The 69,181-nt window shown below is 30.5% G+C and overlaps 6 protein-coding genes across 9 annotated transcripts; 2 read left to right on the plus strand and 4 right to left on the minus strand.

Annotated features, from left to right (window-relative positions):
* Nucleotides 1-2,967: 2,967 nt before the first annotated feature.
* Nucleotides 2,968-8,625, minus strand: LOC119613480. The gene is given in 6 exon segments (XM_037969501.1): nt 2,968-3,115; nt 3,177-4,084; nt 4,087-4,493; nt 6,676-6,739; nt 6,821-6,910; nt 8,610-8,625. Coding segments are annotated over 4 exon segments (1,431 nt in total). The 5' UTR covers nt 6,702-6,739; nt 6,821-6,910; nt 8,610-8,625; the 3' UTR covers nt 2,968-3,025.
* Nucleotides 8,626-8,820: 195 nt separating this feature from the next.
* On the minus strand, nt 8,821-12,504 carry LOC119613475 (nucleolar protein 10). The gene is made up of 5 exons (XM_037969492.1): nt 12,243-12,504; nt 11,772-12,173; nt 11,288-11,713; nt 10,936-11,231; nt 8,821-9,825 (listed from the first exon to the last, which is right to left on the minus strand). Exons 1-5 carry the CDS (start codon nt 12,306-12,308, stop codon nt 8,907-8,909), a joined length of 2,109 nt encoding a protein of 702 aa, XP_037825420.1. The 5' UTR covers nt 12,309-12,504; the 3' UTR covers nt 8,821-8,906.
* A 33-nt stretch (nt 12,505-12,537) lies between these two features.
* LOC119613476 (ras-related protein Rab-14) lies at nt 12,538-25,065 on the plus strand. 4 transcript variants are annotated; one of them, XM_037969497.1, is made up of 5 exons: nt 12,566-12,790; nt 13,072-13,104; nt 21,337-21,450; nt 24,157-24,520; nt 24,581-25,065. In XM_037969497.1, the coding sequence occupies exons 3-5, from the start codon at nt 21,345-21,347 to the stop codon at nt 24,756-24,758; spliced, it is 648 nt and encodes a 215-aa protein (XP_037825425.1). In that variant the 5' UTR covers nt 12,566-12,790; nt 13,072-13,104; nt 21,337-21,344; the 3' UTR covers nt 24,759-25,065. The 4 variants fall into 4 exon arrangements, with proteins under 4 accessions (XP_037825421.1, XP_037825425.1, XP_037825423.1 ...); XM_037969496.1 differs by having other exon boundaries at nt 12,619-12,831; XM_037969493.1 differs by lacking the exon at nt 13,072-13,104 and having other exon boundaries at nt 12,538-12,790.
* A 2,369-nt stretch (nt 25,066-27,434) lies between these two features.
* Nucleotides 27,435-30,093, minus strand: LOC119613479 (polypeptide N-acetylgalactosaminyltransferase 35A). The gene is made up of 2 exons (XM_037969500.1): nt 28,977-30,093; nt 27,435-28,459 (listed from the first exon to the last, which is right to left on the minus strand). Exons 1-2 carry the CDS (start codon nt 29,905-29,907, stop codon nt 27,564-27,566), a joined length of 1,827 nt encoding a protein of 608 aa, XP_037825428.1. The 5' UTR covers nt 29,908-30,093; the 3' UTR covers nt 27,435-27,563.
* Nucleotides 30,094-30,910: 817 nt separating this feature from the next.
* LOC119613478 (DNA mismatch repair protein spellchecker 1) lies at nt 30,911-35,034 on the plus strand. The gene is made up of 8 exons (XM_037969499.1): nt 30,911-31,072; nt 31,140-31,189; nt 31,252-31,776; nt 31,973-32,241; nt 32,301-33,388; nt 33,449-33,681; nt 33,749-33,840; nt 34,441-35,034. Exons 1-8 carry the CDS (start codon nt 31,027-31,029, stop codon nt 34,901-34,903), a joined length of 2,766 nt encoding a protein of 921 aa, XP_037825427.1. The 5' UTR covers nt 30,911-31,026; the 3' UTR covers nt 34,904-35,034.
* A 3,315-nt stretch (nt 35,035-38,349) lies between these two features.
* Nucleotides 38,350-59,486, minus strand: LOC119613477 (voltage-dependent calcium channel subunit alpha-2/delta-3). Its single transcript, XM_037969498.1, has 13 exons — nt 59,209-59,486; nt 49,614-49,695; nt 49,188-49,554; nt 48,606-49,120; nt 46,233-46,592; nt 45,999-46,169; nt 45,864-45,941; nt 45,276-45,801; nt 43,018-43,523; nt 42,716-42,958; nt 42,564-42,657; nt 42,077-42,504; nt 38,350-38,594 (listed from the first exon to the last, which is right to left on the minus strand). The coding sequence occupies exons 1-13, from the start codon at nt 59,334-59,336 to the stop codon at nt 38,484-38,486; spliced, it is 3,609 nt and encodes a 1,202-aa protein (XP_037825426.1). The 5' UTR covers nt 59,337-59,486; the 3' UTR covers nt 38,350-38,483.
* Between the last annotated feature and the right edge of the window lie 9,695 nt (nt 59,487-69,181).

Raw genomic sequence — 69,181 nt, forward strand, 5'->3', positions numbered from 1 at the left:
TAGAATAGAACTAGAACAGAACTAGAACAGAACAGAACAAGAACAGAACTAGAAAAGAACTAGAACATACTAGACAAACTAAACAGAAGTAGAACAGAACTAGAACAGAACTAGAACAGAACTAGAACAGAACTAGAACAGAACTAGAACAGAACTAGAACAGAACTAGAACAGAACTAGAACAGAACTAGAACAGAACAGAACTAGAACAGAACTAGAACAGAACAGAATTAGAACAGAACAGAACAGAATAGAATAGAATAGAATAGAATATATATAGAATAGAATAGAATAGAATAAAAGAATAGATAGAATAGAATAGAATAGAATATAATAGAATAGAATAGAATGAATAGAATAGAATAGAATAGAATAGAATAGAATAGAATAGAATAGAATAGAATAGAATAGAATAGAATAGAAATAGATAGAATAGAATAGAATAGAATAGAATAGAATAGAAATAGAATAGAATAGAATAGAATAGAATAGAATAGAATAGAATAGAATAGAATAGAATAGAATAGAATAGAATAGAATAGAATAGAATAGAATAGAATAGAATAGAATAGAATAGAATAGAATAGAATAGAATAGAATAGAATAGAATAGAATAGAATAGAATAGAATAGAATAGAATAGAATAGAATAGAATAGAATAGAATAGAATAGAATAGAATAGAATAGAATAGAATAGAATAGAATAGAATAGAATAGAATAGAATAGAATAGAATAGAATAGAATAGAATAGAATAGAATAGAATAGAATAGAATAGAATAGAATAGAATAGAATAGAATAGAATAGAATAGAATAGAATAGAATAGAATAGAATAGAATAGAATAGAATAGAATAGAATAGAATAGAATAGAATAGAATAGAATAGAATAGAATAGAATAGAATAGAATAGAATAGAATAGAATAGAATAGAATAGAATAGAATAGAATAGAATAGAATAGAATAGAATAGAATAGAATAGAATAGAATAGAATAGAATAGATAGAATAGAATAGAATAGAATAGAATAGAATAGAATAGAATAGAATAGAATAGAATAGAATAGAATAGAATAGAATAGAATAGAATAGAATAGAATAGAATAGAATAGAATAGAATAGAATAGAATAGAATAGAATAGAATAGAATAGAATAGAATAGAATAGAATAGAATAGAATAGAATAGAATAGAATAGAATAGAATAGAATAGAATAGAATAGAATAGAATAGAATAGAATAGAATAGAATAGAATAGAATAGAATAGAATAGAATAGAATAGAATAGAATAGAATAGAATAGAATAGAATAGAATAGAATAGAATAGGATAGAATAGAATAGATAGATAGAATAGAATAGGATAGAATAGAATAGAATAGGATAGAATAGAATAGATAGAATAGAATAGAATAGAATAGAACAGAACAGAAATAGAACAGAACAGAAATAGAACAGAACAGAAATAGAACAGAACTAGAACAGAACTAGAACAGAACTAGAACAGAACTAGAACAGAACAGAACTAGAACAGAACTAGAACAGAACTAGAACAGAACAGAACTAGAACAGAACTAGAACAGAACTAGAACAGAACTAGAACAGACTAGAACAGAACTAGAACAGAACTAAAGAACAGAACTAGAACAGAACTAGAACAGAACTAGAAACAGAACTAGAAACAGAACTAGAACAGAACTAGAACAGAACTAGAACAGAACTAGAACTAGAACAGAACTAGAAAGAACTAGAACAGAACTAGAACAGAACTAGAACAGAACTAGAACAGAACTAGAACAGAACTAGAACAGAACTAGAACAGAACTAGAACAGAACTAGAACAGAACTAGAACAGAACTAGAACAGAACTAGAACAGAACTAGAACAGAACTAGAACAGAACTAGAACAGAACTAGAACAGAACTAGAACAGAAACTAGAACAGAACTAGAACAGAACTAGAACAGAACTAGAACAGAACTAGAACAGAACTAGAACAGAACTAGAACAGAACTAGACTAGAACAGAACTAGAACAGAACTAGAACAGAACTAGAACAGAACTAGAACAGAACTAGAACAGAACTAGAACAGAACTAGAACAAGAACAGAACTAGAACAGAACTAGAACAGAACTAGAACAGAACTAGAACAGAACTAGAACAGAACTAGAACAGAACTAGAACAGAACTAGAACAGAACTAGAACAGAACTAGAACAGAAACTAGAACAGAACTAGACAACTAGAACGGAACTAGAACAGAACTAGAACAGAACTAGAACAGAACTAGAACAGAACTAGAACAGAACTAGAACAGAACTAGAACAGAACTAGAACAGAACTAGAACAGAACTAGAACAGAACTAGAACAGAACTAGAACAGAACTAGAACAGAACTAGAACAGAACTAGAACAGAACTAGAACAGAACTAGAACAGAACTAGAACAGAACTAGAACAGAACTAGAACAGAACTAGAACAGAACTAGAACAGAACTAGAACAGAACTAGAACAGAACTAGAACAGAACAGAACTAGAACAGAACTAGAACAGAACTAGAACAGAACTAGAACAGAACTAGAACAGAACTAGAACAGAACTAGACAGAACTAGAATAGAACTAGAACAGAATTAGAATAGAACTAGTACTGAACTAGATCGGAACCAGAACCGAACTAGATCTGAAATAGAACTTAACTAAAACTGAACTAGATCTGAAATAGGACTAAACTAAACTGAACTACATCTGAAATATAACTAATAATTTATAAAACTTTATTTTTATATAATTATAATTTTAATAAAATATACATATTTCTCTAGTTTATAATAATAATAATAATATAATTTTTATTCGATGGAAATTTTTATAATTTTGGCCAAATAAAAAAACTTAACGAAAAGTTCTCAGCTGTTACAGATTTCTTACGATTGCATTGTCAAATTTGTCAATGCAAAGATTGCTATAACAGGGAACAGTAAATTTCGTTTATAGTTTTTTTTAACAAATTTTAACTTTATTTAAACTTTTAACTAAACTGACACTCAATACTGCGCATTACTGGCTCACGGCGATAAAATGAAGAAAATTGACGGGAATTAGCCTCCTCGTAAAGATTCTGCAAATAAATAAAGAATAATAAACAACACTGCAAACGTTTATTCCAAAGTAAAACCTACCAAAACTTCCTTCAAAGGCAACAAACTTTCAAATTTAAATTGGCACTTAGCTGATAACTCTTCCTGCTGCCAGAGTTTTCGAAATTGTTCATCATCTTTTTTGGGACAACCCAAGATTTTAATAGTTCTTAGATTCTGATTAATCAAACTTAAATGTTTCATTTGTTCATAGTCCATCAGACGACAATAGTGAAAGGCTAATAATTGCAAATTTTTAAATTTTTCAAAATTTACCGAAATTTTATCAAATATTTCCGAGGACCACTGCCAGGTTTGGCCATTTATGCAGACATTTTCTCTCATTATGGCATAATTCTCGGGAGTCCATTCTTGCAAGGATTCATCTTCTATATAATAACGATCATTCTCAAATTTTATCTGCTGTAATTGTAAAGATTTCGTTGCATGTTGACTTAGTTCAAAGAAAAAGTTTTCCTCGAAATTCAAAGGCATAAAATTAATCCAAAAAAATTGCACAGTTTTTAAATGTGGTAAATTTATAATGGCCTTAAGAAATTTGGCCTCCTGTGTAAAGGCAGACAGTCTTAATATTTCCAAATTTTGCCAGTAATCGCATAATTTCAACATTTGTGGTATATCCTTAAGATACTCACATTCTACTATATTTAAGGTTTTCAAAGGTCTCTTCTGACTAACGGCCAGCAAATGATTAGGATCTAAATTGCGGCAAGATTTCAATTCTAAATTTTCTATATGCTCCAAATCATCTAAATGTTCACCCCACAGCCAACGATTATCACCATCCAATAGTTTTAAGGTCTTTAACTTTTTACAATACATGCCCAATTCCAGCAATGTTTGATCTTGTAGAAATTTTCCTTGTATTTCCAATTCTTCGAGATTCTTGAAATATTTAACATTTTGCATGAAATTATCATTAATAAAAATTTCAAGTTTTCCATAGGATTTGTGCGTACTCCACTCCATTCTATGTGCTTTAGTAAATCCATATTAAAATAGGTACTAAAACGTACCCTTTCCACAGCTTTACCACACAAATAGCAAAATTCGGAGATTTCATAATCTTTCAGTTGAAGTTTGTATTTAAAGGTGAGATAATTGTAATTGAAAAATTTATATTTTCTTTGACAAATCTTGCGTATTATCTGGCGAAAATGTTTACAAACTTTGGCAAGCACTAATTGTTCCTGTAGAGGGCAAGATTCAAAGATACTATACAATATTTCCAAAGGCAATGTGGTAAAGTTAATGGGAGAGAAATCAACTTTATTGTCGGGATTTACTTCCAATTTTTCAAGTTTTGAGCATAAATCTGGACATTCTTGGCAGGAAGAACTGAAATGAGAGAATAATGTTAATGGAACTGAACTAGAATTGAACAACAGAACAGGAACAAAACTAGAACAGAACTAGAATAGAACTTGAACAGAATTAGAACAGAACTAGAACAAAACTAGAACAGAACTAGAACAAAACTAGAACAGAACTAGAATAGAACTTGAACAGAATTAGAACTGAACTAGAACAGAACTAGAACAGCACAGAACTAGAACAGAACTAGAACAGAACAGAACTAGAACAGAACTAGAACAGAACTAGAACAGAACTAGAACAGAACTAGAACAGAACTAGAACAGAACTAGAACAGAACTAGAACAGAACTAGAACAGAACTAGAACAGAACTAGAACAGAACTAGAACAGAACTAGAACAGAACTAGAACAAAGATATAACAGAACTAGAACAGAACTAGCACAGAACTAGAACAGTACTAGAACAGAACTAGAAGAGAACTAGAACAGAACTAGAAATGAACTAGAACAGAACTAGAACAGAACTAGAATGAAACTAGAACAAAACTAGAACAGACCTAGAACAGAACTAGAACAGAACTAGAACAGAACTAGAACAGAACTAGAACAGAACTAGAACAGAACTAGAACAGAACTAGAACAGAACTAGAACAGAACTAGAACAGAACTAGAACAGAACTAGAACAGAACTAGAACAGAACTAGAACAGAACTAGAACAGAACTAGAACAGAACTAGAACAGAACTAGAACAGAACTAGAACAGAACTAGAACAGAACTAGAACAGAACCAGAACAGAACTAAAACAGAACTAGAACAGAACCAAAACAGAACTAGAACAGAACTAGAACAGAACTAGAACAGAACTAGAACAGAACTAGAACATAACTAGAACAGAACTAGAACAGAACTAGAACAGAACTAGAACAGAACTAGAACAGAACTAGAACAGAACTAGAACAGAACTAGAACAGAACTAGAACAGAACTAGAACAGAACTAGAACAGAACTAGAACAGAACTAGAACAGAACTAGAACAGAACTAGAACAGAACTAGAACAGAACTGGAACAGAACTAGAACAGAACTAGAACAGAACTAGAACTAAACTAAACTAGAACAGAACTAGAAACAGAACTAGAACAGAACTAGAACAGAACTAGAACAGAACTAGAACAGAACTAGAACAGAACTAGAACAGAAGTAGAACTGAACTAGAACTGAATTAGAACTGAACTAGAACTGAACTAGAACTGAACAAGAACTGAACTAGAACAAAACCAGAACAGAACTAGAATAGAACTTGAACAGAACTAGAACAGAACTAGAACAGAACTAGAACAGAACTAGAACAGGACTAGAACAGAACTAGAACAGAACTAGAACAGAACTAGAACAGAACTAGAACAGAACTAGAACAGAACTAGAACAGAACTAGAACAGAACTAGAACAGAACTAGAACAGAACTAGAACAGAACTAGAACAGAACTAGAACAGAACTAGAACAGAACTAGAACAGAACTAGAACAGAACTAGAACAAACTAGAACAGAACTAGAACAGAACTAGAAACAGAACCTAGAACAGAACTACACAGAACTAGAACAGAACTAGAACAGAACTAGAACAGAACTAGAACAGAACTAGAACAGAACTAGAACAGAAACTAGAACAGAACTAGAACAGAACTAGAACAGAACTAGAACAGAACTAGAACAGAACTAGAACAGAACTAGAACAGAACTAGAACAGAACTAGAAACAGAACTAGAACAGAACTAGAACAGAACTAGAACAGAACTAGAACAGAACTAGAGCAGAACTAGACCATAATTAGAACAGAACTGGAACAGAACTAGAACAGAACTAGAACTAGAACAGAACTAGAACTGAAATAGAACAGAACTAAAATAACTGTTTTTTTAATTATTTGTATTTCTCTTTTTTAACAAGCAATTTTAAGAGAAACTGGCATTAAATGTAAACAATCACAATTTTAGTTTTACTATTGTGAATGCTTTATTAATGGAAAATTCTAAAAAAGGATAGAAAATTTTATGTGTGTTTGTTTGTGTGTGTATGTATAAAAAATTGTATACAAATAAAAAATCTATACAACAATTTTATTTACATTTTAATTAATAAACATATTTTTTAGCAATAATGTTTTAAAAGATTGAAAATTAATAATGTAGTTTATTACTTACTTATGCTCAGAGTCCAGTTTTAACATTTTCAAGTAATAAGCAGGTAAACTCTTCGATATTTTTTCTGTTGAATAAAGCACAAAGTATTTTTTTACTTTAATAAAAACTTTTTGTTATAAAAATTAAGAATTTTAATAAAACTTACCAATATTTTAAAATTTGTATAATGGTAGTAGAGTATTAACGGAATCTTTTTAAATAACGTTTTATTTATTTAAAAACAAATTTACTTTATCTGTTAAAATAGAAAAAATTGTTGTTAATATTTGTATACCTATACTCAAACAACAAAGATTTCATAATTACAACAGAAAAACAGCTGTAAGTTTTTTTCTAGCTATTTGACAGATGTCAAGTTGACAAGCACCAAGTATTTTGTTTTTAGTGGAACAATGAAAGGAAGCTAGAATCAAGGAATTTTAAGGTGGATTTTATAACATGATTAATAATTGTTTTGCTGAATTACAATTAAAGTAGCTGAATAAGAGAAATTTCTTAACATTTGGTCTGCTGAATTCGATTTTTACTAGCTGAATAGCAAAAAATTCTAATTTAATTCGAAAATATTAAGTTTTTCTTTAGATTTTATTTGATGAATAGAAAATTGTATAGCTGAATAATAATATTTTTATTAAAATTGTATAACTTATTAAAAATTTCAAGATTTCATCAGCTGAATTACACATTTGACAGCTGAATAGGAATTATTTTTAGTTAAACTGAATTGTTGAATTGCTGAATTGTTATTTCTTTAGCTGAATTGTAAAATATGTATTTAAAATTTATTAAAAAGAATATTTGTATATTCTTTTTTTAATTCTTGAGATTTTGTTGGCTGAATACATATTTTAGCAGCTGAATAGCTCATATTTTTAATTTAATGTGAAAAGTACAAATTTAAAACAATTTGTATAGCTGAATTATTATTTTCTCAGCTGAATTGTAAAAAAAAATTATAAAAATTCATTAGTTTCTTAAATATTTTCAAGATTTTGTTAGCTAAATTAAATTGTTGTAATTTTTCAAAATATTGTATAACTGAATAGTAATTTTGATAGCTGAATTCCTTTAAAACTTAATTTTGTACTTCGATTTGTGCAAAATTCTTAAGATTTTGATAGCTGAATTAAATTTTAAGCTACTGAATAGCAGATATTTTTAGCCTAATATAAAAATAACAAATTTATATAATAATTTGTATTGCTGAATTCTTATTTCTTTAGCTGAATAGCAAAAAAATTATGAAATTATATTAAAACTCAACTTCTTCATTAATTTCTTAACAATTCTTATGGTTTTGTTAGCTGTATTCTGTTTCTAAAAAGCTTAATTTTTTTGTTTGTTTTGATAAAATTTCTTAAGATTTTATTAGCTGAATTAACATTTTATCAGCTGAATAGGTAACATTTTTAGTTTTATGTGAAAACTACAAATTTGTGAAACAATTTGTAAAGCTGAATTGTAATTTTGTTAGCTGAATTGTTAAAATATTAAGGAAAATTACTTTTAAACCTTATTTAAGAAGGATTTGTTAAAAATTGTATAGTTGAATTTGGCTGAATTAGATTTTTAACAGCTGAATAGCTAATATTTTCGGTTTGATTTGAAAATAACAAATGTTGCTGGGAATTCGTGTTGCTGAATTGTTATTTCTCCAGCGGAATTGCAAAAAATGTTTTGAAAATTCTTTTAAAACATAATATATTCATTAATTGCTTTAAAATTCTAATGATTTTGGTAGCTGAATAGTATGTTTAGCAGCTGAATAAATGAATTGTGAAAATTTTTTGGAAAATTATTAGTTGAATTTTAATTTTCTTAGCTGAATTCCTTAAAAACATAATTATTTCATTGATTTTTTAAAATTTTGTTAGCTGAATTCGGTTTTTAGCAGTTTTTTTGAAAATATTGTATATTTTATAATTAAAATGTACCTCTTGTGTAGAGAAAACTTGAAACCAAACTAAAAGATTTTGAAGAATATATTTATTGTCTTAATGGTTTAATATAAAATGATTGAGGTTTTTTTATAAATACTCAACATCTTGATAAAGTTTATTTTTGAAAAAATAACCACAAATTCAAACTGCAGCATTGCAGTTTAATACATAAATAAGTAAAACAACACTTTCTAATTTTTTATTAAACTACTTTATTTACACGCTAAATTCTCAGAAAAAGATAAACATTCAAAAAAGGAAACTTACAAAAAAACAATCTATTTCAATAATCTACTTAAAATTAACCTTTTTCAGTTTCAACGACTTAATAGGTCTTATCAATTTCTTGCGTTCCTCACGATGTTGTTTCATTTGATATTCACGTTTACGCATTTCTTTCGAGGGTGGTTTCTTCATATCAAATGTCATTTGTCGATTACCCAGTGAGCGTCCTATAGTTTGTACTTTAGCATTAGTTTCCTCTACCTTGGCGACACGATCTTGTAGGGAAACCTTCATCATGCCTCTTTTAACTTGACTCATTTCGGTGGTTGAATCTAATGAAATTAATTTGAAATCTTTTTTAGGTTTTTCTTTTATTTCTGTACGTTCCTCCTCTTCTAGTTCTTGTAATTCTTCCTTTCTTTGTTTTTTAACATCCTTGTAGGCTCTCTTCATTTCTTTATTAAATTCACGTACACCCTCATCGTCGGAGGATTCAGGGCCAGAGGAATTGTGCTCATCATCATCGCTCTTCTCTAAACCAAACAAATCCTCATCATTATCACTGTCCTCATGTGGTTTACTCTCTTCTTCGTGTAGTTCATTGACTCGTGCCACCTCTATGCGTTTCTTAATTTCTTTAAGTTTGGATTTTTCCAAACGATTTAGCACAGGAGCCAATAGCTTATATTCCTCGGCATTTTTATCAATATTGAAATCTTTATTTTCAAACATGGCCTTGAAACGATTGTCCTCCAAGAGATTGGGTACTTGTTTGTTACTTGATTTGGCGGCGGGATTGGTTTGTTCATCAATAATTTTAAGAGCCAATTCTTGATTAACTTTAGGCAATTTGGTGTTAAGTTGCAAGCGGGGCTTGCGTTCACTTTCGATTTCTGCGCGAATTTTCTCTTTGCGGAAACGTTCAAAGGCAAAGGGATCCACCAAAGCTTTGGCTTTGTTATACAAACGGGCATCAATAAAGAATCTGGAGAAAAATCGAATATGTTAAAAGATTTTTCATAAATTGATTGCTTAACAAGAACTAGAACAGTTCTAGTCTAGTTATAAATAAATTCTAGTTGTTCCAGTTCAGTTTTAGTTTAGTTCTAGTTCAGTTCTAGTTCTAGTTCAGTTCTAGTTCAGTTCTAGATCAGTTCTAGTTCAGTTCTAGTTCAGTTCTAGTTCAGTTCTAGTTCAGTTCTAATTCAGTTCTAATTCAGTTCTAGTTCAGTTCTAGTTCAGTTCTAGTTCAGTTCTAGTTCAGTTCTAGTTCAGTTCTAGTTCAGTTCTAGTTCAGTTCTAGTTCAGTTCTAATTCAGTTCTAGTTCAGTTCTAGTTCAGTTCTAGTTCAGTTCTAGTTCAGTTCTAGTTCAGTTCTAGTTCAGTTCTAGTTCAGTTCTAGTTCAGTTCTAGTTCAGTTCTAGTTCAGTTCTAGTTCAGTTCTAGTTCAGTTCTAGTTCAGTTCTAGTTCAGTTCTAGTTCAGTTCTAGTTCAGTTCTAGTTCAGTTCTAGTTCAGTTCTAGTTCAGTTCTAGTTCAGTTCTAGTTCAGTTCTAGTTCAGTTCTAGTTCAGTTCTAGTTCAGTTCTAGTTCAGTTCTAGTTCAGTTCTAGTTCAGTTCTAGTTCAGTTCTAGTTCAGTTGTAGTTCAGTTCTAGTTCAGTTGTAGTTCAGTTGTAGTTCAGTTCTAGTTCAGTTCTAATTCAGTTCTAGTTCTGTTCTAGTTCAGTTCTTGTTCAGTTCTAGTTCAGTTCTAGTTCAGTTCTAGTTCAGTTCTAGTTCAGTTCTAGTTCAGTTCTAGTTCAGTTCTAGTTCAGTTCTAGTTCAGTTCTAGTTCAGTTCTAGTTCAGTTCTAGTTCAGTTCTAGTTCAGTTCTAGTTCAGTTCTAGTTCAGTTCTAGTTCAGTTCTAGTTCAGTTCTAGTTCAGTTCTAGTTCAGTTCTAGTTCAGTTCTAGTTCAGTTCTAGTTCAGTTCTAGTTCAGTTCTAGTTCAGTTCTAGTTCAGTTTTAGTTCAGTTCTAGTTCAGTTCTAGTTCAATTCTAATTTAGTTCTAGTTCAGTTTTACCTCAGTTCGGTTAAAGTTATTGCTTTAACTTACCCATGCATGTATGCCTTTAATAAATTGCTGCCTATCAAATGCTCCAGACCCAATTCTTCCAATTCCTTTTGTGTAACAAATTGATAATCATCATACATATGTTCCACCACCTCCGATTCAATCTCCTCGGTAAGATTGTCCAAGAATGAACACCATCTAGGGGCAGGACCCATAGCTGGAACATAGTAGGTCAACATTTTAACATCCTCCTGGGCCATAAAGAACATTCCCGTATTGGGTATAGTGCAGAAGTCATTAAACGAAGAGGTGGACTCAATATAAGCAATTTGTTTGCCCTAGAAGGAAAAAATAATTAAAACTTTTATAAATCTAAAAATAGCTTTAAATATACCGTTTGCTCATCCCACAGCTTCAACATGGCCTCATCCATGGAGTAAACAGCATTTTGTTGGTTATTAAAAGCTATACGCTTAACGGGTAATTTATTTAAATGATCCTTTACTAGCAAAGGCTCCTTTGAACGTATATCGTAGAGTAAAACATGACCCGAATTGGTGCCTACAGCCATATGTAAACCATCTTTACATTTCAAAGCCGATATAGAAGGAAACTCTTTAACACCGGGTAATTTTATGGCCACATCCAAAGTAGCACATTTTGTTTTTGATCTAGGATCCCAGGCTTCTACAGTGCCCTCTTTGGAGCCCACCATTAACAAACCATGTTCTGGATTTACCTCACAAGCATTAAGACAAGAGGCCTCCGATTCGTAAGGTTGCAAAAATTGTCCTCTTTCCAAATTTAAACGATAAATTTCCTGGAATTTTTGATTTTTATGAATAAAAACAATTTTTTTAATATTTTTCTTTAAATACTTTAGTAGTGCCCACTATAAACATATCACAGGAAGGTTTATGATATTTCATATCTCTACCAAAACGCGGTATTCTCAAACGATAATGTCTGCCATGGGCGGCATGTATTTCCACATAACGATCACATTGCAGGAAAACCATTTTACTATAATCATCACTTATTACCTCAAAAGTGGTAACCTCCGAATCAAAACATCTTTCAAATTTAATAGATAAATTGGAAACCTCAAAACATTTGACCCGCGGTTTATAGGTACCCGTAGCCAAGATGTACTGCATATCGGGAGACATGCGTATGGAGGTACATACACCCGGCATATCAAAATCTTGTATTAATTCTATTTGTCTTCGAGAATCAACCTTTTTCATTAACTGAGACTTTTTGCGGCGATCGGTAAGCCACTGAAAAAGGAGAAAAATTAAAAAATAAAGCAACTCCCTTAAAATTTTTTTCATTTACAATAAACTTACATCTGGCAAAGATTTGCCCGCACTCAGGTTATATATTTTAACTTCATTTACTTCGTTAACAAACATTTTAACATAATTTTTAATAAAATTATTAAAAAATTAAAGATTTATTAATTAAATTAATTAATAAAAATTTCAGTTAATTCCCCTAGAAAAAACGTAAACACTACTTTGCACGTGTGAGTAGAGAGTGAGAGAAAACTGTCATAACAAAACACTATTGTGAATGATGTTTTATTTGTTAAAAGAAAAACAACACTATGGTGAATACTTAAAAATAATCATGTTATCGTTTATCGTTAATGACATTAATTGACAGCTCTCTGAGTTGCAAAAAAATAACAACCATATACAAGAAAAAAACACACACAGAAAAATTCAGAAGTTAAAGGAAAAAAATTGTGAAAAATTGCTTAAAACTCAACAAAAAATTAATAAAAATTTAAAAAATCTAAAGAAAACACATAAAGGTGTAAAAAAATACACAAATTTGTGTAAAAAACTAAAAAGTTTTATAAATTTTCCAGCATTTTGGCAGAAATTAACACGTAATTTAACTTTACTTTTGTATATATTGTATGCACTATAAGTGAGTGTATATTTTTTTTTCTACAACAATAAAAAAGTGAAAACGCAAATTATCGGGAATAAAACAACTCAAAAAAATCCCACAATTCAATTAAAACAAGAATAATTATTTGCAATTATATTTTTTAGTAGTTTTTCAAGTATTAGTAACAAAAACAAAACTAATCCATCACTACTTGTGAACAAAAATCATTATTTTGTTATCAGCTTTATAATTTCAATAATTAATAATATTTTGTAGAATTTTCTTTTAAGAAATTGTTTAAAATCTAAGGTACGTATAATATTTTAGGATTTTTTTGTTCAATGAATCATAGCAGAAATTGCTTTTGTTTGTTTTTGTTGTCTTTATTATAAGATCTTGGCTTGAGCTATTATTAAAACTAAAATAAAAAACAACAACAACAACAAGTTATAAAAGTGATAAAAAGTAGCCATGAGAGGAAATAGTTCAGTTAAATTTCTCCTTATATTTATTGTTTTGTTCACCCGACAACACCCCCTTTTTGTTGTTGTTTTCAGTCAATAATACAAAAAAAATGTCACATACAGTACTTGTCAATAGTTAAACATCACTTATGATACATATAAAATTAGAGATGACACTTTTGTTGATAAAATCGATATGTAAACAAAGCCTGGAAATTTGTTTAAGGGCATATTTTTCGCAAAATAAGAAACATTTTATTTTATTTATTTATTTTTATTTATTTATTTCATCAATCAATACATAGGAAGCCTATAAGGCCAATTATACATGTATTGTTAGTTTAATATCCATGTTAATACAAAATTATTATAATTATATAAACTTAAAAATACTTTAAATTAAAAATATAAAATGTATAAGAACTAAATTTATACATAAAATGGTCCCCCAACCACGCAAATATTAATAAAAAAAACAAATTTATATGTCCTAAATTTTACCAAAGATCAATCAACACCTTAGAATTCATTATTTTCAGAAAGCCAGTCTAAAAGTATTTTTCTATATTTGAGGAAGGAATATGAAAATAATCTAAGAGAACTAGGCAAACAATTCCAAATACGACAAATCCGAATTTTATATGAGCGTTCAAAAATCGAAAGATAAATTCGTGGTATCTCAATTTGTATACTACGGGTGGATTGATTAAAAATAAACTCATCAACGAGAAAATGAGGCTGTCTTGATTTCATAATTCTATAAAAATGTAGTAACAGACGCAAACGTAAGTAATTATGAAAACTACAGCCTAAAAGGTCAGGTATCAGTTCGGACACTCGATCATGATCATGTATGCGAACATTGAAAATGTAACGAATAATCTTCCTGACGACTCTCTCAAGATAGTCCAAATTAGTGGATAAAGACCCGGAATAAACTTCCAAACAATAATTAACTTTTGACAATAGTAAAGCATGAGTCAAGCGAAGTCTAATATATCTAGGAATATAAGATCTTAATGCATATAATCTTCTCAAAATGTAAGAAATTTGATTGGATAGAGAATTAATGTGATTTTCAAAATTTAAATTAGAATCAATAGTAATGCCAAGACAATTTAATGACTCAACAAAGTTAATTGATTGGTTTTCAATGAAAATTCTCGGGTAAGTAAAATTTTGGGTTGGTAAATGAAAATACATTGCCCTAGTTTTGGATGGATTTATTTTCAAATAATTTAGGTGCATCCAATTAAGAATAGCCGCAATATGATTATTTAACTGAATATCACACATAGTATTATTGCTATAATCATAATTATAAATTAGAAAAATATCATCGGCAAAAACATACGGTTTACAAAAATTGTTCTCCATGATAGGGATACAATCATTTAAATAAGCAAGAAAGAGTATGGGACCCAATACGGACCCTTGTGGGACACCTGAGGTAACGGCTCCAATACTAGAACTTAATCCACCGTAAGATACATATTGAGAACGATCACTTAAATATGAATATATTAATTTACATGCAGATTTGGAAAAATTAAATTTTTGATGCAGTTTTTTAATAAGAATATTATAATTTACACGATCAAACGCTTTAGAAAGGTCGAGTGAGAGTAAAACGCTATTTTTACGTTTGTTTAGTCGTTTTCTAATGAAATCCGTAAGGGAAATTAGTAAAGAAGATGTGTTATGATAACGTCGAAAGGCATATTGATTGGGTCGAAAAAGCGAGAAACGTTCACAATGAGATAAAATTTGAGCTTTCATGAGGTTTTCAACAATTTTTGACATTGCAGGTAAGATGCATATTGGTCGTAAATTGCTAATATTGAAGTTACCTTTCTTAGCAATGGGAACTATTCGACCTAGTTTCCATGCAACTGGAAACCATGAAGATATTATTTATAATATGATGGAGTAGCCTCGAAATCAACGGGAATATAATTTTTAAAAATTTAATTGGAATGCCATCATAGCCAGTAGCATTAGACTTGATCGTGCTAATCGCAAGAAAAACATCATATTCTGAAACTGAACTAAAATGAAAACAATTAGTGCCATCAATAAAGTTTTGAAAGTCATAATTTCCCATATTATTTGGGCAAAGGTTGTCCAAAAATCCAGTTGCAATGGATTCTAAATCTACCTCATTAAGTTCAGGACTTTCACAACCAATACAACCTAGTTTACGTAGATTACTCCATATTTGCCTATTATCTACATTAGTAAACAAATTCCTGCCATAATTTCTACGTATTCTTCGAATAATAGATTTAGTTTTATTGCGAAGTTTACAAAAATTTTTCCAATTTTGCTCATTTGGATGCATTAGGAAAGTTCTATATGCCGTATCACGTAATGATCTAGCATTAACAATTTCGGTGGACCTCATCCATCCAATATCAACAGATTTATGTCTACTGCTAAAATTTGGAACTAAACTGTGTAAACCATTTACCAAACTATTTAACGTAGAGAGTTGTAAATCAACATCGTTTGTATTAAATATTGGTGTTATGTCGAATTGTTCCACATATTGACTTAGAACCTCATAATTTATACGTTTATACTGTTTGAATTCAATTCTATTCCTTTCTGTGCTAGTTGAGCATGTTAGAGAAATGAATATAAGACTGTGGTGTGAGGAAAAAAAGGGGAAAATCATCTGTCCTTTATGAGATACTAATTGTGGCTGGCTGAGCATAAAAAAATCAATTAAAGAAGTACTATTATTACGTATACATAAATGTGTAGGTAAACAATTATGTACACATTCAAGACCGGATCTGTAACATACAGAACGAATTCTCGACGACATCGAAATATCGAAAAGATTACAGTTGAAATCACCCATGGTAATCGTATTTGGAAACCGATCAAATAAATCCCCATGCAACTCCTCGAATACACCAATATTTCCAGTAGGCAAATACACCACCCCAACTACAGCTGAGACACCATTAGTAAAAACTTCAATAAATAATGACTCGCAGACTCTGAAACTTTCACTACGAAATAAAATTCTATAATGTAATTTTGTTGAAACATACAAGCAGACACCTCCAGCACGGAATTCATTAGGACGATCATTACGGACGAGATTATAACCTGGAACAGTCAAGGTTGAAGATAGGATGTCAGATTTAAACCAAGATTCAGATATTCCTATTATATCAAGACAGGAGTGTTGGAAAATACTTTTGAATTCTTCCATTTTAGTACTGGAGACTGATGGATTTAAACTTTGCGCATTTACGTGACCAATATTTAAATTTCCAGGAAAAACAGAAAGACTAGATTTCAAATGTGATAAATCTCTGGCAATAGGACCAAGGTTATGGGACATCAAGGTGTATATAATATTTGGGGTTAAAGGGGAACAAATTATGTATAAATCAGTCAAACATTTTAAAAAATTATTGGGAAAATGAAGAAATGAGAAATATAAAAAAAATATTCAATTTTCAAAAAACTATCCAATTATTGAAAAATAAAAAATTGACAAAAATATATGTATATAACCTCCATTAACAATGACGGCCCAACCCAAAAATAGCTCCAACTATAGTTATAAATTTAAAAATTAATGAGTTAAAAAAAAAAATACAAGTTAGTGGTCCTACAGGATTTAATTAATAAATTTTGAAATATAAGGGCTATAGTTAGAACTAACTCAAAGCAGGGTTTCCATTGTTAATGGAGAAAAGAGGTAATTTATAGCAAAAAAACAAAAATAAAGTAATTAAATGGCACAAACAAAATTTGATTTCTTAATATAAAAAAGAGGAAAAGAGAGAAAAAAAAAAAATATAATAAAAAAGTTTAATATTGTATTAAAATAAAATATAATATTTAAATTTCTACTTTAAAAAATTCTATGCATTCATTAAATGTCACAGTCCTGATATCACCATTTGGCATTGTTAATTTAGCTTTCAGTAATTCACGATTAATTATACTGTAGTGAGTTATTCTGTTGTCTTTTGCAAGCTTCCAGCAAATCCTTAGAAATTTTTGCGCCAAAGAAGAGTAATTGTCGTTTAAATAGACTCTGGTACAGATATTTCCTCCTTCGACATGAGAACGATTTAATGATTTTTCTTGGAAGTATTGGGACATTATTTTATCGCGTGTAGAAATTCTGCCAAACTTTACAAGAACAGCATTCCTTTTTCTTATATAAACAACATTTAAGATATCATCAGGCATTATATCCACTTTCAAATACGAGCATAGAGATTTAACAGTTTCAGTAAGATTTTGAAGATCATTTGAAAGGCCAGTTATTATAATGTCCGACCTGTTTAATCGTGACTGAAATACATGGTTTTGTAACTCCAACTCATTGAACTTTTTTCTCATCATTTTATCGTTCAAATTTACAAGTTGTTTGCAATCTTTAACTTCATCTTTGATTTCATCCATCCTAGTTGAAATTTCCTTCCGTATTTCACTAACCACTGTCTCAAACTTCATATTGATTTCTGCTTGATCTTTTTTCATATCAATTTCATGTAATCTAAGTGATTTTTTAAAAGCAGCAAATTCTTTGCGAATTTCTTCTTTGAAAAGATTATCATTATCAGGATCAGGTGGATTTTCTGTGCATTCTTTGCATGTGTATAGTAGGTTTCGATTTTTGTCTAATGTAGAAAAAACATCCTTAGAGACTCCTTCACAGTCAACATGGAACCATGTATTGCATGTCCTACATAAGAGACTTCGTTTACGACCGGTACCAACATCAATATTACAAACACCGCAAATAGATGACATATTTAATATAAATTTCGGGATAATAAAAATTATTTTTGACTCCAATTACAAGTATTATTTAGCGGTACTATATTATGTAACTTGATATATTTATTTAATGTGCAATTTACAAATATTTGCACATGTAATTTTAATGTGCAAGACAAAGATCGCAATAACAAAGGATGTAGATTTAATGCAACAAAAAGAGATGAAATATTGGATGATGAAATCACGTTGTAATGATGACAATATATACGTTTTTATTCATACAATTTAATGTATAACATGATATTTCAATAAAATTTTATTGTTGATTAATTTTTTTCAGCTTAGAACATTTATTTTATATTTTGCACACTTTTAAGATAATTAATTTTATTTTTCAAACAAGAGGATCAATTTTTACATCTACCACAACATGGCGTTACCAGACTTAATTCAAAAATTTTATTTTCAAAAACTTTCAAAAATTTTATTCATTTTAATTGTTTCGGAATTGATTGAAAGTTTTTACTAAGAAAAACATGACATTTTCTAGATAGCTTTTCCTATTAAAAGTTGAAACCAAATTATATTTTTAAAGAACTTTGTTAAAATTTCATTAAATTATTAAAAGTTTGCTTAATTTATTGCTTAATTTCATTGAAATTCTTTCACAAAGGAATCTTAATATCAACATAATTTGCAGCTGTAATAACAAAAGACATAAACGTTTGTACGTGCTTCATATTAAAAGTCGGTCATTGTTCGCGCATCTATAATTTTATAAATTTTCAATAAAATCTATATAAAAAAATTATATTCTTATCAGTTAATGTACAAATGCCTAAAAAAGAGTCATTAGCTTCACACAAAAAGACACAAAATAATAAAGCAAAGAAATTACAAAATAATAAATACCTATAATAATATTTAAAATCAGATTCTGAAGTCATTTGTTATATTCAGTTCTAGTTCAGTTCTAGTTCTGTTGTAGTTCAGTTCTAGTTCAGTTTTAGTTCAGTTCAGTTCAGTTCTAGTTCAGTTCTAGTTCAGTTAGTTCAGTTATAGTTCAGTTCTAGTTCAGTTCTAGTTCAGTTCTAGTTCAGTCTAGTTCAGTTCTAGTTCAGTTCTAGTTCAGTTCTAGTTCAGTTCTAGTTCAGTTCTAGTTCATTTCTAGTTCAGTTCTAGTTCAGTTCTAGTTCAGTTTCTTTCTTAGTTCAGTTCTAGTTCAGTTTTCTAGTTCAGTTCTAGTTTCAGTTCTAGTTAGAGTTCAGTTCTAGTTCAGTTCTAGTTCAGTTCTAGTTCAGTTCTAGTTCAGTTCTAGTTCAGTTCTAGTTCAGTTCTAGTTCAGTTCTAGTTCAGTTCTAGTTCAGTTCTAGTTCAGTTCTAGTTCAGTTCAGTTCTAGTTCAGTTCTAGTTCAGTTCTAGTTCAGTTCTAGTTCAGTTCTAGTTCAGTTCTAGTTCAGTTCTAGTTCAGTTCTAGTTCAGTTCTAGTTCAGTTCTAGTTCAGTTCTAGTTCAGTTCTAGTTCAGTTCTAGTTCAGTTCTAGTTCAGTTCTAGTTCAGTTCTAGTTCAGTTCTAGTTCAGTTCTAGTTCAGTTCTAGTTCAGTTCTAGTTCAGTTCTAGTAGTTCAGTTCTAGTTCAGTTCTAGTTCAGTTCTAATTCAGTTCTAGTTCAGTTCAAGTTCAGTTCTAGTTCAGTTCTAGTTCAGTTCTAGTTCAGTTCTAGTTCAGTTCTAGTTCAGTTCTAGTTCAGTTCTAGTTCAGTTCTAGTTCAGTTCTAGTTCAGTTCGAGTTCAGTTCGAGTTCAGTTCGAGTTCAGTTCGAGTTCAGTTCTAGTTCAGTTCTAGTTCGAGTTCAGTTCGAGTTCAGTTCGAGTTCAGTTCTAGTTCAGTTCTAGTTCAGTTCTAGTTCAGTTCTAGTTCAGTTCTAGTTCAGTTCTAGTTCAGTTCTAGATCAGTTCTAGTTCAGTTCTAGTTCAGTTCTAGTTCAGTTCTAGTTCAGTTCTAGTTGAGTTCTAGTTCAGTTCAGTTCAGTTCTAGTTCAGTTCTAGTTCAGTTCTAGTTCAGTTCAAGTTCAGTTCTAGTTCAGTTCAAGTTCAGTTCTAGTTCAGTTCTAGTTCAGTTCTAGGTCAGTTCTAGTTCAGTTCTAGTTCAGTTCTAGTTCAGTTCTAGTTCAGTTCTAGTTCAGTTCTAGTTCAGTTCTAGTTCAGTTCTAGTTCAGTTCTAGTTCAGTTCTAGTTCAGTTCTAGTTCAGTTCTAGTTCAGTTCTAGTTCAGTTCTAGTTCATTTCTAGTTCAGTTCTAGTTCAGTTCTAGTTCAGTTCTAGTTCAGTTCTAGTTCAGTTCTAGTTCAGTTTCTAGTTCAGTTCTAGTTCAGTTCTAGTTCAGTTCTAGTTCAGTTCTAGTTCAGTTCTAGTTCAGTTCTAGTTCAGTTCTAGTTCAGTTCTAGTTCAGTTCTAGTTCAGTTCTAGTTCAGTTCTAGTTCAGTTCTAGTTCAGTTCTAGTTCAGTTCTAGTTCAGTTCTAGTTCAGTTCTAGTTCAGTTCTAGTTCAGTTCTAGTTCTGTTCTAGTTCAGTTCTAGTTCAGTTCTAGTTCAGTTCTAGTTCAGTTCTAGTTCAGTTCTAGTTTAATTCTAGTTCACTTCTAGTTTAGCTCTAGTTCTAGTTCAGTTCTAACTATTTAATAATATAAAATAACCCCAATAATTTAACGTTTTAATAACTTACTCATCACTCAAATTTTTAACAATTCCCCACAGTAAAATGCTCTTATTGCTTTTATTTTTACGCAAAAAAATTTAAACAAAAATGAAACAACAGTTTTATATTTTCATTAAAATACTACATCTCTTAAATAAACAAAGTCCGCAGCACTTTTTAAACTAAAACAAAAAGTGAACTAAAAGAAAGCAACAGTTACACTTCCCCATACTCTACTATTAAGCACCTGTCTAAATTAAATATATTTTTTTTATATATAAAAAACTACACGTCTTGAATTTAATTTTAATTTTAACTGATAATTCAAAACCTAAATGCAAATTACAACTATTTTGTTTTTTATATCACAAAACTCCACTTTAAGATATCACGAAAAAGTTTTACATAATTTTATTTAATTTGTTTATGAGCAAACAGTGAAATTTTTAATTTGTGTACGAAATGTTGTCAAAAGTTAAAAGAAAAATGTCCACAAATAGTTTAGTTATTTTTAATAAATTTTATAATGGTCTTGATATGGCTTATGAAAAATGTATAATAATTGAAATTCTAATATGATTCGCATTTAATTTATAGTAATTTATTATATTTAAAATTTTTTCCAGATCCCACAATGTCTTCGGCGCCATATAACTACAATTACATATTCAAATACATCATAATTGGTGATATGGGTGTGGGAAAATCATGTATTTTGCATCAATTTACGGAAAAGAAATGTAAGTATTTAATTTTTTAAAAAAATATAACAAGAAAGATATTTAATGAAAGATGAGGTGATCATTCTTATTAGTAATACTTTTATATAAATATCAATTTAATGTTGAAACTATTAGCTGACATATTTTTTTATTAAGTTTAAATAGAACTGTTTGCTTTATAAGTGTAAATATTAAGTGAAAATAGTTCTATTGTTTTAAACAAAGCTCATAAGATGATTACAGAACAAATTTCAATAAAAATAGTTCTTAACTAAATAAGTTGTCTGAAAAATGTAAACAATTTAAGACAATTATGAAGTTAAAGTTAGATTAGTTTTAGTAAAGTTCTAGTTCACTCATTTCAAGTTCTATTCTAATTCTGTTCTAGTTCTAATTCTATTCTAGTTCTAGTTCTGTTCTAGTTCTGTTATAGTTTTGTTCTAGTTCTGTTCTAGTTCTGTTCTAGTTCTGTTCTAGTTCTGTTCTAGTTCTGTTCTAGTTCTGTTCTAGTTCTGTTCTTGTTCTGTTCTAGTTCTGTTCTAGTTCTGTTCTAGTTCTGTTCTAGTTCTGTTCTAGTTCTGTTCTAGTTCTGTTCTAGTAATGTTCTACTTCTGTTCTAGTTCTGTTCTAGTTCTATTCTAGTTCTGTTCTAGTTCTGTTCTAGTTCTGTTCTAGTTCTGTTCTAGTTCTGTTCTAGTTCTGTTCTAGTTCTGTTCTAGTTCTGTTCTAGTTCTGTTCTAGTTCTGTTCTAGTTCTGTTCTAGTTCTGTTCTAGTTCTGTTCTACTTCTGTTCTAGTTCTGTTCTAGTTCTGTTCTAGTTCTGTTCTAGTTCTGTTCTAGTAATGTTCTACTTCTGTTCTAGTTCTGTTCTAGTTCTGTTCTAGTTCTGTTCTAGTAATGTTCTACTTCTGTTCTAGTTCTGTTCTAGTTATGTTCTAGTTCTGTTCTAGTTCTGTTCTAGTTCTGTTCTAGTTCTATTCTAGTTCTTTTATAGTTTTGTTCTAGTTCTGTTCTAGTTCTGTTCTAGTTCTGTTCTAGTTCTGTTCTAGTTCCGTTCTAGTTCTGTTCTAGTTCCGTTCTAGTTCTGTTCTAGTTCTAGTTCTGTTCTAGTTCTGTTCTAGTTCTGTTCTAGTTCTGTTCTAGTTCTGTTCTAGTTCTGTTCTAGTTCTGTTCTAGTTCTGTTCTAGTTCTATTCTAGTTCTGTTCTAGTTCTGTTCTAGTTCTGTTCTAGTTCTGTTCTAGTTCTGTTCTAGTTCTGTTCTAGTTCTGTTCTAGTACTGCTCCAGTTCTGCTCTAGTTCTGTTCTAGTTATGTTCTAGTTCTGTTCTAGTTCTGTTCTAGTTCTGTTCTAGTTCTGTTCTAGTTCTGTTCTAGTTCTGTTCTAGTTCTGTTCTCTTCTAGTTCTGTTCTAGTTGTGTTCTAGTTCTGTTCTAATTCTAGTTCTGTTCTAGTTCTATTCTAGTTCTATTCTAGTTCTGTTCTAGTTCTGTTCTAGTTCTGTTCTAGTTCTGTTCTAGTGTTCTAGTTCTGTTCTAGTTCTGTTCTAGTTCTGTTCTAGTTCTGTTCTAGTTCTGTTCTAGTTCTGTTCTAGTTCTGTTCTAGTTCTGTTCTAGTTCTGTTCTAGTTCTGTTCTAGTTCTGTTCTAGTTCTGTTCTAGTTCTGTTCTAGTTCTGTTCTAGTTCTGTTCTAGTTCTGTTCTAGTTCTGTTCTAGTTCTGTTCTAGTTCTGTTCTAGTTCTGTTCTAGTTCTGTTCTAGTTCTGTTCTAGTTCTGTTCTAGTTCTGTTCTAGTTCTGTTCTAGTTCTGTTCTAGTTCTGTTCTAGTTTTGTTCTAGTTCTGTTCTAGTTCTGTTCTAGTTCTAGTTCTGTTCTAGTTCTGTTCTAGTTCTGGTCTAGTTCTGTTCTAGTTCTGTTCTAGTTCTGTTCAAGTTCTGTTCTAGTTCTGTTCTAGTTATGTTCTAGTTCTGTTCTAGTTCTGTTCTAGTTCTAGTTCTGTTCTAGTTCTAGTTCTGTTCTAATTCTAGTTATAGTTCTGTTCTAGTTCTGTTCTAGTTCTGTTCTAGTTCTGTTCTAGTTCTGTTCTAGTTCTGTTCTAGTTCTGTTCTAGTTCTGTTCTAGTTCTGTTCTAGTTCTGTTCTAGTTCTGTTCTAGTTCTGTTCTAGTTCTGTTCTAGTTCTGTTCTAGTTCTGTTCTAGTTCTGTTCTAGTTCTGTTCTAGTTCTGTTCTAGTTCTGTTCTAGTTCTGTTCTAGTTCTGTTCTAGTTCTGTTCTAGTTCTGTTCTAGTTCTGTTCTAGTTCTGTTCTAGTTCTGTTCTAGTTCTGTTCTAGTTCTGTTCTAGTTCTGTTCTAGTTCTGTTCTAGTTCTGTTCTAGTTCTGTTCTAGTTCTGTTCTAGTTCTGTTCTAGTTCTGTTCTAGTTCTGTTCTAGTTCTGTTCTAGTTCTGTTCTAGTTCTGTTCTAGTTCTGTTCTAGTTCTGTTCTAGTTCTGTTCTAGTTCTCTTCTAGTTCTGTTCTAGTTCGGTTCTGTTCTAGTTCTAGTTCTGATCTAGTTCTGTTCTAGTTCTGTTCTAGTTCTGTTCTAGTTTTGTTCTAGTTCTCTTCTAGTTCTGTTCTAGTTTTGTTCTAGTTCTGTTCTAGTTCTGTTCTAGTTCTGTTCTAGTTCAATTTTAGTTTAGTTTAAGTACAAGCCAGTTTTAACATTAATCAAACCCCTTTCTGTTTTCTCTAGTTATGGCCAATTGTCCTCATACCATTGGTGTTGAATTTGGTACACGCATTATTGAGGTCGATGATAAGAAAATAAAATTACAAATCTGGGATACCGCCGGTCAAGAACGTTTTAGGGCTGTGACTCGCTCTTACTATAGAGGTGCTGCTGGTGCTCTTATGGTCTACGACATAACCAGACGATCAACATACAATCATCTTAGCAGCTGGCTAACGGACACACGCAACTTAACCAATCCGAATACTGTGATTTTCTTAATTGGTAATAAATCAGATTTGGAAAGTACACGAGAGGTGACCTACGAGGAGGCTGAAGAATTTGCCAAAGAAAATGGTTTAATGTTTTTGGAAGCTAGTGCCATGACGTGAGTAGAAATGTTATACTTATAATAGATGTTATTGATATTTTAAAATTGAACTTTTAGAGGGCAAAATGTGGAGGAAGCCTTTTTAGAAACTGCTCGTAAAATCTATCAGAATATTCAGGAGGGTCGTTTGGATCTCAATGCTTCGGAATCGGGTGTACAGCATCGTCCCTCTCAACCCGGACGGACCTCATTAACAAATGAGACACCCAACAATAAAGATCAGTGCTCATGTTAAACATGTGTTTATATATATATTTTTAATAATTGTTTTTTTTTTTTCTTTAAACAACATTTATTATTATATATATATATTTTTTTTTAATTATTTACTAAACATTTTTTGTAAATTATGTTTCTTTTATATTTTTCTCACACTCTTTATTAGCTTACCCTTCTTTTTTCCCTTCTACCCCTGAACTTACTTTCTACGATTATATTTGTATTGAACAAAATAGCTGTTTATTATTAAATTATATTAAAATAAGTATAAAATTTATAATGAATAATAATAAAAAAAAAACATACGTATATTTAAAACAAAAACATAAAAACTAGTACTCGAAACTAAAACAACACTTTTTAGCTAAAACATTTAATTATAAAACAAAAACAGAAAACTTTTTCATACAGAAACATTTCAAATAACAGCAACAACAACACAAACCAAATATCAATATTAATTATAAAAACAATTAAAATTAAAAAAAAAAAAAACTAAGATTTTTAGTAAAAAATTATAACTCTGACAGGTTTAAAGTAGTATTTAAAAAAAATCCCTTAGAGGATTGTTACTACTCTTGTAGGAGCAAGTTTGTATCGAAAGTGCATTTTTTATAAAAAAAAAAAAAAAAATAATAAATATTCCATCTATTTTAGCGACAAAGTATTGAATTAAAAAAAAAAAAAAACATTCAATACTTGTACATTTGTTTTTAATATAATAATAATTGATGGTTTGTTTTCTCTATGTTTGAAAAGTGTTTTTTAAAATTTTGGTTTTGATGAATATTTTTAACAAAAAAATAACAAATTAAAAGAACTGTATGGAATAAATGTTGAAATAAAACAAAATTAATGGTAGTTATAGAAAAAAATTCAAAATGTTTTTGTACTAAAGGAGTAAAATTTGTATAAAATACAAGTAGAACTAAACTAGAACTAAAACTGAATTGCATTGAACTAAAACTAAACTAGAACTGAATCTAAACGCAACTATAAATGAACTAGAACAAAACAAGTACTGTTTTAAATATGATCTAGAACTGGTTTGGATTTAACTAGAACTAATTTGGACTGAACTAGAACTGAATTAGAACTGAAGTAAAAATGAACTAGAACTGAACTGGAACTCAAGTAGAACTAAACAAGAAGTGATCTAGAACTAAACTAGAACTATACTAGAACGGAAGTAGAACTGAGCTAGAATTGAACTAGAACAGAAATAGAACAGAGCTAGAATTAGAACTAGAACCGAACTAGAACTGAAGTAGAACAAAGCTAGAATTGTACTAGAATAGAAGTAGAACTGAACTAGAACTAAACTGAACTAGAACACAACTAGAACTGTACTAGAACTTATCTAGAACTAATCAAGAATTGAACTAGAACTGAAACTGAAGTAGAACAGAACTAGAACTGAACAAGAACTGAACTAGAACTGAACTAGAACTGAACTTGAACTGAACTTGAACTGAACTAGAACTGAACTGAACTAGAATTGGACTAGAACTGAACTAGAACTGAACTAGAACTGAACTAGAACTGAAATAGAACTGAACTAAAACTGAACTAGATCTGAACTAGAACTGAACTAGAACTGAAGTAGAATTGAACTAGAACTGAACTAGAACAGAATTAGAACTGAACTAGAACTCAACTAGAACTGAACTAGAACTGTACTAGAACTGATCTAGAACTGATCAAGAATTGAACTAGAACTGAAACTGAAGTAGAACAGAACTAGAACTGAACTAGACCTGAACTAGAACTGAATTAGAACAGAACTAGATCAGAACTGAACAAGACGTAAATTAGAACTTAATTAGAACTGAACTAGAACTGAACTGCACTAGAACTGAACTAGAACTGAACTAGAACTGAACTAGAACTGAACAAGAACTGAACTAGAACTGAACTAGAACTGAACTAGAACTGAAATAGATCTGAACTAGAACTGAACTAAAACTGAACTAGAACTGAATTAGAACAGAACTAGATCAGAACTGAACAAGACGTAAATTAGAACTGAACTAGAACTGAATTAGAACGGAACTAAAACTGAATTAGAACTGAACTAGAACTGAACTAGAACTGAACTAGAACTGAACTAGAACTGAACTAGAACTGAACTAGAACTGAACTAGAACTGAACTAGAACTGAACCAGAACTGAACTAGAACTGAACTAGAACTGAACTAGAACTGAACTAGAACTGAACTAGAACTGAACTGGAACTGAACTATAACTGAACTAGAACTGAACTAGAACTGAACTAGAACTGAACTAGAACTGAACTAGAACCGAACTAGAACTGAACTAGAACTGAACTAGAACTGAACTAGAACAGAACTAGAACTGAACTTGAACTGAATTAGAGCAGAACTGAACAAGACGTAAACAAGAACTGAACTAGAACTGAATTAGAACTGAACTAGAACTGAACTAGAGCTGAACTAGAACTGAACTAGAACTAGAACTGAACTAGAACTGAACTAGAACTGAACTAAAACTGAACTTGAACTGAACTAAAGCTGATTTTTCCCTTTTAAATTAAACATTTCTTTGTTGTTGTTATCAAAAAATGGAAAGTATACAGTTTTTATTTAGCTGTTTGTGGTTGTCTTAAAAAATATTGCATTAATAATACCATAATACAAAAAGTATTCGTTTTAAAAAAATATATGGTTTTTACAAAAAAAAAAAAAAAAAAAAAAATGGACGTAAATTATAAAAAGCAATAAAAAATTTGTATTATAAATAGTCTTTTTTTTTGCAAAAATATCATTTAAAAAATTGTCAAAACAGTTTTTAACTGTTTCTATTACGAGTTCACCACACCCACAATATCCCAAGCACTAGCTTCATGTTTTGCACATAAATCCATGCGTAGCGTAGCTCCCAACTCTGCTTTATCGGCTCTCAAACAAGTACCCGTAGCCATGTTATAAATAGGACTACGTTCGGCTTTAGTATGGCGCCATTGCTGATCTCCCAACATTTCGTGGCATTTGTTAATGATAACCTGAGTATCGCCAGAGGCTTCTAGACATAAAAGACGATCTAAGATGATTTCCGATTTATCGGTTTCATACCATATTTGTGATTTTTGTTCATCACATTTTTGCAATACCAAAGAGCTGCCTTTTTTCCAGAAACCCTTTACTTTGGGTGCCACTACCGAGGCACATAGTTTAGTGCCCGATAATCTTAGCATATAGGTTGAGATATAATTACGTTTTCTTGAATGCCAGGGCTGGAAGACGGGTGGCTTTTCTTTTTTCGTATTCTCCTCTCCGGGCAGTCTCAGCTCGGGGTAAACATTTTTCAAATACCATTCAAAAGATTTACATTTTAGTTTTTCTCTCAACTGCAGGCGTTCGCTTATATCGCCATAGTCAAAATGTGGTGTAACCTTTTCGAGTTTAAGATAATGTTCTTTATAATCGTCCATCCAAACATGGGCCAAACGTAGGGAGTTTTTGAGCATAGTATCACTGCCATCGGGGGAACTGTAAGGTCTTCTTTTACGAAAGATATGGCCAACACGAGAACAGGGTACAATTTTAATGGCGCCACCACATTGCCAGGTACGAAAAGAGATTTCGAGATTTTCACCTCCCCATATGTCCATGCCCATGTCATAGCTGCCTATGTAGTCGAAATACTGGCGATTGACGGCGAAAAGGCCTCCAGCCATGGTGGGGGATATGAAGGGACCTAGAAAATGAGGAGAAAAAGAAAAGATTGATTTTGAAAAAGTTGTATCTCAAAGTCGATTTTTGTACTAAAATCTTGTTTTTTGTAAAATTCATTTTTATATTCAAATAATTTTGTACTAAAATTTGGATTATATGCTAAAGACTGGATTCTGTACTAAAATTTAGATTTTACACTAAAAACTCGTTTTTGTACCAAAAACGCATTATTGTACTAAAAACACTTTTTTGGTATTAAAAAATCGTTTTAGTAAATAAAATCATTTTTGTACTAAAAAGTCATCTTTGTACTAAAAATTAAATTTTGTACCAAAAACTCGTTTTTGCACTAAAATTTCTATTTTGCAATAAAAACTCGTTTCCGTACTAAAAACTCTGTATGTACTAAAAACTCATATGTGTACTAATAAAACGTTTTAGTACTAAAAATTTGTTTTTGTACTAAAAACTTGATTTATTTAATTATCTTCAATTTATTGAGAACAAATTTGATTTTATGATTAAAACCTAATACTCACCTTTAAAGTCCTCCTCCTGCTTTAAAGTACCCTCCGGTAAATTCTCCCACTTATAGTGAAGACCCCAATTGAAACCTCCCCTCACCAAGGGACTCGATGAGTACTGGAATGTATCGGCATTAATTAAATCTATCACAGGTACAGCCAAAGTAGAATTCTCGGCCTTAATTAAACGCAACAAAGGTTCCGCCCATTGTTGATTCACCTCTATGTGGGAATCTAAGAAAATCAAAACATCTCCTTTGGCTTCGCGGGCTCCAATTACACGTGATCTTATTAAACCTTCACGCTGTGTATTTCTTATATATTTTAGATTATCATAGTGTAATTGGGAGTGAAGTTCACCCTGTAAATGGAATTCTAATTCAGGTAAATCACTGAAATCATCTACCAATATGATTTCCTTTAAGAGCCAAGAGGGAGTACGTTGTATAATGGTATTTATGGAACGAAATAAAGTCATTTTGTGTTCATTATAGAAACACATAATAATGGATGCTGTGGGCAGTGTTTCGGTTTCTAGGGTGGGCGTACGGGGACACACTTTGTGGCGGGTATCGGGTATGGAGCGCATCAAGCCAATATTGTTAGAAACTAAGGCATTAAAAGCATGATGTTTATAGCCTATATCACGCACATACTTGTCCTGTTTATTCCTCACTACACCCAAACCATTAATGGCCTCATCGGCCGCCATCAAGCCTGCCAGAGAATCTGTGGCAGCTTCCAACTTTTCACTCAAACATTTTGTTTGTACTCTGTTTTCATATAGCAAAAGAGGATTAGGACTGCCCAGCTCTTTGCTAGACCAGCCGCCCTTTTCAATGTCACTCCTTAGCAGGTACAGATAAATTAAGAGCGACACCAAACCAAATAATACTAAATAGGTTTCCAAAGTAAAGGTTTTACAAATTCTACGTTTTAGCTGCATTTTTTTTTTAATAATAATCGTGGCACTTTTTTATGACGTTGTGTTAGAAAAACTATTTAGTTAATAATATTTTAACCTACTTTATGTTTATTTAAAGATTTTGCAATAATGTTGTGCATTTTAATTAAAACACTAATTGATACCCGTTGTTTTTGTTTACGTTTTCACATTTAATAAACAAGACAACAAAGATGCCACATTAGCAAAAATATATATATTTTTTGCAAACTTATGGGCAAGCTTTGTTAAATAACAATCACAATAGTTTGGCATTGTCAAGAGACAATCACAATAGTGTAATAAAAGCTTCATTCAGATAACCGCGTCGATTCGACTTTAAGCCGACTATTTTTCAGCTTAATACGGCTTAAAAATTACACCATATATTTTATATAATTTACAGAACACTTTCGCTAAATTTATGGATCGGTGTAAAAAATTGCTCAACATACGATGTATATGCTTCGCCTCAGATATTTTCGTGTTTACGCGCCTAATTCGAGTCGCTTCTTTTACTTCAAACCAGCTTTGTTGAGGTCAATCAAGTGGCGGTTCACACAGAAACATTTTTTTTTGGAAACTTTTGATTTTGTGTGTGGGAGAAAGAGATGGTTGATATTTCGTTCTCTTTTTTTCACACACAAAATCAAAAGATTCTCAAAAAAAGTTTTCCTATGTGAACCGCCAACAAGCTGCACCCTTTTACATTGCTGGTTTGTCATCGAACATGTGTTTTTTAAATGTCGATTGCGAAATTTTTAAAATTTTAAATGGGAATATTTTTGAAGCTAATTGATATTTACAGGAAATTTTTTTTTATAAAATCAAAAATTAACTAGCTAATCAAAACTAAAAATCTTTGATATCGGATGGGAAACAAAAAATGTCACGCATTTCCGTTTTTATTTAAAATCGTTGAAAATTTAAAAATCAAACGTATTTGAGAACTTACCAGGCTTACAGTTGATTTTAAGCCGCCGCCGATATTTTTAGTGTAAGCCGCCGTTAATAGTTGTTGGCGCAGATCTGTGAGGCTTCATTTCTGAAAATTGTTGCGCCAATTGTAGTTTGTAAAGAAAATTTATAAATTTGATTTAAATTTCAATAAAGGAACCAAAAATGGAGGCTATTAATGCTAATAAACAAGAGCCGCAACTTAATTTAGGTAAGTTTGTTAAAAATATTTCATAAAACAGGAATTTTCTCAAGTTTGAACAAAAAACCAATTGCAGACACCAATGCCCGGCGAAATTTTGTAAAATTTTTACAAAAACAGGGTGAAGTAAGTTTAAAATTTATAAATTTCCTTTCTCTTAGCAATAAATAAACATTTTCCTCACACAGAAACCTGTCACTACCGTGCGTTTTTTCGATCGCACTGATTCCTATTCTGTTCACGGCCCGGAAGATTCCGACTTAATTTCTCGTCTAGTTTATAAATCCACCGCCTATATACGCCAATTGCTAGCTGATGATGGACAGCCTTCACCCTATGTCATGCTTTCCAAGTCAAATTTCGAATTGGCCGTTCGAGAACTATTGCTAGTGCGTAATTATCGTGTGGAAGTCTATGTACGCCGTTCTACGGGCGGTGAGTGGCAATTAGAGTATCGCGGCTCCCCGGGTAATCTTTTGCAATTCGAGGATATTCTCTTTTCCAATAAGGAAATACTGGTGGGCAATAGCATTTTGTCTTTGCAATTGCGTGTGCAAAATAATCAGCGTAATTTGGGTGTAGCTTCAGTGGAACAGAATGATTGTCTTTTTCAAGTGGTGGAATTTGTGGACGATGATTTTTTCACTGAATTGGAAGCTACGGTGGTGCTATTGGGTCCCAAGGAGTGTTTGCTGCCTCAACAGGATGGAGAGGTGAGTACGAAATAGAGTTTTTAGTAAATATAACTAAAAGAAAGAAGTTTATTGGAGCTGCTGCATCAAGTTATTAGAAATGGAAGTTTCCAATTGGAATTTAGTATTAATTTAGACTTTTGCTATTGGAAATACTGAGCAATCTGTCCCGAAAGAATTTCAAATTGACATAGTAACTTTTTTACACCGATTTCAGTATGAAGCTGTTAAAAATCTCTTAGAACGTAATGGCGTTATGGTCACGGTGCCCCCAAAATCCGCCAACAATGAGAAAAATGATTTAATACAAGATCTAAATCATTTACTACGTTTTGCTAAAGGTCAACAAGAAGATGCTACCGGCATGCCTGAACTACAGCTTACAATTGCCATGGAGGCTCTAAGAGTAGCCATAAAGTATACAGACCTCGTCAATGATGCTGGGAATTTGGGTCACTATCAAATAAAACAATTAAATCTTAAAAGGTAAACATGTCCCCCAACCATTTGGAAAAGTAAAAAATATATCATTGCAATTCTCTCAGATTTGTTCATTTAGATGCTGCAGCCGTTAGTGCCCTTAATATCCTACCCAAGCCGGGAACTCATTTCTCCTCACCTTCCTATAGGTGGCAAAGTGTTTTGGGAGTACTCGATCATTGTCGCACTGCACAGGGTCATCGTTTAATGGCTCAATGGGTTAAGCAACCTTTAAGAAGTCGGGAAATTTTAAATGATCGCCATAACATAGTACAATGCTTTCTCGAATCGCCCACCACCTTAAACTCTTTACATGAAGAATTTCTAAAACGTATACCCGACGTTTTAATGCTTACCAAAAAGTTACTACGTCAAAAGGCCAATTTACAAGATATCTTTCGCATTTACCAGGTCATGTTGCGTACCCCTAAAATAGTTAATGCTCTGCTCTCTTTGGAAAATGCCACCGTTAAAAGTGTTTTATGTGATCCCCTCAAAAGTTATCTAGAAGATCTTTCGGGACTCAAGCAAATGGTAGAACAAGTAATGGACTTCGATGCCATAGAAACTGGTGAATATTTGGTTAAAGCTTCCTTTGATTCTGAATTACTCGAAATGAAAGAAAGAATGTCCAAGTTACTACACAAAATGGAAAAGTTGCAGGAAAAGGCTGCCCAAGAGTTAGATTTGGATAAAAATCAAAATGTTAAATTATTAAATGTCTCACATGTTGGTTATCATTTTCGCATTACCCTAAGAGATGACAGTGCATTGCGTAAAAATAAAAACTATAAAATAATTGATGTCGTTAAGGGTGGCATACGTTTTACCTCGGAGAAATTAACCGAAATCAATGATGAATTTGTTTCGTTACGCACCCGCTATGAGGAGCAGCAGAAAAATATTGTAGAGGAAATCGTTAAAGTAGCTGTAGGTTATGCTGCTCCCTTGACAAGTCTCAACAATGAATTTGCTCAATTGGATTGTTTGGTTAGTTTTGCCATAGCAGCTCAAACGGCTCCCACACCCTATATAAGACCCAAGATTTTGCCTGAAGGTGCTGGGGAATTAGTGCTAAAAGATATTCGTCATCCTTGTCTGGAATTACAAGAGCATATTACCTTTATAGCCAATAATGTGGAGTTTAAGAAAGGTGTGTTGTTACTTTAATACCAAAACTATTTCGCTTACTTATTTGTCATTAATTTTCCAGATAAATGTAATATGTTTATTATAACTGGTCCCAATATGGGTGGCAAATCTACCTATATACGTTCGGTAGGTACCGCTGTTTTAATGGCTCATGTTGGCTCTTTTGTTCCTTGTTCTGAAGCCACTATATCCATGGTTGATTCCATATTGGGTCGTGTGGGTGCCAGTGATAATATTATTAAGGGCTTGAGCACCTTTATGGTGGAAATGATTGAAACTTCGGGTATTATAAGAGTAAGTTTTAAGACAATAGTTTAAATTCGTTATGTTGTTATAAATTTATGTTTCCTTTTGTTTTCAGTCTGCCACAGATAAATCTTTGGTCATTATTGATGAATTGGGTAGAGGTACTTCTACCTATGAGGGTTGCGGTATAGCCTGGTCTATAGCAGAGTAAGTACGAAATATTTTAAGGGATTTATAAAAGGAAATGAAAAGAAAAAAGAGGAACAAGAAAACTATATCTATCTATCTATCTATCTATCTATCTATCTATCTATCTATCTATCTATCTATCTATCTATCTATCTATCTATCTATCTATCTATCTATCTATCTATCTATCTATCTATCTATCTATCTATCTATCTATCTATCTATCTATCTATCTATCTATCTATCTATCCATCTATCTATCTATCTATCTATCTATCTATCTATCTATCTATCTATCTATCTATCTATCTATCTATCTATCTATCTATCTATCTATCTATCTATCTATCTATCTATCTATCTATCTATCTATCTATCTATCTATCTATCTATCTATCTATCTATCTATCTATCTATCTATCTATCTATCTATCTATCTATCTATCTATCTATCTATCTATCTTTCTATCTATCGATCTATCTATCTATCTATCTATCTATCTATCTATCTATCTATCTATCTATCTATCTATCTATCTATCTATCTATCTATCTAGAGACTTTAAAAAAACTTGATGTTGACAGATTCAAAATATGTGCTATTTTCTTCTTTTCCAGACACCTCGCTAAAGAAACCAAATGTTTCACACTCTTTGCCACACATTTCCATGAAATTACCAATCTTGCCGATACAGTTAAAACCGTTAAAAATTGTCACATGGCTGCCGTAGCAGACAATGAAAACTTCACGCTCCTATATCAAGTAAGACCTGGAGTAATGGAAAAATCATTTGGTATACAAGTGGCTCGTTTGGCAAATTTTCCCGAAAAGGTGGTACAAAATGCCCAACAAGTTTACAATGAATTTGAAGATGAACACGCCAATAAACAATCGCAAGAAGATAAAGATCTGTTGGATAAAATTAATAAAGCCATTCAGGATTTATCGACTACGGGCAATAATAAGGATATAAACGAAAAAGATTTATCACAATTGGTAGAACAATTTACCAAGGATATTAAAAAATTGGATAGTGAATACTTTAAGGCGGTTTTAACAACAGCAGTGGGTGAAAATTGAAGTTGTTACTTAAAAGTAAGTTTTGTATTATTAGTTGTTAGTTTTTCATTTTGTATTTTCACTTAAAAGTGAATGAATTCCTGAATTATTTTGATAACAGATTTAATGTATACGATTTTTTTATATTAAAATTCCATTTTTCTTTTATAATTTTCAGTATATATTTTTGTGTTAAAAAGGGATAAAAAGAAAAAGCAAGATTCCATTTATTTTTTCAAGATTTTCAAGTTCAAATAATATTTCAGCAGTTAAATTAAAAGGTAAGTGGATTTTATTTTCAAATAAAACATTTGAAAATCGAATGAATCTATGAAATCAAATAACAAAGACCTGCTTTAACAATCAAAGAAATTTATGTTTTTCGCAATATTTCTCTCTTATTTATGGTGTATCGTTTCCATTATCCATAGGAACGTTTAACTAAAAATGTTATTCATAAGGATTTTAAAAGCAAACTTGGTAATTTCTATCATTTTGAATTTTTTTTTTTTTCAAAAAGAACGTTTTTGATAATTAATAGTGTTTCAATTCCATTTTCTATAGAAACTATAAAATTTTAAAAATTCGGTTACATATTAATGTTAGTTTTTACTTTTTGAATTCATTAACATTAGTTTTTTGTAATTTTATAGTGTTTCATTTCCATTTTTCATCGGAATGCTAAAACAAAATTTATATTTTTTAGGATTTTTTAAATATTTATATTAGCCTTTTGTTGTTGGTAAAATTTTTGGGTACATTTTTAAAATTAGTTGTGTTTCATTTCCATTTTCCATAGGAACATTTGTATACATTTTTAAAATTAAAGGATATTTTTAAAATTTTTTATACGTTTAGAATATTTGTTTAATTCTCACGAAAAATTTAGGAAAATTAAAAGTGTTTCAATTCCATTTTCTATAGAAATATTAAAATAAATAAATATTTTTTTTTTTAATTTTGTTATATATTCTTATTATATGTTTATTACTATTGATATTTTTGGAGAAATTTTTAAAATTTACAATGTTTCATTTCCATTTTCTGTAGGAATGTTCAAGAAAATTTAATGTTTTTGAAGTTTTTTGATGATTTTTTTTATTAGAATTTTAACACAAAGCTGATTTTTGGGTAAATTTTATAATTTTGTAATGTTTCATATCCATTTCCTATAGGAATGTTAAAGAAAAATTTTATGTTTTTGAAGTTTTTTGATGATTTTGTGTTAGAATTTTATAGCTAAAGGAATTTATGTGGAAATTTTTAAGTTTCTCAAAGTTTCATTTCCATTTTCTATAGGAATGTTAAGGAAAAATTTAATATTTTTGAAGTTTTTTGACGATTTTGTATTAGAATCTTATGGCTAAATGGATTTATGTGAAAATTTTTAAGTTTCTTAATGTTTCATTTCCATTTTCTATAGGAACGTTTAGGAAAATTGGGAATTTTTCTGGTTACTGTTTTACTTTTGTGCTATTTGTTTTGAACTATCTTAGAATTTTATACTAAAACCATTTTTGGGGAAAAATTTTAAAATTTTTTATGTTTCAATTCCATTTTCTATAGGAATATTGCTAAAATTTTTAATATTTTTAAAGTTTTTTGATGATTTTATATTAGAATTTTATTACTTAAGAGATTTTTGTGGAAAATTCTAAGTTTCTTAATGTTTCATTTCCATTTTCAATAGGAATGTTAAGGAAAATTTTATATTTTCGACGTATTTTGATGATTTTGTATTAGAATTTGATTACTAAAGATATTTTGAGGAGATTTTTCAAATTTATTGTGTTTTATTTCCATTTTCTATAGGAATGTTAAGGAAAAATTTAATTTTTTTGAATTGTGTTTGTGTTTTCATATTATAATTTTATTACTAAAGATAATTTTGAGGAAATTTTTTAAATTTATTATGTTTCATTTCCATTTTCTATAGGAATGTTAAGGAAAAATTTTAAATGTTTGATGTATTTTGATGATTTTTTTATAAGAATTTTAGTGTTAAAATAATTTATGTGGACATTTTTAAGTTTCTTAATGTTTCATTTCCATTTTCTATAGGAACGTTTAGGAAAATTGTGAATTTTTCTGGTTACTGCTTAACTTTTGAGGTATTTGTTTTAAAGTCTGGGTTGTGGTTAAGAAATTTGATTTTTTATCATGTTTCAATTCCATTTCCCATAGGAATGTGACGAAATTTTTGTAACTTTTATGTTTTTTTAACTAAAAATTTAAAAATTTAACTTTGTTTGTCTGAAATCATACTTACCTGTAATATTTCTTTGTTTTGAAAGGATTTTATTTAGGGATTTTTAATTTCATTTAAACAATTGGTCTTTTTTTATTATTTTTATACAGTTTTTTTTTCTTAAACATTAAAACAATTCTTTTTCAAAGAAATTTCTTTATTAAATTCTTATATTTTCTATGTATATATAGTTTTTCTTTTTTTAATTTAAATCTTTCAAAAATAAATATTTTATAACTAGATTTTGTTTTTGTTTGTTATAATTTTTTTTTTTCACTAAGAATTTTTGTCTACAATTTTTTGTTAATTTATAACTTTAAGTGTTTTTTGTTCTCTTCATAATTAGTTAACTTCTTTATTTGCTTTAGCAAGGAGACAATCTATCTAGGGTAGACACCCCCTTTTATAAGTAGTTTTGATTACTTGTCATGCTTTATTGATTCATCATATACTTTCTCCAGTTTGTTTTTTAATATTTTTAAAATATAAAGGCAATTTTTTTGTTTTTTCTTCTTTTTTTGTGTTGTTGTTTTGTTTTAAGGAAAAGAAGTTTTGTTAAAATAAAACTTTTTATAAGAAAAAGTATAAGTTTTTTTTTAGAAAAATGTTAACTTAAGAATTTTTAAAAATTGCTAAGTATTTTTTTTAGGTTCTAAACTTGCTTACTAGTAGTGTTGTTGTTTTTTATAGTTATTTTAAAGTTTTATAGTTGGTAAAGTTGCTTGACACTTAAGGTGGTTTGTAACTATTTTAGTTGCTTGTTTTAAAAATTTATATAAAAAATTGTAACAAAACTTTTTTTGTTATAAAAAATCTATTATAAAAAAACTTAATTTTTGGCTGTTTTTTTTTTTTGTTTAAAAAACTTTATAAAAAACATGTTTAACAAAAATTCTATAAGTAACAAAACAAAAACATTTAACACAATTTAAAGTTTCATTTAAAAGGAGTTAAACCAACTAAACTATAAAAAAAACTCCTTAAAAATTTTTCTACAAAATTTGCTATTTCTTAAAATGAAACTTTAAAATTCTGTTTAATAATAATAATATTTTCTAAATAAAACTGAAACTACAGTATATTGTTGTTGTATATATAAATATATAATTTTATAAATTTTTTTGAGTTTTGGACTTTTGTGTGTGTATGTGTGTATGGCACTCAAAAACTTAAAAAAAACAGTGTGGTTAATTGTTTTTTATATATATATTTTTTTTGGCAAATTATTCTTCATTTTCTACTCCCTGATTGTTTTAAAGTTGTTTTTTTTTTTAGTTTTTTCATTTCAATTAATTGTGCTTTACTTTCAGTGTGTCAGTTCAGAGTTAAAAATGGAGAGTAAAACTTGATAATTCAGGCACGTCTTAAATAACGTGTTATTAAAACCAGCGTCAGTGTTAGACTTAAAATTAACAAATTAGATGTTAAAGATGAGGCGTCACCACAATAACTGTAAAGATCCTCCTGCAAAAAGAGAAAATATAGAAAAAATCAATTTAAAATAAAAGATTCCATAAATTTTCTGTAAAAATTTCAATATTTTCTAGGTTTTAATTCCATTTTCATACGAACATTTTTAATTATCCCAAATATATTTCAAAATTAAGGAAATTAACTAGATTTCTTCATCATTTTAGCTATAAATGCAAAAATTTTTATGTTTTAATTCCATTTTCTATAGGAACGTGAAAGAAAATTTAAATTTTCTTCTAAATTTAATTATTAATTATGACAAACAACAAGATTTGATTAAATTTTTATATAAAATGCAAAAAATTTTCTTGTTTCAATTCCATTTTTCATAGGAACGTTTTATAAAACTTAAAAATTTACAAAATTTCATAACAAAATAAGACTTATAGCCGTTCTACACAAAGATTTTAGTTAAATTTTTAAAATTTGATATGTTTCAATTTCATTTCTCGTAGGAACGTTTTATAAAACTTAAAATTTTTCAAAATTTTATTACAAAATTCGGTAATTTGGCAGTTCTAGATATCAATTTTAATACAAAATTTCAAATTGGAAATGTTTCAATTTCATTTCTCATAGGAACGTTTTATAAAACTTAAAATTTTTCAAAATTTCATAACAAAATAAGACTTATAGCCGTTCTACACAAAGATTTTAGTAAAATTTTTAAAATTTGAAATGTTTCAATTCCATTTTCTATAGGAACATTACACTAAATTAAAATTTTCTTCTAAATTTAATTATTAATTATGACATACAACAAGATTTGATTAAATTTTTATATAAAATGCAAAAAATTTTCTTGTTTCAATTCCATTTTTTATAGGAACGTTTTATAAAACTTAAAAATTTAAAAAATTTCATTACAAAATAAGACTTATAGCCGTTTTACACAAAGATTTTAGTTAAATTTTTAAAATTTGAAATGTTTCAATTCCATTTTTATAGGAACGTTTTATAAAACTTACAATTTTTCAAAATTTTATTACAAAATTCGGTAGCAGTTCTAGATATCAATTTCAATACAAAATTTCAAATTGGAAATCTTTCAATTTCATTTCTCATAGGAACGTTTTATAAAACTTAAAAATTTACAAAATTTCATAACAAAATAAGACTTTATAGCCGTTCTACACAAAGATTTTAGTTAAATTTTTAAAATTTTAAATGTTTCAATTCCATTTTCTATAGGAATGTTAAAGAAAATTTAAATTTTCTTTAAATTTAATTATTAATTATGACAAACAACAAGATTTGATTAAATTTTTATATAAAATGCAAAAAATGTTCTTGTTTCAATTCCATATTTTATAGGAACGTTTTATAAAACTTAAAAATTTACAAAATTTCATAACAAAATAAGACTTATAGCCGTTCTACACAAATATTTTAGTTAAATTTTTAAAATTTGATATGTTTCAATTCCATTTTTATAGGAACGTTTTATAAAACTTAAAATTTTTCAAAATTTTATTACAAAATTCGGTAATTTGGCAATTCTAGATATCAATTTCAATACAAAATTTCAAATTGGATATGTTTCAATTTCATTTCTCATAGGAACGTTTTATAAAACTTAAAATTTTTCAAAATTTCATAACAAAATAAGACTTATAGCCGTTCTACACAAAGATTTTAGTTAAATTTTTAAAATTTGATATGTTTCAATTCCATTTTTATACGAACGTTTTATAAAACTTAAAATTTTTCAAAATTTTATTACAAAATTCGGTAATTTGGCAGTTCTAGATATCAATTTCAATACAAAATTTCAAATTAAAAATGTTTCAATTTCATTTCTCATAGGAACGTTTTATAAAACTTAAAATTTTTCAAAATTTCATAACAAAATAAGGCTTATAGCCGTTCTACACAAAGATTTTAGTAAAATTTTTAAAATTTGAAATGTTTCAATTTCATTTTCTATAGGAACATTAAACTAAATTAAAATTTTCTTCTAAATTTAATTATTATTTGTGATAAACAACAAAATTTGATTAAATTTTTATATAAAAAGCAAAAAATTTTCTTGTTTCAATTCCATTTTCATAGGAACGTTTTACAAAATTTCATAACAAAATAAGATTATATAGCCGTACTACACAAAAATTTTAGTAAAATTTGAAATGTTTCAATTCCATTTTTATAAGAACATTTTATAAAACAAAATTTTTCTAAATTTTATTACAAAATTCGATTACTTAGCAGTTTTAGACAAAAGTTTTACTAAAATTTTTTAAATTTGAAATGTTTCAATTCCATTTTCTATAGGAACGTTTTAAAATTTTTGAAATTATACAACATTTGGTTAAAAATTTGACTAATCATAAGATTTTCCTTTAATTTCTAACTAAAATGCAAAAATGTTCATGTTTCAATTCCACTTTTATAGGAACGTTGTAAGAAACTTTAAAATTTTCTAGATTTTATAACAAATTTAGATTAATTATTAATTCTAGAATAAAATTTATTTAAAATTTTTACAATTTGAAATGTTTCAATTCCATTTTCAAAGGAACGTTTTGTAAAACTTAATTTTTTCATAATTTTATTACAAAATTAGGTTATTTAGCAGTTCTAAATAGCAATTTCAATAAAAATTTAAAATGTTTTAATTCCATTTTCTATAGGAACGTTGAAGTAAATATAAATTTTCTTCTGAATTAAATTATTATTTGTAATAAGTAACAATATTTTCTTTAATTTTTAGTTAAAATGCTAAAATTTTCTATGTTTCACTTCCATTTTCATAGGAACATTTAAACAAATTTGAAATTTATCAAAATTTTACTACAAAATTTAATAATTTACGTGCTCTAGATTATAATATCGTTACAAAATTCAATATTTCAAGTGTTTCAATTCCGTTTTTTATAGGAACGTTTAGAAAAATTTTAAATTTTTGCAATTTTTCTTAGAGATTTGTGTTATAGATTAATCAAATGTTTAATTTTTCTATTTACATTAACAAAATTTTATGTTTTATTTCCATTTTTCATAGGAACGTTTTGAAAGTTTTAAATTGTTTGCTATTTTCTTTGTTTTTGTTAAAAACTAATAGCTGTCTTCATTTTGCTCATTGAGCTCAAGAAATTATATGTTTCATTTTCATTTCTCATAGGAACGTTTTGAAAAATTTTAATTTTTTGACATTTTTCTTCGAAATTTGTGTTAAAAACCATTTGCAGTCTTCAGTTTGCGACTTCAGTTTAAAAAATTTTTTGTTTCATTTCCATTTTTCATAGGAACGTTTTGAAAATTCTTAATTTTTTTCAAATTTTTCTTAGAAATTTGTGTTAAAACCTAATTACTTTCTTCATTTTACTCATTAAGATCAAGAAAGTGTATGTTTCATTTTCATTTTTTATAGGAACGTTTTGAAAATTTTTAATTTTTTGCAATTTTTCTTAGAAATTTGTATTAAAACTCACTGTTATCGTTATGTAAACAAAGGATTTAAGTTTTTTACTTACATCCGGATGTTCCGTAAAACACTCCTCAATACGTCTCCGTTCATAGAAACTCATATTGAGTTTATAGCATGGAAATTCCTTCGGATAGATTAGTCTTTGTGGTTCGGTGGTTTTTTTCGTACCCTTCGAAGGCATCAATACATTTATGACCACCAACAGTAAATTTGTACGTGGTATTTTCTTTATATAAAATGGACGTACAGTTGGTAATCGTATGGCATCGTTAATACCCTCCACAGAATTCGGTTGGAGATTATATAAAGTAGTAACCTTATCGCATGGCTCATAAACTGGTGGTGGTTCAGGTTCATTGAAAATCATTTCATCCTCATCTTCCTCTTTGGGTTTAGGTTGCATGGAAGCAAAATTATCACGACCAAAACCACCAGCATCATAATCATCCTCAATATCATCGTTATATTCCAAAACTTTGAAAAAAGTTTATTGTTAATTAAAGGTTTTTGTATAATGTTAAACAAATACTTACAGGGTGCACCATCCACCCACCATTTAATGCGTGAATAATGCCAAAATATGGAAGACACTAGCCATTTCCAGGCTACAGTTAAAACTTTCCAGGGCTTTAAAAGAATTTGTTGTTGAAAATAATTTACTTAATGGTTTCTTAAAAAAACTTACGTGCATTAGATTGCTGCCATCACTCTGTTTGGCATCTTCATCCACACATAACGATTGATAGTCATAAACATCTATACTTTGATAGACTTCCAATTGTACCATGGCTTCCATAACATCTCCTTGAAATTCACCAAAAAATTTACCCGTATGATTAACATTTCTGGCCAGGATTATATAGGCATTATTGTCTATAACATAACACTCAAACTCATCACTGTTGCAGGTTTTAATGCAGCCATCACACTAAAAAACAAAAACAATGGCTTTAAATTTTGAAATCCAAAAAAATCTCAAAAACTTACATTATCCGTGGAGGTTATATTGAAAAAACGATCCAACATTTGGGCATGAGAAAATTGAAAACCCACCACACAGGCTGGAGCCTCTTTACCACCATCTCTGGGAAAGATAGCATGCGAAGCGGTCACTTTCAATTCACTATCCTCGGCAGGATCACTATGATGTTTGACAGAATACACAAAACTATCGGTACGTTCTTCATGATGTGCCAATATAGCGCTTCTATACCAAGTTTCATCTATGGCTTTAGTATGATAATCTCCAAACTCTCGATCATTCTCTACCTCTACTTCGCCATAGATAAATTGCCAACGTGTCAAACCACTCATGGTGGCCACAAAACGTAAAGTGGCTCCAAATCTTTCAATTAAAGCTTTCTCTTCCTCACTTTCGAATTTCCAGACACCATAACTGGAATTAGTTACCTTGGCATCGAAGATCAGCAAGTGTACCAGTTCCTTGTTGCAATAATAGGCATCATCCGACAGGGATTTGCGGCCACAGTTTACTAAATTAGAAAAAATGTACAGATTTTCTATTAATTACAAGTTTTCCGTTAAAATAGTAACATTTTTATTGTTTCAATTCCATTTCTATAGGAACATTAAACAAAATTATCAGTTTCCTTAAAAAATTAAAAATTTATTAATTTAAAGCTTCTGCTATCATTTCCCTTGAAATTGTAAAAAAATATAGTGTTTCGATTCCATTTTCATAGGAATATTTGAGAAAATTATAATTTTTTGCAAAATTTCTAACAAATTCATGTTAATTATATGTTTACATTAACCTTTTCATTCAAATAGTGAAAATTATATGTGTTTCAATTCCATTTCCTTAGGAACGTTTGATAAAATTTAAAATGTTACAGAAAATTTTTATAAATTTTAATAAATTTCAAGCTTCTCATTTAATTTTTAAAGAAATGTGAACTTTTTTTTGTGTTTCATTCCCATTTCTATAGGAACGTTTGATAAAATTTTAATTTTTAATTAAAATTTTCAAGAAATTTTAGAAATCATAAGTATTTGAGGTAATTTTTATAGAAATTGTTAAAATTTTATTGTGTTTCAATTCCATTTTTATAGGAACGTTTACAAAAAATTTAAATTTTTATGAAATTTTAATGCATCTTATGTTAATTATACGTTTCTGATGTAATTTTTGTTGTTAAAACCAAAATTTATTATGTTTCAATTCCATTTCCATAGGAACGTTTGATAAAATTTCAAAATTTATAGAAAGTTTTATTTTTTTTATTAATTACAAGTTAGAGATATCATTTCTCTTGAAATTTTAAAAATTTTATTCTGTTTCAATTCCATTTCCTTAGGAATGTTTGCCAAAATTTAAAATTTTGTCGAAAGTTTTTATTAACTATAATTAATTAAGACCTTCTGTTGTCATTTCTATTGGAATTATAAAAATTCAATGTGTTTCATTTCCATTTCTATAGGAACGTTTGATAAAATTTCGAAATTTACAGGAACTTTTAAATTTGTTTTATTAAATACAAGTTTGTGATATCATTTCTCTGGAAATTTTAAAAATTTGTTGGGTTTCAATTCCATTTCCTTAGGAATGTTTGCCAAAATTTTAAATTTTGCCGATTTTTTTTATTTATTCTAATTAATTAAGAGCTTTTGTTGTCATTTCAATTGGTATTATAAAAATTTATTGTGTTTCATTTCCATTTCCTATAGGAACATTTTAGAAAAAATTAAGATTTTCAAAAATTTCTTATAAATTTTTATTAATTTATTATTTGTGCCTTCAGTTTCCTGAATTTTACGAAATTTTTTGCTGTTTCAATTTCATTTCAATAGGAACGTTTAATAAAATTTTGAAATTTACGGAAACTTTTTTGAAATTTGTATTAAATATAAGTTTGTATATTAATTTCTGTTGAAATTATGATATTTTGTGGTGTTTCAATTCCATTTTTATAGAAACGTTGGAAAAAATGTTAAATTGTGAAACAAATTTTTAGAAATTTCTAATAAATTCGTGTTTTTTGCATAATTTTCATTGAAATTTTACAAACTTATCGTGTTTCTATTCCATTATTGATAGGAACGTTTCAGAAAAGTTTAAGATTTTAGTGAAAATGCTTAGAAATTTTTGTTATTTTTAAAAATATGACAAAATTTTTCCTAAAAATAAGAAATTATTTGTGTTTCAATTCCATTTTCATAGGAACGTTGAACAATTTTTTTTGTGTATTTTAAGTTTAAACGAAAATTACTTTTTTACAACTTACAATCATCATCATCTCTATCCTGTTCATCTTCCTCATATTGTTCCGACCATTTCCAATCTTTTTGCACCATTTTACCCAAGAAATGTTTAAGTTCTGCTTCGGGCGTCTTAAATTCATGACCCTCCAAGTAGTGATATTTACAATAGACCCAATCGGGATGCACCTTCCAATTTTCACCCACAAAAAAGTCCGATATATTGATTTTCATATGAATATTCTTCAACACCTCCTCGCCCACCTTAATCCAAGTCTTGCCATATTCACTGGGCAATACAATGCCCAAGGAAAAGGGGGTATTGGGTAAAGGAGCAAAGAAATAATCTTGCTTTTCCTCCGAAACTCGACGCATTTTATCATAGTGTAGCTTTACACTAATATCTTTAAATTCACCCGATTCATGATTAACCATACTGCGCCTTAATTGTAAAATTGACTCGCCAGGATTACGGGGAGAATTGTCCTCGAATAGTTGTTCGACTTCGGTGAAATCAATACTATTGTAATTGGGATTCATGACACCGTTGGGCTAAGGATTTTAACATAAATTAAAACTTATTGGCAAAATTGAATAATATTGCCCTAACTTACCCCTATGGGCCTTAAATCGGGATGTAGTAGGACATAACCATTATTGGAAACCACAAAAGAATAACCATTAACACCCAGCTGCAAATATTTTTTATTAATAAAACCTTATTAAACCTTTAATGTCAGGAAATATACCTTATAAGGCAACGTCAATTTATCTATTTCTTCTACAGGCACATCAGTGCCCGCCACGCCTAATAACCGGGCGTGGGCGGTACTGTTGGCTTTACGATACGTTCGATCAAAGGCCGGCACACCTACTGCTATCATAAGACGTGCATCGGTGGCATTACCCTCGGGTTTATACTGAAAATTACAAAACATTATAAAACAAAGTTGATAATCTGTTACTCCATAAACTCTACAAACCGTTTTATCCGTAAATGAATGCGTCCAGGTGGGCGGATGTTCCACATCCTGTAACACCAGCGGCGTCGCTATTACATCTACATATTTTAACGCTTCTTCCTGTACCTCATCCAGCGTTTGTACATGCGAATAGTAGCCTCGATTAAGACAAGCCATCCATTGTATTTCTCGAACTTTAGTCACTTCTTTACCCAGCAGATAGGTGAATATTCGTACCTTCATACTCATTGTCCCATTTTCACCATCTCCCCAATTGTATTTTTCGAATATTTCGGTATTATTACCGGCTACACCATCGGTAACCACCATAATGGCTTGATTACAGGTGGAGGTTTCATTACAGCGTCTTTCTATGTAATACTGTAGGGGATAGAAGAGAATTTAAATTCTTAAGACTTTGGAACTAGTTCTATTCTAGTTCTGTTCTAGTTCTGTTCTAGTTCAGTTCTAGTTCTGTTCTAGTTCTGTTCTAGTTCAGTTCTAGTTCTGTTCTAGTTCTGTTCTAGTTCTGTTCTAGTTCTGTTCTAGTTCTGTTCTAGTTCTGTTCTAGTTCTGTTCTAGTTCTGTTCTAGTTCTGTTCTAGTTCTGTTCTAGTTCTGTTCTAGTTCTGTTCTAGTTCTGTTCTAGTTCTGTTCTAGTTCTGTTCTAGTTCTGTTCTAGTTCTGTTCTAGTTCTGTTCTAGTTCTGTTCTAGTTCTGTTCTAGTTCTGTTCTAGTTCTGTTCTAGTTCTGTTCTAGTTCTGTTCTAGTTCTGTTCTAGTTCTGTTCTAGTTCTGTTCTAGTTCTGTTCTAGTTCTGTTCTAGTTCTGTTCTAGTTCTGTTCTAGTTCTGTTCTGTTCTGTTCTGTTCTGTTCTGTTCTGTTCTGTTCTGTTCTAGTTCTGTTCTGTTCTAGTTCTGTTCTAGTTCTGTTCTAGTTCAGTTCTAGTTCTGTTCTAGTTCTGTTCTAGTTCTGTTCTAGTTCTGTTCTAGTTCTGTTCTAGTTCTGTTCTAGTTCTGTTCTAGTTCTGTTCTAGTTCAGTTCTAGTTCAGTTCTAGTTCAGTTCTAGTTCAGTTCTAGTTCAGTTCTAGTTCAGTTCTAGTTCAGTTCTAGTTCAGTTCTAGTTCAGTTCTAGTTCAGTTCTAGTTCAGTTCTAGTTCAGTTCTAGTTCAGTTCTAGTTCAGTTCTAGTTAGTTCTAGTTCAGTTCTAGTTCAGTTCTAGTTCAGTTCTAGTTCAGTTCTAGTTCAGTTCTAGTTCAGTTCTAGTTCAGTTCTAGTTCAGTTCTAGTTCAGTTCTAGTTCAGTTCTAGTTCAGTTCTAGTTCAGTTCTAGTTCAGTTCTAGTTCAGTTCTAGTTCAGTTCTAGTTCAGTTCAGTTCTAGTTCAGTTCTAGTTCAGTTCTAGTTCAGTTCTAGTTCAGTTCTAGTTCAGTTCTAGTTCAGTTCTAGTTCAGTTCTAGTTCAGTTCTGGTTCTGTTCTAGTTCTGTTCTAGTTCTGTTCTAGTTGTGTTCTAGTTCTGTTCTAGTTTCTGTTCTAGTTTCTGTTCTAGTCTGTTCTAGTTCTGTTCTAGTTCTGTTCTAGTTCAGTTCTAGTTCAGTTCTAGTTCAGTTCTAGTTCTAGTTTAAGTTCTAGTTCAGTTCTAGTTCAGTTCTAGTTCAGTGTCTAGTTCAGTTCTAGTTCAGTTCTAGTTCAGTTCTAGTTCAGTTCTAGTTCAGTTCTAGTTCAGTTCTATTCAGTTCTAGTTCAGTTCTAGTTCAGTTCTAGTTCAGTTCTAGTTCAGTTTCTAGTTCAGTTCTAGTTCAGTTCTAGTTCAGTTCTAGTTCAGTTCTAGTTTAGTTCTAGTTTAGTTCTAGTTCAGTTCTAGTTCAGTTCTAGTTCAGTTCTAGTTCAGTTCTAGTTCAGTTCTAGTTCAGTTCTAGTTCAGTTCTAGTTCAGTTCTAGTTCAGTTCTAGTTCAGTTCTAGTTCAGTTCTAGTTCAGTTCTAGTTCAGTTCTAGTTCAGTTCTAGTTCAGTTCTAGTTCAGTTCTAGTTCAGTTCTAGTTCAGTTCTAGTTCAGTTCTAGTTCAGTTCTAGTTCAGTTCTAGTTCAGTTCTAGTTCAGTTCTAGTTCAGTTCTAGTTCAGTTCTAGTTCAGTTCTAGTTCAGTTCTAGTTCAGTTTTAGTTCAGTTCTAGTTCAGTTCTAGTTCAGTTCTAGTTCAGTTCTAGTTCAGTTCTAGTTCAGTTCTAGTTCAGTTCTAGTTCAGTTCTAGTTCAGTTCTAGTTCAGTTCTAGTTCAGTTCTAGTTCAGTTCTAGTTCTGTTCTAGTTCTGTTCTAGTTCTGTTCTAGTTCTGTTCTTGTTCTGTTCTAGTTTATTTCTAATTCAATTCTAGTTCAGTTTTGTCTTCATTTCCACTCACCTTCTTTAACAGCTCGAAAGCCTTCGTATAAGCAATTGACAAATTAGCATAACCCTGTGGTTTCATCTTACTTATCACATCATTAAAAACATTTATATTCTCAGGCGTAGCCTGAACCAAAGCATCCTTAAAGCACGGTACAATATCATCGGTAGTGGAGGAGTAATTAAAAATGGTAAAAAAATCATTATTGGAAAACGTATCCAATATACTGCGTATAGTAAATTTGGCAACATGAAAACGGAAGCCAGTCATAGAACCAGAATTATCCAGTAAAATAACAATATCCTTGGAACAGGTGGCGGTTTCAATATACCACGAACGTTTGCGACAATCATAAGTATCGGCATTGCCATCTGGTTCGTGTTCCTCCCATTGGGAGGCAGGGAAGTGACGTAAAATGCCAGTATCTGAGCCAAAATACTGCCACGACAAGGCGGGATCGGATTGATAGTTTTGTTTAAACACCTCATCTAATTCTTCGGTCCACATAATGGCTTCTAGGACTCTGGGGTCTTTTATCAAAACAAAAATCACACAATTAGTAAATATTTGATTAATAATCCATTTTCTCTTACTTACGTTTATCATACACATTGGAGGGTACATGGACGGAACTATATTCTGTATTCACAGATATATTATAAAAATGTGTATCCGGATTTAGTGTCATATTCAAGTACATATAACTATTATTCTGTAAATGTTCCATTAGCTCTTCAGCCGATTTTCCCTCAAATGTTGAGAATTTACTGGAATAATATTGAAATTCATTTTCAGCATACGTTCGATTGTATTCGAAATTTTCGAAAACATCTTCGGCTTTAGCTTGTATACATTTAACAGCATCCATTTTGCGGGCTAACATTTTGCCCACATTGGCTGTGATCGATTTAATAAGTTCGGTACCATTTTTTAATTCTACACGGGCATTATATTCTTTGTATTTCTAAGATATTGTTACGATTAGCTTTAAGTTCTTAGTCGATTAGTATAAAGCAAACTTACCGCTTTAATTTCTTGTGACTTAGTCATACGTTGTGCGAGTTCCCACAGCTCATCGCCAAATTGGGTGGCCCATTTGCCAACACTGAAAAAAGGAAAGAAGATATTATTAGTTTAAATGAATTAGAGCTGAACTATAACTGAAGTAGAACTGAACTACAACTGAAATAAAACTGAACTAGAATTGAATTAGAACTGAACTAGAACTGAACTAGAACTGAACTAGAACTGAACTAGAACTGAACTAGAACTGAACTAGAACTGAACTAGAACTGAACTAGAACTGAACTAGAACTGAACTAGAACTGAACTAGAACTGAACTAGAACTGAACTAGAACTGAACTAGAACTGAACTAGAACTAGAACTGAACTAGAATTGAACTAGAACTAGAACTGAACTAGAACTGAACTAGAACTGAACTAGAACTGAACTAGAACTGAACTAGAACTGAACTAGAACTGAACTAGAACTGAACTAGAACTGAACTAGAACTGAACTAGAACTGAACTAGAACTGAACTAGAACTGAACTAGAACTGAACTAGAACTGAACTAGAACTGAACTAGAACTGAACTAGAACTGAACTAGAACTGAACTAGAACTGAACTAGAACTGAACTAGAACTGAACTAGAACTGAACTAGAACTGAACTAGAACTGAACTAGAACTGAACTAGAACTGAACTAGAACTGAAGAACTGAACTAGAACTGAACTAGAACTGAACTAGAACTGAACTAGAACTGAACTAAACTGAACTAGAACTGAACTAGAACTGAACTAGAACTGAACTAGAACTGAACTAGAACTGAACTAGAACTGAACTAGAACTGAACTTGCACTGAACTAGAACTGAACTAGAACTGAACTAGAACTGAACTAGAACTGAACTAGAACTGAACTAGAACTGAACTAGAACTGAACTAGAACTGAACTAGAACTGAACTAGAACTGAACTAGAACTGAACTAGAACTGAACTAGAACTGAACTAGAACTGAACTAGAACTGAACTAGAACTGAACTAGAACTGAACTAGAACTGAACTAGAACTGAACTAGAACTGAACTAGAACTGAACTAGAACTGAACTAGAACTGAACTAGAACTGAACTAGAACTGAACTAGAACTGAACTAGAACTGAACTAGAACTGAACTAGAACTGAACTAGAACTGAACTAGAACTGAACTAGAACTGAACTAGAACTGAACTAGAACTGAACTGAACTAGAACTGAACTAGAACTGAACTAGAACTGAACTAGAACTGAACTAGAACTGAACTAAAACTGAACTAGAACTGAACTAGAACTGAACTAGAACTGAACTAGAACTGAACTAGAACTGAACTTGAACTGAACTAGAACTGAACTAGAACTGAACTAGAACTGAACTAGAACTGAACGAGAACTGAACTTGAACTGAACTGAACTAGAACTGAACTAGAACTGAACTAGAACTGAACTAGAACTGAACTAGAACTGAACTAGAACTGAACTGGAACTGAACTAGAACTGAACTAGAACTGAACTAGAACTGAACTAGAACTGAACTAGAACTGAACTAGAACTGAACTAGAACTGAACTAGAACTGAACTAGAACTGAACTAGAACTGAACTAGAACTGAACTAGAACTGAACTAGAACTGAACTAGAACTGAACTAGAACTGAACTAGAACTGAACTAGAACTGAACTAGAACTGAACTAGAACTGAACTAGAACTGAACTAGAACTGAACTAGAACTGAACTAGAACTGAACTAGAACTGAACTAGAACTGAACTAGAACTGAACTAGAACTGAACTAGAACTGAACTAGAACTGAACTAGCACTGAACTAGAACTGAACTAGAACTGAACTAGAACTGAACTAGAACTGAACTAGAACTGAACTAGAACTGAACTATAACTGAACTAGAACTGAACTAGAACTGAACTAGAACTGAACTAGAACTGAACTAGAACTGAACTAGAACTGAACTAGAACTGAACTAGAACTGAACTAGAACTGAACTAGAACTGAACTAGAACTGAACTAGAACTGAACTAGAACTGAACTAGAACTGAACTAGAACTGAACTAGAACTGAACTAGAACTGAACTAGAACTGAACTAGAACTGAACTAGAACTGAACTAGAACTGAACTAGAACTGAACTAGAACTGAACTAGAACTGAACTAGAACTGAACTAGAACTGAACTAGAACTGAACTAGAACTGAACTAGAACTGAACTAGAACTGAACTAGAACTGCACTAGAACTAAACTAGAACTGAACTAGAACTGAACTAGAACTGCACTAGAACTGAACTAGAAATTGAAACTTAATCTGAATTAGAAGAATACATTAATTTACATATCTGATTTCCTTTTAATTGTGTTAACTTAATTTACGTTTGTCAAAAACCTGACACTTTAAATACAACATTTAAATTATGTTTGAAACAACAACCTAAATATTGTTAGCAAAATTGTTGAAATGTTTTCGACATATTTTTTTGCTGCTTTTAATTTAATTAATCTACATAATCATCAGAACACAAGTGATGATGTGTGGCATTACTTTCGTCATCAACGTCAACAAACACACACGTAACTGCGTCATGTTTCAAACAAATAAAAACTCAAAATAAATTCTAATCTAAATTTAGACGACAACAAAATGCCTGTGAAATGCGTGTCATTAACACCAAAAACAAATATCAAACAAAACACTGAAACACTTACACCTACACAAAAAAAGACACTGTGCAACTGACTCATAAAAAATACCAAAAACAAAACAAGACGAGCCCTCTTTCAAATGTTTTTATTTTAGTTCCTTTATTTCGACATTTATCTTCTGTTTGTATATATTTTCTTATGTCAAAATGTTGACATTTAGCAACAAGTGGCAAACGTATACGCAATTTAATATAAATGTCAAAAACAAAATGGAATTGTATTAAAAGAATAGGTAAGGAGCAAGTAAAGAAAATGTCATAATTTTGTTTATTGTTTGCTTCTTATATACATTTTGTTTTCCGGGGCTTTTCTTCATTTTGTTTTGCTCCTCTGATTTTTGTAGCTCTCTTCTTGGCCTTCTTTGTGTTTCTCTTTTGCTCTCACTCTTATTCCATTTTCACGTTAATTTAAATATGTATATTTTCTGTAAATTTTAATTTATAGTTTTAGGAGGGCAAACTGAAAAGATTAAATTTTTTGTCATAAAAGTATTAAAGTTTTTATAATAAAACGCAACAGAACTATAACGGTAGCAGAATAGAAATAGAAAAGATCTAGAATAGAACTAGAACAGATCTAGAATACAACTTTAAAAAAAAGTAGAACAGAACTAGAACAGAAAGAACATAACTAGAACATAACTAGAACAGAACCAGAACAGAACTAGAACAGAACTAGAACAGAACTAGAACAGAACTAGAACAGAACTAGAACAGAACTAGAACTAGAACAGAACTAGAACAGAACTAGAACAGAACTAGAACAGAACTAGAACAGAACTAGAACAGAACTAGAACTAGAACTAGAACAGAACTAGAACAGAACTGGAGCAGAACTGGAGTAGAACTAGAACAGAACTAGAACAGAACTAGAACAGAACTAGAACAGAACTAGAACAGAACTAGAACAGAACTAGAACAGAACTAGAACAGAACTAGAACAGAACTAGAACAGAACTAGAACAGAACTAGAACACACTAGAACAGAACTAGACAGAACTAGAACAGAACTAGAACAGAACTAGAACAGAACGTAGAACAGAACTAGAACAGAACTAGAACAGAACTAGAACAGAACTAGAACAGAACTAGAACAGAACTAGAACAGAACTAGAACAGAACTAGAACAGAACTAGAACAGAACTAGAACAGAACTAGAACAGAACTAGAACAGAACTAGAACAGAACTAGAACAGAACTAGAACAGAACTAGAACAGAACTAGAACAGAACTAGAACAGAACTAGAAAAGAAAGAACAGAACTAGAACAGAACTAGAGCAGAACTAGAACGGAACTAGAACGGAACTAGAGCAGAACTAGAACAGAACTAGAACAGAACTAGAACAGAACTAGATTAGAACTAGAACAGAACTAGAACAGAACTAGAACAGAACTCGAACAGAACTAGAACAGAACTAGGACAGAATTAGAACAGAACTAGAACAGAACTAGAACAGAACTAGAACAGAACTAGAACAGAACTAGAACAGAACTAGAACAGAACTAGAACAGAACTAGAACAGAACTAGAACAGAACTAGAACAGAACTAGAACAGAACTAGAACAGAACTAGAACAGAACTAGAACAGAACTAGAACAGAACTAGAACAGAACTAGAACAGAACTAGAACAGAACTAGAAAGAACTAGAACTGAACTAGAACAGAACTAGAACAGAACTAGAACAGAACTAGAACAGAACTAGAACAGAACTAGAACAGAACTAGAACAGAACTAGAACAGAACTAGAACAGAACTAGAACAGAACTAGAACAGAACTAGAACAGAACTAGAACAGAACTAGAACAGAACTAGAACAGAACTAGAACAGAACTAGAACAGAACTAGAACAGAACTAGAACAGAACTAGAACAGAACTAGAACAGAACTAGAACAGAACTAGAACAGAACTAGAACAGAACTAGAACAGACTAGAACAGAACTAGAACAGAACTAGAACAGAACTAGAACAGAACTAGAACAGAACTAGAACAGAACTAGAAAGAACTAGAACAGAACTAGAACAGAACTAGAACAGAACTAGAACAGAACTAGAACAGAACTTGATCAGAACTAGAACGGAACTAGAACGGAACTAGAACGGAACTAGAACAGAACTAGAACAGAACTAGAACAGAACTAGAACAGGACTAGAACAGAACTAGAACAGAAATAGAACAGAACTAGCACATAACTATAACAGACCTAGAAGAGAACTGGAACAGAACTAAAACACTGTTGAACTGGAACGGAACAAGGTATCTGATCACTTTAAGTCCTTTTTCAGTCTTCTCTCCAGTTCACAAATTTATTGTTCTAAAAAAATTTTATTCAAAATTAGTTTAAATTTCCTCTTGTTGTTTACTACTGTCTGTCTGCCTGTCACTGTCACACACTATCGGATGAGAGCTTGTTCACAACATTTTTGCTGTTAATTTAGTTGTTATTCACAATCTGATTCCTTTTTCCTCTGTTTAACAAATTTTTTCTTTAGAAGGGATGTTTTTGTTGTTGTAAGGTGTCGTGTTGTATTGTTTTATGGTTGCTGAAAAGCTGAAGGACTCTATATAGTGTTTTGATGGAGGAGTGGTGGGTGGTGATTGTTTTGTTTGATTTCAAGTGGGGCAACAAGTGTTGTAGCTACTCTATACAAAATTTGTTTTTGATGTTTTTTATTTCTTTATTGATTATTGGCTTTAATTCCATTTTGTATATTAAAAAAATGTTTTTGCTTGAAATAATTTAATTAAGAATATTAAATTTTGTGAAATAAGCGCATAAACTTCAAAGGGAATAAAATTTTAAGAGATGGAATAGCGTGGAAAAGTATGGAAATTAAATTTAATGATTATAGAAAAGAAATATTTAAACTTTTGTAAACATATGGTTAAAGTTTAAATATACTGTTATTTCAAGCAACATTTTGAAATAGAAATCAGCAGTTAAACTTCGATTAACACTGGTAAACTAAGTTTAAACTCTGTTAAGCTAAGTTTAACATATTTGTTCATTAAGATATGGAAATAAGTTTTGTAAATTATAGTTTGCCATCAATATAGAAGCTTAAACTTAACTTTAATCTTTGTTTAAACCTAGATTATTCAAAATTAAACCAATTTCGCAATATTTATTTGTTTTTCTTAAATATTTTCCTGTATTTTTAAACTTTCTTTCATATTTCCCTTATCAAAGTTTGATTGAAATGTTAACATTCCTTTTTTGTCGTTTACATAAATATTTTTTTCTGCTTCAAAGTCTTTAAATATCTATGGCTACTTGACAAGCTTCAAAAGAATTCTACGTAAACGCTTTCGGCTGTTTGCAAAATATTTTGACCCCCACAATAGAAAAAAAAGAGAAAAACACTAGAGAAATGTGTAAATATTTGTTTCCTCTGAATTTTAAAATACTACAATATAAACAACTTTAAAACATAAAAAATGTATTTATAAGTTTTTTTCTAACCGATAAAACGCATTAAAGTGTTAATAGTCCGATCAATAAAATGCACATGTTTCTGTTATATCTACATATATAAGAAGATTTCTATTTGTATCAGGCCTTTTTATACTCATGCCAAACAGACTCATTCGAACAAAATCTTTAAAATACAGATACAATAAAATATATGGTTAAGGAAAAGTATAGGTGAAGTCAATTTTGCAAAACAAAACTAGAACAGAAGTAGAACTAGAGCAGAACTAGAACAGAACTAGAACAGAAACTAGAAGAACAGAACTAGAACAGAACTAGAACAGAACTAGAACAGAACTAGAACAGAACTAGAACAGAACTAGAACAGAACTAGAACAGAACTAGAACAGAACTAGATCATAACTAGAACAGAACTGGAACAGAACTAGAACAGAACTAGAACAGAACTAGAACAGAACTAGAACAGAACTAGAACAGAACTAGAACAGAACTAGAACAGAACTAGAACAGAACTAGAACAGAACTAGAACAGAACTAGAACAGAACTAGAACAGAACTAGAACAGAACTAGAACAGAACTAGAACAGAACTAGAACAGAACTAGAACAGAACTAGAACAGAACTAGAACAGAACTAGACCAGAACTAGAACAGAACTAGAACAGAACTAGAACAGAACTAGAAGAGAACTAGAACAGAACTGGAACAGAACTACAACAGAACTACAACAGAACTAGAACAGAACTAGAACAGAACTAGAACAGAACTAGAACAGAACTAGAACAGAACTAGAACAGAACTAGAACAGAACTAGAACAGAACTAGAAAGAACTAGAATAGAACTAGAACAGAACTAGAACAGAACTAGAACTAGAACTAGAATAGAACTAGAACAGAACTAGAACAGAACTAGAACAGAACTAGAACAGAACTAGAACAGAACTAGAACAGAACTAGAACAGAACTAGAACCGAACTAGAACAGAACTAGAACAGAACTAGAACAGAACTAGAACAGAACTAGAACAGAACTAGAACAGAAACTAGAACAGAACTAGAACAGAAACTAGAACAGAACTAGAACAGAACTAGAACAGAACTAGAACAGAACTAGAACAGAACTAGAACAGAACTAGAACAGAACTAGAACAGAACTAGAACAGAACTAGCACAGAACTAGAACAGAACTAGAACAGAACTAGAACAGAACCTAGAACAGAACTAGAACAGAACTAGAACAGAACTAGAACAGAACTCGAACAGAACTAGACAGAACTAGAACGAACTAGAACAGAACTAGAACAGAACTAGAACAGAACTAGAACAGAACAGAACAGAACTAGAAACTAGAACTAGAACAGAACTAGAACAGAACTAGAAACAGAAACTAGAACAGAACTAGAACAGAACTAGAACAGAACTAGAACAGAACTAGAACAGAACTAGAACAGAACTAGAACAGAACTAGAACAGAACTAGAACAGAACTAGAAACAGAACTAATCGAACAGAACTAGAACAGAACTAGAACAGAACTAGAACAGAACTAGAAACAGAAACTAGAACAGAAATAGATCAGAACTAGAACAGAACTAGAACAGAACTAGAACAGAACTGGAACAGAACAGAACTAGAGGCAGAACTAGAACAGATTAGAACTAGAACTATACAATAACTAGAACAGAACTAGAACAGAACTAGAACAGAACTAGAACTGAACTAGAACGACTAGAAACTTGAACAGAACAACTAGAACCTAACTAGAACAGAACTAGAACAGAAAAGAACTGAACTAGAACAGAACTAGAACATAACTAGAACAGAACTAGAACAAAACTAGAACAGAACTAGAACAGAACTAAAACAGAACTAGAACAGAACTAGAACAGAACTAGAACAGAACTAGAACAGAACTAGAACAGAACTAGAACAGAACTAGAACAGAACTAGAACAGAACTAGAACAGAACTAGAACAGAACTAGAACAGAACTAGAACAGAACTAGAACAGAACTAGAACAGAACTAGAACAGAACTAGAACAGAACTAGAACAGTACTAGAACAGAACTAGAACAGAACTAGAACAGAACTAGAACAGAGCTGGAATAGAACTAGAACAGAATAAGAACTGAGCTAGAACTAAGCTAAACAGAACTAAAACTTAACTAGAACTAAACTAGAACTAACTAGAGCTAACGTAGAACTAAACTAGAACAGAATTGGAACTAAACTAGAGCTAAACTAGAACTAAACTAGAACAGAATTGGAACTAAACTAGAACAGAATTGGAACTAAACTAGAACTAAACTGAAACTAAGCTAGAACACTAAAACTTACATAAACTAAACTAGAATTAAATTAGAAGAAAACTATAACTAAACTGGAACTAAACTGGAAATAAACTTGAACTAAGCTAGAACTAAACTAGAACTAAATTAGTACCAATCTCGAACTAAACTAGGACTACAACAGATCTAAACTGGAACAAAACTAGAACAGAACTAAAGCTAAAATATAACTAAACAAGAAGTAAACTTGAACTAACTAGAACTAAGCTAAAACAGAACTAGAACTAAACCAAAACTAAACTGAAACTAAGCTAGAACATAACTAGAACTTAAATAGAACTAAACTAGAACTAAAACGGAACTAAAACTAAACTTTAACTAAACTAGAATTGAACTAGGACATAACTAGAACTTAAATAGAACTAAAACTAACTTTTCCTAAACTAGAATTGAACTAGAACAAAACTAGAACTAAGCTAGAACTAAACTGGACCTAAACTAGAACTAAACTAAAACTAAATTAGAACTAAACTACAACTAAGCTAGAATTGAACTAGGACTACACTAGATCTAAACTAGAACTAAACTAAAACAGAACTAGAACAGAAAAAAAATAAATAAACTAGAACTGAACTTGAACTAAACTAGAACTAAGCTAAAACATAACTAGAACTTAACTAGAACTAACTAGAAATAAAGTAGAACTAAACTAGAGCAGAACTAAAACAGAACTAGAACAGAACTGGAACTACACTAGAATATAACTACAGCAGAACTTGAACTGAACTACAACAGCACTTAAACAGAACTAGAATAAAACTAGTGACCAGAAGTAGGGTACATGTACTAAATATTAATTTAAACTAAACACTCAGCGACCACAAGAGGACTTCATTCAATTGTCAGCTGAAATGTTTAAATTAACATAAAGCCTCCCCGCTCTTTATTCTCTAAGGACATATTCATGATATTGCAAGAGTAAACTACAAGTACAACAACTACAACAATAACTATATGCTTAAGGTGTAATGAAAACAACAGCAACAAACAACGAGTGATAGTAGAGTGACTGTCATAATGTTGTATTGTGTGCACTAGAAATGTTTGTCGAAGAGGACGGTAGAAGAATAGAGAAATTGTTGTCACAGGATACTTACGCTTCATCCTCGGGAGTGGCTTTCACTTGTGTCAAATTAGGTGGCAGGCATATTAAATAAAACAGCAGGAATGCGGTCAAAACTACAGAAATATGTGTCATCAACTTATCACACGATGAACAAAACATTTTTCTAGCATTTTCTTAACGTAATTTTTTTTTCTGCTTTTGTTTCACTTATTTTTTTTTTTCAATAATTCGTTTGGTTTTTCTAATTGTTGTTGTTGTACACCTAGTTGGTGTTTTTTTGTATAAATTTTTTTAAATTTTATTTTTATAATATTTTATTAATTTGGGATTTTTTGGTTAAAAGAAATAAGGAAGTAAGAAGATTTTTAAAATTTGACTTTTTATTATTAAATTTTTAAACACTTTTTGTATTTTTTTTAAATTTAAATTTTTTAAAATTTCCTGGTGATTTTTCTTTAAAATCTTGGGTGTAACCTTATTTTTTTCACATATTTTTCATACACTTTTCTCTTATTTTTTTGTGTTATGCTTTAACATTTTTCCTTTTTTTTATTATTTTTTCCAATTTCCATACATTCCAGCTTTGTTTAGCTTTTTAGTTTTATAAAATTATTAAAATTTCTTTAATTTTAAAAGATTTTCTTTAAAATTTTTCCTAAATTCAATGTAATTTCTTAAGAAAAACCATAAAAAAATTTCAGCTGTGCGTTAATTTTCTATATATAAACCACGTTCAACCTCTATAATTTCTATTTTTGTTGTTGGTTTCTTTCGGTTTCACTAAATTGTTGTTGTATTTTCATCACATATGCCCGAATTTTTCAAATACACACATACAAATACATTAAACAAAAAATTTCTTTTTATTGCCGTTGTTCCACCCGTTAACTTTGAAAAGCTGCCGAAACTAAAAAGAAATTGTATTTTCCAACTGTCAAACTGGGTAAGAAAAAAAAAAAAAAAGAAAATAGAAAAGAAAATTGTAAAAAAAATAAATGGGGGAGAATAAAAATGGTGTCTATTTTTAGCAGGATTAATAAACAAAACAGCAAATGTCAAAATCAGCTGTTCAGCACTTTTCCTGTTCTACTAATTTGTTTACATTTTTCTATATGCTTTGTTTGTATTGATTTTTCCTGTCTCTTACACTTTCTCTTCTATTTCACTCTCTCTCTCTCTTCTTTAAGTTGTTTATGTTTTTCTTTATAAAAAGCACGTGTAACAACCCGTTTATTTTGTATTATTTTCTTCAAAGCCCCCGGCCGTTTAAAGGGTTAAAGTGTACAAAAAAGCCATTTTATCTTTTGTTATTTCTTAATTAGTTAATGTTTGTTTTAATTTTCCTTTTTAAATGTTTTTTTTATAATATTTTTTGTTGTTCTTGCTTTTCGAAAGTCAAGTATTTTCTAATGGAAAGTAAATAAACTATTTGGCTAATATTTAGAAAATAAACTCAAAAACAAAAATGACAAAAAATGGAGGTCACTGTAGAATGGGGCTGAATAAAAACAAATGGAGATTAATAATGCATGTGTTAGGAAGAAAATTAAACAAATTAATTGTGTATAAACAAACTGGACAGTGGGTTATAACAAATATTGAAATTTTATAGATCATATAGAATAGATTATAGATTAGGATATAACTAGATTATAGAATGGACTAGATTATAGAATAGACTATAGTCTAATCTATAGACTAGGTTACAGTCTAATCTAAAGACTAGATTATGGAATAGACTATAGTCCTAATCTATAGACTAGACTATAGGCTAGATTATGGACTAGATTATAGACTTGATTATTGACTAGGACTATATACTAGACTATAGACTAGAATATAGGCAAGACTATAGATTAGACTAGACTATAGACTAGATTATAGAATAGATTAAAGACTATACTATAGACTAGACTAGACTACATTATATACTAGCTTATAGTCTAGATTATGGACTAGAATATAGTCTGATCTATAGTCTAGACTATATACTAGATTATAGAATAGACTAAAGACTACACTATAGACTATAGTCTAGTCTACAGTCTAGTCTATAGTCTAGTCTATAGTCTAGTCTATAGTCTAGTCTATAGTCTAGTCTATAGTCTAGTCTATAGTCTAGTCTATAGTCTAGTCTATAGTCTAGTCTATAGTCTAGTCTATAGTCTAGTCTATAGTCTAGTCTATAGTCTAGTCTATAGTCTAGTCTATAGTCTAGTCTATAGTCTAGTCTATAGTCTAGTCTATAGTCTAGTCTATAGTCTAGTCTATAGTCTAGTCTATAGTCTAGTCTATAGTCTAGTCTATAGTCTAGTCTATAGTCTAGTCTATAGTCTAGTCTATAGTCTAGTCTATAGTCTAGTCTATAGTCTAGTCTATAGTCTAGTCTATAGTCTAGTCTATAGTCTAGTCTATAGTCTAGTCTATAGTCTAGTCTATAGTCTAGTCTATAGTCTAGTCTATAGTCTAGTCTATAGTCTAGTCTATAGTCTAGTCTATAGTCTAGTCTATAGTCTAGTCTATAGTCTAGTCTATAGTCTAGTCTATAGTCTAGTCTATAGTCTAGTCTATAGCATAGCTGTAAAATAACGATTAATATTCGTAATCATTATTAATTAGATTATTTTTATTAAAAAGGTAAAATTAATGATTAATTAACGATTATTTTAATTTTTTTAATTAATAATTGATTACGATTAAAAATAATCTAAAAATAATCAGGTATTAATTGGAATTAATGAAAATAATAAAAAAAAACAAAATTAATCAAAAAAATTAGTTGATTATTTGCAAGGATTACTTTTGATTAATTTTGATTATTTTCCAAAAAAAAAAACTCTAAGAAAAATTTAATTATTTTTCCACTAAAAATTACGGATTTTTTGAGACCCATTTCGAAAAGATTGCAGTCATTTTTTTCTAATATCTTGTACTGATATCAAGATTTTCAATCGAAATAAACTTGATAATATATTGCTTTCAATAAAACAGTCATATAATCGAATAGTGTGTAATTTGAAAAACATTTTTCCATTACACGTATTGTAAAAAGACAGAGAATTGTACCAAATATATTGAAATTAATCCTTGAAAATAATCAAATTAATTGTTTGATTAATTCTGATTATTTTGATTATTTTCATTAATTTTAATTAATCCTGATTATTTTTAGATTAATTTTAATCGTAATCAATTAATAGTCAGAAATTTTATACCAGAGAATTAAATAATCATTACGATTATTTTTTAAAAATAATTTAATTGATTATTAATCGTAATCGAAATTTTACAGCTATGGTCTATAGTCTAGTCTAGTTTATAGTCTAGTCTATAATCTAGTCTATAGTCTGTTCTATAGTATAGTCTATAGTCTAGTCTATAGTCTAGTCTATAGTCTAGTCTATAGTCTAGTCTATAGTCTAGTCTATAGTCTAGTCTATAGTCTAGTCTATAGTCTAGTCTATAGTCTAGTCTATAGTCTAGTCTATAGTCTAGTCTATAGTTTAGTCTATAGTCTAGTCTATAGTCTAGTCTGTAGTCTAGTCTAGTCTAGTCTATAGTCCAGTCTAGTCTAGTCTATAGTCTAGTCTAGTCTATAGTCTAGTCTATAGTCTAGTCTATAGTCTAGTCTATAGTCTAGTCTATAGTCTAGTCTATAGTCTAGTCTATAGTCTAGTCTATAGTCTAGTCTATAGTCTAGTCTATAGTCTAGTCTATAGTCTAGTCTATAGTCTAGTCTATAGTCTAGTCTATAGTCTAGTCTATAGTCTAGTCTATAGTCTAGTCTATAGTCTAGTATATAGTCTAGTCTATAGTCTAGTCTATAGTCTAGTCTAGTCTATAGTCTAGTCTAGTCTATAGTCTAGTCTAGTCTAGTCTAGTCTATAGTCTAGTCTAGTCTATAGTCTAGTCTATAGTCTAGTCTATAGTCTAGTCTATAGTCTAGTCTATAGTCTAGTCTATAGTCTAGTCTATAGTCTAGTCTAGTCTAGTCTATAGTCTAGTCTATAGTCTAGTCTATAGTCTAGTCTATAGTCTAGTCTATAGTCGTCTATAGTCTAGTCTATAGTCTAGTCTTTAGTCTAGTCTATAGTCTAGTCTATAGTCTAGTCTATAGTCTAGTATAAGTCTAGTCTATAGTCTAGTCTATAGTCTAGTCTATATTCTAGTCTATATTCTAGTCTATAGTCTAGTCATAGTCTAGTCTATAGTCTAGTCTATAGTCTAGTCTATAGTCTAGTCTATAGTCTAGTCTATAGTCTAGTCTATAGTCTAGTCTATAGTCTAGTCTATAGTCTAGTCTATAGTCTAGTCTATAGTCTAGTCTATAGTCTAGTCTATAGTCTAGTCTATAGTCTAGTCTATAGTCTAGTCTATAGTCTAGTCTATAGTCTAGTCTATAGTCTAGTCTATAGTCTAGTCTTAGTCTAGTCTATAGTCTAGTCTATAGTCTAGTCTATAGTCTAGTCTATAGTCTAGTCTATAGTCTAGTCTATAGTCTAGTCTATAGTCTAGTCTATAGTCTAGTCTATAGTCTAGTCTATAGTCTAGTCTATAGTCTAGTCTATAGTCTAGTCTATAGTCTAGTCTATAGTCTAGTCTATAGTCTAGTCTATAGTCTAGTCTATAGTCTAGTCTATAGTCTAGTCTATAGTCTAGTCTATAGTCTAGTCTATAGTCTAGTCTATAGTCTAGTCTATAGTCTAGTCTATAGTCTAGTCTATAGTCTAGTCTATAGTCTAGTCTATAGTCTAGTCTATAGTCTAGTCTATAGTCTAGTCTATAGTCTAGTCTATAGTCTAGTCTGTAGTCTAGTCTGTAGTCTAGTCTGTAGTCTAGTCTGTAGTCTAGTCTATAGTCTAGTCTATAGTCTAGTCTATAGTCTAGTCTATAGTCTAGTCTATAGTCTAGTCTATAGTGTAGTCTATAGTGTAGTCTATAGTCTAGTCTATAGTCTAGTCTATAGTCTAGTCTATAGTCTAGTCTATAGTCTAGTCTAGTCTATAGTCTAGTCTATAGTCTAGTCTATAGTCTAGTCTATAGTCTAGTCTAGTCTAGTCTATAGTCTAGTCTATAGTCTAGTCTATAGTCTAGTCTATAGTCTAGTCTATAGTCTAGTCTATAGTCTAGTCTATAGTCTAGTCTATAGTCTAGTCTATAGTCTAGTCTATAGTCTAGTCTATAGTCTAGTCTATAGTCTAGTCTATAGTCTAGTCTATAGTCTAGTCTATAGTCTAGTCTATAGTCTAGTCTATAGTCTAGTCTATAGTCTAGTCTATAGTCTAGTCTATAGTCTAGTCTATAGTCTAGTCTATAGTCTAGTCTATAGTCTAGTCTATAGTCTAGTCTATAGTCTAGTCTATAGTCTAGTCTATAGTCTAGTCTATAGTCTAGTCTTAGTCTAGTCTATAGTCTAGTCTATAGTCTAGTATAGTCTAGTCTATAGTCTAGTCTATAGTCTAGTCTATATTCTAGTCTATTCTAGTCTATAGTCTAGTCAATAGTCTAGTCTATAGTCTAGTCTATAGTCTAGTCTATAGTCTAGTCTATAGTCTAGTCTATAGTCTAGTCTATAGTCTAGTCTATAGTCTAGTCTATAGTCTAGTCTATAGTCTAGTCTATAGTCTAGTCTATAGTCTAGTCTATAGTCTAGTCTATAGTCTAGTCTATAGTCTAGTCTATAGTCTAGTCTATAGTCTAGTCTATAGTCTAGTCTATAGTCTAGTCTATAGTCTAGTCTATAGTCTAGTCTATAGTCTAGTCTTAGTCTAGTCTATAGTCTAGTCTATAGTCTAGTCTATAGTCTAGTCTATAGTCTAGTCTATAGACTAGTCTATAGTCTAGTCTATAGTCTAGTCTATATTCTAGTCTATAGTCTAGTCTATAGTCTAGTCTATAGTCTAGTCTATAGTCTAGTCTATAGTCTAGTCTATAGTCTAGTCTATAGTCTAGTCTGTAGTCTAGTCTGTAGTCTAGTCTGTAGTCTAGTCTGTAGTCTAGTCTATAGTCTAGTCTATAGTCTAGTCTATAGTCTAGTCTATAGTCTAGTCTATAGTCTAGTCTATAGTCTAGTCTATAGTAGTCTATAGTGTAGTCTATAGTCTAGTCTATAGTCTAGTCTATAGTCTAGTCTATAGTCTAGTCTATAGTCTAGTCTATAGTCAAATCTATAGTCTAGTCTATAGTCTAGTCTATAGTCTAGTCTATAGTCTAGTCTATAGTCTAGTCCAGCGGTTCCCACCGATTTTTACTTCGCGGACCCCTTGAAGAACTTATTTAATTTCGCGGACCCCCATACATATTTTGATTATTGTTCTAAATAATTGTCCATCCGAAAATTGACCTAGTTCATTAATTCCTAGGTCTAATAAATGTAGAGATGTCATATCTATAAAATATTCCCGTACTTTGAGAATATATAATATTTCAGATAGGTTTTCAATTGCATGTTTTGAAGATAGAATGACTTCTTTGTTGATATGTTAACATGATGTATAATTTTATGATCGTGAGATCTTTCATGTTCATTTTTCTTCAAGGTAGCGAAAAGGTTTCCTTATCAAATATTGTCACATGTGCTTAAGGGTCACGTTTCAAAAATTTGTTGCGATTGCAAAGGGTGAACTGAGTAAGTGAGCTAAGTTTTCGGGAAAATAATATAAGAAGTTGGACTTCTTCTATGTTGTTGCGGAATGCGTTATCCGCATAATATATGATTTGAACTCTTTGTTAAAGTACTGTGAATTTGGAACTTAAATTTGAATTTTAAAATACCAACGAATTATTTTACTTCATGGTTTTTGGCTACATATTTACGCGAAACGCTATGGATTTTCTGATGTTAATTTAATAATATGTATTGGTCGACAAAATCAAGTTAAAATCTGTGTATCACGTCGGATTGGAATATTTATAAAGAGATGCATAAAGTGTCACCTCTGTTTTGGAAATATATAATTTTAGTCCTTTCAAACAAGAACACTTTTGCTTACAATTTGATAAACTTAAATCTGTAATAATCTTGTCTTTGAATTGAACTTCATACTCCGGTACCAGTATCCCTAATTTAATTGTAAGGCAGAGTATTATTTGTCTGAAATAAAAACCATTATTTCAGTACATATACAGGAAATAAAAATTACAAATCACGCAATACTTTATTTTATAAAAGTTATACAATAAATTTGTAGGCCTAGCTTCTTCCTGATAAACAACGAAAAAATAAAATTCAAAAGTCACCAAAAAATTTGGGATTATTGCACAAAAATTGGAGATATTTGTACATACATATAAAAGCAGAATATTCATGGTTTTTTTCGTTCGTCTTCGCGGACCCCCTAGGATTTTACTACGGACCACTAGGGGTCCGCGGACCCCCATTTGGGAACCGTTGGTCTAGTCTATAGTCTAGTCTATAGTCTAGTCTTAGTCTAGTCTATAGTCTAGTCTATAGTCTAGTCTATAGTCTAGTCTATAGTCTAGTCTAGTCTAGTCTATAGTCTAGTCTATAGTCTAGTCTATAGTCTAGTCTATAGTCTAGTCTATAGTCTAGTCTATAGTCTAGTCTATAGTCTAGTCTATAGTCTAGTCTATAGTCTAGTCTATAGTCTAGTCTATAGTCTAGTCTATAGTCTAGTCTATAGTCTAGTCTATAGTCTAGTCTATAGTCTAGTCTATAGTCTAGTCTATAGTCTAGTCTATAGTCTAGTCTATAGTCTAGTCTATAGTCTAGTCTATAGTCTAGTCTATAGTCTAGTCTATAGTCTAGTCTATAGTCTAGTCTATAGTCTAGTCTATAGTCTAGTCTATAGTCTAGTCTATAGTCTAGTCTATAGTCTAGTCTATAGTCTAGTCTGTAGTCTAGTCTAGTCTAGTCTGTAGTCTAGTCTATAGTCTAGTCTATAGTCTAGTCTATAGTCTAGTCTATAGTCTAGTCTATAGTCTAGTCTATAGTCTAGTCTATAGTCTAGTCTATAGTCTAGTCTATAGTCTAGTCTATAGTCTAGTCTATAGTCTAGTCTATAGTCTAGTCTATAGTCTAGTCTATAGTCAAATCTATAGTCTAGTCTATAGTCTAGTCTATAGTCTAGTCTATAGTCTAGTCTAGTCTATAGTCTAGTCTATAGTCTAGTCTATAGTCTAGTCTATAGTCTAGTCTAGTCTATAGTCTAGTATAGTCTAGTCTATAGTCTAGTCTATAGTCTAGTCTATAGTCTAGTCTATAGTCTAGTCTATAGTCTAGTCTATAGTCTAGTCTATAGTCTAGTCTATAGTCTAGTCTATAGTCTAGTCTATAGTCTAGTCTATAGTCTAGTCTATAGTCTAGTCTATAGTCTAGTCTATAGTCTAGTCTATAGTCTAGTCTATAGTCTAGTCTATAGTCTAGTCTATAGTCTTTGTTTTGCCCTATAGTCTAGATTATAGTTCAGTTTTGACTATAGTCTAGTATAAATCAAACTCTCTTATAAAATATGAACATTTTTCTACAATTATATTTACATAAAAAAATGTATGTAAATTTTTATATAAAATAAAAATTTTCAACAGTTTTTCTCCATTTCATGGTATTTAACTACAATTATTTGTGTGACCAAAAACTGGTCTCTAGCCACAATTTTAAATAATTAAAATTGAAAAAGATAAAATATAGTTGTTGTTGCTGTTTAATATTGCATGTCCTTATAATTATCAACAAATATTTGTTGTGTATAGTAAATTGTACAACATGTGTCTCGAAAGGGTAAAACACTGGTCTTCATACACGCACAATTATTTATTAATTTGTGTTGCTAAAGGATGTATAGAGACTTGGCCAGAGACACTCTCCAATACAGAAATACACAAACACATAAGATTGGTTAGTCCCCAAAGGTTAACTACTATAGTGGTTATTTTACAGCTAATGGGAATGTTTGTTTTAAAAGAGACCAAAGATAGTCGAAGCAAACCACAAGATTTACGGCATTTGAAGTGACAGGCAAATGGGACAAGGGGGACAACAATATAAGAACATCAGGAAATATTAAACAAATATTTAAATAAAGTCGGAAAAGGATTAAATAAGTATATGGACTTACTACCAAAAGAGTACACTGGACTATATAGACTAGACTATAGACCAGATTATAGACTAAACTATAGACCAGACTATAGACAAGACTGTAGATTATAGACTAGACTAGACTATAGACTAGACTATAGACTAGACTATAGACTAGACTATAGACTAGACTATAGACTAGACTATAGACTAGACTATAGACTAGACTATAGACTAGACTATAGACTAGACTATAGACTAGACTATAGACTAGACTATAGACTAGACTATAGACTAGACTGTAGACTAGACTATAGACTAGACTATAGACTAGACTATAGACTAGACTATAGACTAGACTATAGACTAGATTATAGACTAGACTATAGACTAGACTATAGACTAGACTAGACTATAGACTAGACTATAGACTAGACTATAGACTAGACTATAGACTAGACTATAGACTAGACTATAGACTAGACTAAAGACTAGACTATAGACTAGACTATAGACTAGACTATAGACTAGACTATAGACTAGACTATAGACTAGACTATAGACTAGACTATAGACTAGACTATAGACTAGACTATTCTATAGTCCGTGGACTATTTGATAGTCAAGACAATGGGCTATTATATTGTCCAGACCAGTTAATGTTCTATAATCCGAACTATGAACTATTCTATTGTCCAAGTTATGTACCATACTAAGGAGTATTCTACTGTCCAGTCTGTGAACTATTTTATAGTCCAGACTAAGGACTATTCTTTAGTCCATGCTATGGACTATTCCTTAGACCAGGCTATGGACTATTCACTCTAAAGCTTTTATATTAAAGTAGGGTGCAATAAAAGGGAAAATACTGTAGGTATGTATGAAGTCACAATAAACAACCATGCCTATTGGCTCTTGGCGCTTGAAGCTTGTCATCCATTTCCGTTTCTTTCATTATTTCGTT

This window comes from Lucilia sericata, unplaced genomic scaffold (assembly GCF_015586225.1).
Source record: "Lucilia sericata isolate MDLA Ls3-8-SP2 unplaced genomic scaffold, ASM1558622v1 Contig002140F_arrow, whole genome shotgun sequence".
NCBI lineage: Eukaryota > Metazoa > Arthropoda > Insecta > Diptera > Calliphoridae > Lucilia > Lucilia sericata.

What these genes read in the sequence shown, in the direction of transcription:
- LOC119613477 (XM_037969498.1), bottom strand. Translation starts at nt 59,336, where the DNA reads ATGTTTTGTTCATCGTGTGATAAGTTGATGACACATATTTCTGTAGTT. An exon ending in CTTTCGAGCTGTTAAAGAAG is followed by an intron (nt 46,593 to 48,605) that starts GTGAGTGGAAAT and finishes TATCCCCTACAG; the next exon opens with TATTACATAGAAAGACGCTG. An exon ending in CCGATTTAAGGCCCATAGGG is followed by an intron (nt 45,802 to 45,863) that starts GTAAGTTAGGGC and finishes TAAAATCCTTAG; the next exon opens with CCCAACGGTGTCATGAATCC.
- LOC119613478 (XM_037969499.1), top strand. Translation starts at nt 31,027, where the DNA reads ATGGAGGCTATTAATGCTAATAAACAAGAGCCGCAACTTAATTTAG. An exon ending in AGAGCCGCAACTTAATTTAG is followed by an intron (nt 31,073 to 31,139) that starts GTAAGTTTGTTA and finishes AACCAATTGCAG; the next exon opens with ACACCAATGCCCGGCGAAAT. An exon ending in AAACAATTAAATCTTAAAAG is followed by an intron (nt 32,242 to 32,300) that starts GTAAACATGTCC and finishes CAATTCTCTCAG; the next exon opens with ATTTGTTCATTTAGATGCTG.
- LOC119613479 (XM_037969500.1), bottom strand. Translation starts at nt 29,907, where the DNA reads ATGCAGCTAAAACGTAGAATTTGTAAAACCTTTACTTTGGAAACCTAT. An exon ending in GCAGGAGGAGGACTTTAAAG is followed by an intron (nt 28,460 to 28,976) that starts GTGAGTATTAGG and finishes CTCATTTTCTAG; the next exon opens with GTCCCTTCATATCCCCCACC.
- LOC119613476 (XM_037969493.1), top strand. Translation starts at nt 21,345, where the DNA reads ATGTCTTCGGCGCCATATAACTACAATTACATATTCAAATACATCATA. An exon ending in TCAATTTACGGAAAAGAAAT is followed by an intron (nt 21,451 to 24,156) that starts GTAAGTATTTAA and finishes TGTTTTCTCTAG; the next exon opens with TTATGGCCAATTGTCCTCAT. An exon ending in TTGGAAGCTAGTGCCATGAC is followed by an intron (nt 24,521 to 24,580) that starts GTGAGTAGAAAT and finishes TTGAACTTTTAG; the next exon opens with AGGGCAAAATGTGGAGGAAG.
- LOC119613475 (XM_037969492.1), bottom strand. Translation starts at nt 12,308, where the DNA reads ATGTTTGTTAACGAAGTAAATGAAGTTAAAATATATAACCTGAGTGCG. An exon ending in CGGGCAAATCTTTGCCAGAT is followed by an intron (nt 12,174 to 12,242) that starts GTAAGTTTATTG and finishes CTCCTTTTTCAG; the next exon opens with TGGCTTACCGATCGCCGCAA. An exon ending in TTATAGTGGGCACTACTAAA is followed by an intron (nt 11,714 to 11,771) that starts GTATTTAAAGAA and finishes CAAAAATTCCAG; the next exon opens with GAAATTTATCGTTTAAATTT.